General features: G+C 46.1%; 2 protein-coding genes across 2 annotated transcripts; both read left to right on the forward strand.

Annotated features, from left to right (window-relative positions):
- The first annotated feature begins 26,283 nt into the window (after positions 1-26,283).
- LOC143981303 (uncharacterized) lies at positions 26,284-44,857 on the forward strand. The gene is made up of 3 exons (XM_077479098.1): positions 26,284-29,779; positions 30,752-32,074; positions 44,798-44,857. Exons 1-3 carry the CDS (start codon positions 27,896-27,898, stop codon positions 44,855-44,857), a joined length of 3,267 nt encoding a protein of 1,088 aa, XP_077335224.1. The 5' UTR covers positions 26,284-27,895.
- Positions 44,858-44,941: 84 nt separating this feature from the next.
- LOC143981304 (uncharacterized) lies at positions 44,942-60,213 on the forward strand (the record flags this gene model as incomplete). The annotated part of the gene is made up of 4 exons (XM_077479099.1): positions 44,942-45,055; positions 50,252-50,395; positions 54,656-54,988; positions 60,070-60,213. Coding segments are annotated over exons 1-4 (670 nt in total), but the record flags the coding sequence as incomplete, so codon positions are not given.
- Positions 60,214-66,666: the final 6,453 nt, after the last annotated feature.

Below are 66,666 nucleotides of genomic sequence, written 5' to 3' on the forward strand. Positions count from 1 at the left end.
TTTCTGCTGTGCAGGGGCTTCGTGTTGGGGTTGCTACTTTGACACAAGCCCAGTCCGTGAACAGGGAGGGGAGGCGTTTGTGGACCAAGAATTAGTTGCGCCAGCGTGACCAGTTCTCGCACATGCCTTTGCTCCGTGAGATCCAGGAGAATAATCCTGATGATTTCAAGGAATTATCTCTGGGTGACGGACCCCGTTTTTCACTGTCTGCTGGCTTTGCTGTCCCCTTATATCACCAGGCAGGATACCTGCATGTGGCAAGCCATCACTCCGGAGCAGAGGCTCTTCGCCACGTTGCGCTACTTGGCGACTGGGAGAAGCCTTCAGGACCTCAAGTTCTCTTCAGGCATCTTCCCCCAGGCTCTGGGGATCATTATTCCAGAGACCTGTTCTGCCATCCTTCAGGTCCTGCAGAAGGACTATATGAAGGTAAGTTTTATCCTTTAACATCACATTCTATGTATTTCATGATTGCTAATGTCTTGAATTTCTTTCCTCATTCCCTAATTACCATCATTGCAATATGCTCTAATTTATATGCTCTGCCCCTTCGTCCTCAGGCCTATTTGCCTCACTATCTTCACCACCATGCTCTTCTTGGCCCATAAAACTATAGTCTAGTCACTTACCAATGTCTTTTGTCAGCTCCATAGTATTGCTTTCCCCTAAACACCCCCTAAAATGTCTACAAATGTGATGTGTGTGCTTCAATTCATGCAGAGTGTTTATTTTTTATTTTTTTTGGGGGGGGGGGGTTATGCCAAACTCATTAGGAACCCCCCTCCCCCCAACTGCTAGGCCAGCTGATAGCAATCCTCTATCTGTTGACTATACCAAACCCAATACACACTATACCTACCTTTTTGATGCTCACATTTATGGATGAATTCACCTAAGCATGTAGTGTAAGGGCCTGCCTCAATACTTTAACCTTCTTTTTTTTTGGCTTTTAACCTATTAATTATCTGGATATGTAATAGCAGAATGTCAAAAAGTACTTACATTTTGATTAATTTTTGGTATTCTGACACTTCTTACCTGTCCGGTGGGCTGCCAATAGTGTAACTAAGGAGGTGCTTCCCAAAGTATCACACATTATTTAGCCATTCAGCTCTCAATCAAGTGGAGAGGGTTACCCGTCCTAAACATCCCCCCCCCTCATTTTTTAGCAAGGGCCCATCAGATGGGGGGGGGGGGGTGATGACTCTCATAAGGGGACATTAGACTTTAGGCTTTAAATACTTAGTTCCCAAAATGTTTAACTAATTTTGTCACAAAATGTTTGTGTCTAATCTGCTTGGAATGTTGATTGGTCAAATTAATAATTTTTGTTCTTGTTTCACTCCACAGTGTCCTTCAACGCCACGGGAATGGCAGACTGTGGCCTCCCACTTTGCCAGTCGTTGGGACTTTCCCAATTGTGGAGGAGCAATAGATGGGAAGCATGTCCGCATCGTCCCACCACCCAACTCGGGGTCATACTATTTTAACTATAAGGGGTTTCATAGTATCGTGATGTTGGCGGTGGTGTCTACGACATATGAGTTTTTGTATGTGGACGTGGGGCAAAATGGACGGATGTCGGATGGTGGAGTGTACTCACGGACGGAGTTCTACTGGCGTCTCCAGAGTGGCAGTCTGGGCTTGCCACCCCCAGAGGAGAATCAGGTAGGGGATGAGGCGTTTGCCCTGGCGAACCATCTGATGCGGCCTTTCCCCATGAGGACCCTCACCCCAGAGCAGAGGATTTTTAATTTTGCCTGTCCAGAGCCCGAAGAGTGGTGGAGAACACTTTTGGTATACTGGCCAGCCAGTTCCGCATTTTTCTTACGCCTATTCACATGGCAGAATACAAACTGAATCACGTAGTGCTGGCGTGCTGTGTTCTGCACAATTATTTGAAAAAAGTTTCTGCGAACTATGCGATCTCAGTTGGCCAACAAGAAGCAGACTTGATGGACAATGCAGATAACCTCACGGGCCTTCAACATGCTCATCCTGGCTTGGCCCCCCAAAGCGCCCATGAGGTTAGAACACAATACATGGACTACTTTGTGGGTAGGGGGGCAATTGATATGCCAGACAATGTCTGAGCGGTATTTTAAAATTAAATTTTTATCTGAAACTCCTTCATTTACTGCTTGGCTTGGTTTTATGTGTCTCCTAGGTATAATTAGGTTTGATCAAGTTGTGCCTTTTTCACCAACAGTGCAAACCCAAGTTCAGAGCGAGATGAGGGGACAGTCTCTTCTTCCAATAATGTTATTATGTTGTGGGTCTGCTACACACACACCTTTTTTTTTGGTAACTAATGTATGTAGTGCATTACTGACCCAAATCGTGCTCATTTTCAGCACCATGGCAGGAAAATGGCATGATTGACCAAATTTACACATCACTGTGGGTGTTTTTTTAGTAAAGGCACATCCACTATGCACTACAAGTGCACTGCAAAAGTACACCTGCAACTGCCCTGGGAGTGCAAAGTGGAGTTGCCTTTAGTAAATCACACTCCTTCTCAGCTCAACTTAAATTGTACTCCAAATACATTTTTGGTGCCATGAAACAAAAAGACACACATTGTTGCTAATTGAACTGTTTAATCCAACCACATTCACATGTGCGTTTTGAAAAGGTTTGTACAACCAACCTAGAAACTGTGTTTTTCCAAAACTGAGTTTATTCCAAATTTGTTTTAATTATTGTTTTTGTGTAAACAGGCATGTATCTAACTGTAAAATACAGAACACAGGAACTTACAAAGTTCCACTTTGAAAAGTGAAGACAATATCAGACATGAGTATGTACAAACTGGCCTGATATTGCCTTCATCACATGGGGTCTCACCCCTGAAAAATCAAAATTTTGAAGATGCACAGTGTGTCAACATGTGCTAGCTCCCATCATGGGGGATCAATGTACATGCTTTGGGGCTGCAACCCCTTCATCTCAGACACAAAACACAAAACACATACATTGATCCCCCATGATGGGAGATAATGCATGTTTCCACATTCTGTGCATCTCCCAAATGTCGAATTTGGAGAAATACAACATTTTGGCCTTAAAATTCAAAAAATAAGACCCTATCTAGTTTGGGGTGTTTCACACTCTCCCCAAAACATCAATGATGTTTTTCAAATTTAAATTAACATCATTGATGTTTTGCAGGATATGTTCCCAATCCCCATTGAACCCTATTATCTTCCCGATCTGGGCACTTTCACTGGTAAAACAGAAATCTTCTTCAACATCACCTATAAAACAAAACAAAAAAAACATGTAATTTAAATATGGTGACATACATTGATGAGCTTACCGGAAGCTGTGTTCTCCGACACTCACCTGTTGTGGTGACAATTTGCACAATCTGCACGATCTCTCCTTCCTCCTCCTGCTCCTCTGTTTGTGCTTTTTGAAGTTGTCCTTCTTTGTGAGGGGTGGGGTCCCTGGTGTCCTCATACTTGCTGAGTCTTCTCTCCCCTATGAGATTTGAAAAAATGAAAAAATTATCACACAGAGGGAAGAATTAACAATATGAAACATTGTTTGGAAGTGTTGTTCAATTGTTTATTTTGGCCGAGCTTCAAGGTCATAACATTATTGGGGACACTGTGTTCAGCTGGAATACTTATCTGCAGAACGATGTTTCCTACGAACGAATGAAACCATGAACTTGAAAGTGTTTAAAATGCACAACAGGAACTCAAAGCACATGGAGCATGTATGCAAGTAATAATAATCATATGAACACACGACAACTACTTACTTTTGTCAAGAACACGCTTGATCCTTATGTACTGCTCGTGCTCCCTCAGTTTCAGGTCTGCCCAGCGTTTTCTCAGTTGATCCATGGATCGTTGTACCCCAAAATTAGGCAGAAGACTCTTCACAACTTTATTCATGATCTTGGACTTTCTGATATTTGGGTTTGGGTAAGGTCCATATTTCCCATCATAGTCGGTCATGTTCAATATGTCAACCATCTCCAACATCTCTCCAAAAGACATATTTGCGGCCTTAAATCTTGTCTTCCTGGATCGGGACGTTTCAGGCTCCGACCTTTCCTCACCCTCCTCCTCCTTTAGTGTAATTATTAGTGCGCACCTGTGTTCTCTCCGCATGTGCTCTCCCCACTGCGCCGGAAGCGAAGGGGCGGGGAATAGTCTGGAAAGAACGTCAGGGGCGGGCGGAGTTGCACGCATGCGCACTGTATCTAAAACGTAACACGTGTGTGTCGTCCGTACGATCTGTGAACAGAGGGAGAAGCTGAGGCGACGAACATGCAAACGAAGGTAACATTTTGAACTTGGCACATCACTAGGCTACACTGCTTCTAGATTGAGGCCTGCATTAGTGGAGTTTAGCCTGACATTAGGGTTTGTCTTGTGTTGTGTCTTGCAGACATGGACGGGTTTAATGACTACAGCTTCCTCCCTCTATTCATCGATAAATATCGAGACCTGCCAGTCCTGTGGCAAAACACCCACCCTTTCTATAGTAGCAGACCAAAGAGGCAGGCAGCAATTATGGAACTGGTTGAGTTTGTGAAGCCGGTGGTCCCCAGGGCAGATGAGAAATATATCAAAAAGAAAATTGGGAACCTCAGGAGTACATATATGAAGGAGAGGAATAAGGTGGTGAAGTCAATGAAATCAGGAAAGTCAGCAGCTGAGGTTTATGTCCCCACCCTGTGGTATTATGACAGGATGCATTTTCTGGCAGACCAGGCTGAGGCCAGAGAATCACTCTCTACTCTTCCTTCCACGCGTCCTATGCTCCATTCCCCACCTGATGAGTCTTCCGACACCCAACCTGGGCCTTCCACTCAGGAAGAACTGGAGGAGCCCAGCTTGAGCCAGGTATAGTATTGTTGTACATATTTGTGGAGTCAAAATGAATGATGTTAACTTGATTTCTGCTCCCTAATTGGTGAGTTTTGAAAGTGTTTCACATATCAATAGACAGTAGTGGCCAAAACCTTTGGGACAAGAATGAAAAATGCTGGGCTCAGAATGATAGTCTTTTCTATTGGTTACCAATTTGCAACAGTGTTGATGTGAAAATTGTGTGTGTTTGATGAACCAAAAACTCAAACTATGTCCCTTTTTCATACACAGGAAGAACTCAGCCAGGACCAGGAGGGTGTAGAATGCAGCAGCCAGGAGGTGGCTGTGGAAAGTGGCAGCCAGGAAGAGGCGGGGGTAAGCGGCAGCCAGGCGGTGGGCAGCCAAAGGAGCCTCACCGAATGCCAGGTCCTTCCCCTCCGCCTTCCACGCAGAAGGGCGAGAAAGGTGGGGGGATTTTGAGGAGTCGGCCCTGAGGCTGATTGGTGAGGCTTCTGTGGTACTCCAAGCCAAACCAACACACCAAGAGGCCTTGGCCGCCTTGTTTGTGTGCAAGCTTGAGAAAATGGAGCAGGGGCAACAGATCTTTTGTGAGGAGGTTATTCTCCAAACCCTCAAAACGGGTCTGTTGGGCCAAATGACACCAGAATCACACTTGTGTCATTTGGCCCATGCCCCTGCTCCTCCTCCTCCTCCTTCTGCCACACCTCCAGCACCACAGCCACAGCCTGGAAGGAAGTGTGGAAGGAAGACCAGAGTGTGATGACCTGGGTTCAGTCTGGTCTGCCAGAAGATGCAGCCTGTTGTAGTACCACAGCCTGGGAACATAGATGTCATCTGCTACTGTTCCGGGTTTCATGGACTTCAGGACCAGACTTCTCTCCCTCAGATATGTACTCCTCAGGCCACCAATTTTTGCATGGAAATATTTGATGTGTGCCCTGGGGGCCCAAGGCTTCAAGAATCTCCCCATTTTTAACATTGCTGCCTCCCTCTTTATTTGTTACTGACACCGAAATAAAGGTATTTTTGGTTTGGATGAAATACTTGCGTATGTGTTTTCCTTCCAATAGGCCAGTTTATTTGTGAGCAGGCAGGTACATTTCCAAAAAACAAAGTGAAATAAATAACAAGGGGTGTTAACACTAAACAACCTCCTGTAGATTAAAAAAGAAAAACAAAATCTCAAAAATCAAATAATGTTGTTGTAAGTTTACCCAAAAATAAAAAATAAAAATAAGGAGAAATGAGCAAAGTGTCTTTAAAGGAGATTTTTAGGGAATCCCCCCCCCCCCCAAAAAAACATCCCAAAAAAACAAAAAACAAATCAAACATTGTGTAGATGTGACTTAAACTAAAATTGTATTGCTGAAATGGTTAAAAAAGAGTAATGAAATCCGTTCGGGAGAAGTGTGTGTGACTATTCAAAAGAAGTTGGTTCTTGCAGCATTGTAAAGAACAAGAGAATGCGCTTGATGAATGATTTTTGAACATTGCAGCGTGACGAATGTGCTATATCGCTTAGGAGCGGTAGTTTTACCTGAACGAGCGCTTCCGTGTCGGAATTTGAATGTGAGCATGCGTGGCACTTAGTCCGATGAAAATGCTCTACACATGATCGGATTAGGTCCGTCCGGCCCAGTTGGTCGGGAAATATTTCCAACATGTTGGAAAATTGGGTCCGACGGATATTCGGACGGAATCAGTCGTATTTTACCGACGACACGGTCCGATAAGACGCATTCCGACGGATTCTCCGACCGTGTGTACAAGGGCTTAGAAGGCCTAGAAAGGGGGGAGGGGAACAACGTCCATGAAGAGCTGAGTAGCAGGTAACTTCCAGATAAAGTGATGTGTTGACAATCTGCACCCTGGAGAATAAAACGGTGGTTGCTGAAATTTTTGACGTCACGCGATAGTTGAGCACAAATTTTTAGGAAAAAAAAAATACACTTGAATACATTTTAGTGAACACAATATATTACAGATTTTTTGGGGAAAATAAAAAAATTTTTTTTTTTTTGGCGATGAAATAGAACTGCACTTGCCCACAGAATGGCAATAAACTATGGTATATTAACCCCTTCACCTAAGCGTAAAAAACAAATCTTAACCACTTGCAGACCGGACCATTTTGCTGGTCAAAGACCAGACCACTTTTTGCAATTCGGCACTGCGTCGCTTTAACTGACAATTGTGCGGTCGTACGACGTGGCTCCCAAACAAAATTGACGTCCTTTTTTTTCCCACAAACAGAGCTTTCTTTTAGTGGTATTTGATCACCTCTGCGGTTTTTATTTTTTGCGCTATAATCAAAAATAGAGCGAAAATGTTGAAAAAAAGGCATTATTTTTTACTTTTTGTCATAATAAATACCCCCCAAAAATATATATATAAAAAAAAATTTCCCTCAGTTTAGGCTGATACGTATTCTTCTACATATTTTTGGTTAAAAAAAATTGCAATAAGTGATTATTGATTGGTTTGCGCAAAAGTTATAGCGTTTACAAAATAGGGATAATTTTATGGCATTTTTATTATTAATTTTTTATTATTTTTTTTTTTACTTGTAATGGCGGCGATCAGCGATTTTTATTGTGACTGCGACATTGTGGCGGACACATCGGACCTTTGTGGGACCATTGGCAGTTATACAGCAATCACTGCTATATAAATGCAGTGATTCCTGTGTAAATGACACTGGCAGTGAAGGGGTTAACCAGTGGGTGGCAGTGTAGGGGTTAAGTGTTCCTAGGGGCGTGTTACTAACTGTTGGGGGCTGGGCTTTCATTTAGTGAACACTGATCTCTGCTCCAATCACATGGAGCAGAGATCAGCGTCACTAGTTGCTAGGCAGAATGGAGAAATGCTGTTTACAACGGCATTTCTCCATTCTGCCGTCCCGTGAGACGATCGCAGGTATGCCCATGGCGATCGAGTCCGCGGGACCTGCGACCGGACTCACGAGGGTCCCGACCAGCACCCGAGCGCGCCGGTGGTGGTGCGCTCGCGGTGACAGGGCGGTATTGAAGATTGGACGTACCTGTACGCCAATATGCCTGCCCGTGCCATTCTGCCGACGTACATCGGCGTGCGCTGGTCGGGAACCGGTTAATGCCTAAGCACAATTTTGCAACTTTGACATGTGTTAGTAAAACTGTACATATCGTCACAACTACTTTGTGTATCCAGGTAGATTATTTTTTTATTTTTTTTTAGGATAAATTGGGCTTTCATTTGGTGGTAAATGGTAATGGTAATGGATATCTAAACAGTAAAAAAAAAGTTTTTTTAAATTTAATTGTATATTTCTTGTTACTACCATAACCTCCCACCAAAGAACAATCCAAATAAAATTCTCCTGCTCCTGACGATCGCAGTGATATCACATATGTGTATGTTAATTTAAAAAAAAAAAAAACCTTATTTAATTTTTGTCCCTTTCATTTTTTTTTTTTTTTACCAACTTTATTGCTATCACAAGGGATGAATAGCTAAGGTCCTCTTTACGGAGAGATCGAGGCTAGGGAATAAATTCTTGCTACAAAGCACAGAAATTAGTAGACACACTCCATCTAGTGGTAAAAAATAAGAATGCAATTTGTTTTGCTGCTGACACACTGAGCAGGTTAAAGATAGGTACTCTACCTCCCTCTAGTGGCATAATGTGAAAAGTGAAAACTTATTTCTTATACAAATAATGCAGTGACTACAATGATAACATAACCTTCTCTAGTAACGTAAAATGAAACAGTGGGACATTTACAAGTGTTTACATCTGGTTATTAATCACAATTGTATTTTTTTTAAATATGTGTGCAAATAAATGTATATGTCTCAAAATGTTTACTACTAGTATTTTTAATAATATTGTGCAGCGGCGGCTCCTAAAGAGCACGCAATATGCATTTTTCAAAGTAGTGGTGTAGTGGTTAGCACTCTCACCTAGCAGTAAAAAGGGTCGCTGGTTCGAATCCCAACCACAGCTCTACCTGTCTGGAGCTTGCATGTTCTCCCTGTGCCTGCGTGGGTTTCTTCCGGGTACTCCTTTTTACTCCCCCACTCCAAAGACATGCAAGTAGGGTAATTGGCTTCTCTTCACAAATTGGCCTTGGTATATGAATGGGGACCTTGGATTGTGGGGTCCTAGAGGGTAGGGACCAATGTGAGTGCAATGTGCACAGATAGGGACAATTGTAGACACTCACTCAGGTTGAACTGGATGGACTGGTGTCTTTATTCAACCTTACTAAGTAACTAAGGTTATGCCTAAACTGCAGTTTGGTTTAGGCACAATTGTCTAAATTTTGACTTCAGTATCAGTCTGACTAGACTTTGAGATGTTCAGCCTGGCCACAGGGGGCACTGTCTCTTCTGGCAGACATGGAACTATGGTCTGGTTAGGTGTTTAAGTTATTCTCTCTCGGAGCCCACCCAGTGGGAGTGGCGCTCTTTCTGTGCTTTCTGGAGAGGGTATTTAAGATGCGGACGTCACGTGGTGCGGTGTTCCAGTCCAGAATGAAGTACTGACTCCATGGTCCTGGTCCTCCTGACCAGCCCCCAGGAAGGCTATGGCCTGGGGTGCGGATCCACCCGATCTTGATGTCTCGGGGCTGGCTAGCCCGAGGCAAGGAAACTAAAGGAGGATTCTGAGGTGGTTGGGTGCCGTCTCCAGTTTGGGAGAGACCCAGTGACTTCAAGCATTCCAGGGGAGGACTCATCAGAAGAAGACCACGTACGGGTTGGTTTCTTAGTAAGAGCCTGGAAGGGCTGAAGTACCCAAGAGAATCCAGTCTTGTGGATATCACCAAGCTGGCTGAAAGATCCAGGTATCCCATGAGTGTTCTTCAAGTTTAGTTTTCCTACGTGTTCTACAACAACGTCTGTGGCAGAGACATTATCTTGTACATTCTACAACAACGTCTGTGGCAGAGACTTGTTCCTGAGTTAAGCACCTTGTTGGCTGCTAGGCCTTGTGATAGGAGGACTGTCCAACTTGAGTGAACATCCAGTTGCGAATGGCTATTCTCTGGATGCCGTCAAAGTAAGAAAGTCCTTCAACATTTTGACTTTGACACTAAGAGTACCTGAACTTCCTTTCCAACCTTCTGATCCCAATTTAAGAGACCGTTCATTGTCTACGTTTTTTTGCAAATAAAATCCATTTAAGTGGATCTGTTGTCAGTCTCTCGAGTTACTGGGCCATCTACCACGGGACACCCCTAGACGTGAAGCGAGTAGAACAGAAGGTAACGGTAAGCCCAAATCTAACCAGCAGCTCCTTCGGGGGTTAGTGCTACAATTGTTTTTTGCAACACAGGATTTATATAGCACCAACAGTTTGCACAATCCTTTACAAAATAAAACAAGACAGTATAGTTACAATCCAATACAAGAGGGATATGAAAGCACTGTTCTTGAGAGCTTACAATCTAAAAGGGAAGGGCAAGTGGTACAAAAAGGCAATAACTGTGGGGAGATGAGTTGATAAAGAAAGAAAAATTCAGTTGTTAGTTGGTGATGGGTAGGGATGAGCTTCGTGTTCGAGTCGAACATACGTTCGACTCGAACATCGGCTGTTCGCCCGTTCGGCGAATACCGAATATTATGGGCCGTTCGCGCCAAATTTGTGTGGCGCTCACGGCCCACAATGCACTGCGCCATCGCAGTGCATTGCTGGCTCATGATTGGCCAAGCATGCACTGTGACCCCGCATGCTTGGCCAATCACAGCGCCGGCAGCGAGGAGAGCCATGATTGGCCACAGGCAGGATGCCTGTGGCCAATCATAGCTTAGGCTGTGTAGTACACGCCCCACACTATATAAGGCCGCCAGCGCGGCGGCCTTGTGTAGTGTGTTGGTGTCTGTAGGAGTTAGTGGGTGTTCTGTGTACCTTCAACACAGTATACACCATTCATTATCGGCCGATTTTGAGTTCTTGCTCTTCTGTAGTGCAGTATACACCATTATATCCACCTATATAGCTAGCTATATTGCTCTTTTTAAATAGAGCTTGCAGTCAGCTGTAGGAGATTGTGCGTTCTGTCTGCGTGCCCTGACCGCAGAATACACCGCTATATCCACCTATATAGCTAGCTATATTGCTCTTTTTAAATAGAGCTTGCAGTCAGCTGTAGGAGATTGTGCGTGCTGTCTGCGTGCCCTGACCGCAGTATACACCGCTATATCCACCTATATAGCTAGCTATATTGCTCTTTTTAAATAGAGCTTGTAGTCAGTTGTAGGAGATTGTGCGTGCTGTCTGCGTGCCCCCGAGATGGTTTTCCCATCTCCCTTCAGGCCATTACCATGTCTGGAAGGCCAGCAAGGAGAGGCAGACAGACGCGAGCCGATAAAAGATGGCAAGCAGGCTCTGTGTCTAGAGACAACAGTGCTGTTCGTGGACGCGGTGCATCGTCATCATCAACACATGGCCATGGGACACGCTTGTCCTTCTTTTCGGCAGCTGGACATGTTGAGCCGCAACATGCCGAAGACTTGGTAGAGTGGATGACCAAGCCCTCTTCATCCTTCTCATACTCTCTCACCCATGCTCAGGGTACTAGCAAAGCAGCTGCCAACGCATCGTCTTCCCTCCTCTCAATGTCATCATCAGTGACTCCTTCCCTAGACCCACCACATCCTCCTGAGGAGTCTCCTGAAATCTTTGAGCACAGTGTTGGGTACATGCTCCAGGAGGATGCCCAGTGTTTTGTAGGCTCTGATGATGATACTCAGCTAGAGAAAGGCAGTAGCGTGAGCGCAGAGAGAGGGGATGCTCAAGAAGGACAGCAATCTGGCAGTCATGTTCCACAAGCTGCAGCATACTGCCAGGTATGCTCCAGCTATGAAGAGGGAGGGGATGATGAGGGCATTGACTCCACGTGGGTGCCTGGTAGGAGAGAGGAGGAGGAGGAGGAGGCACATGTCCAACGAGGCAGGATGCCCTCAGGAGGCCAGCTTAGGGGCAGAACACCAACTGAATCACACCGCAGAGATCCGCCTGTGCAGGGCGCTGCCTCTGCGCGTTATTCTAAAAGTTCTTTGGTGTGGGCCTTTTTTGAGACGAGTGCATCAGATCGCACCGCTGCTATTTACAACATATGTCTCAAGCGTATCTCGCGTGGCCAAAACATCAGCCGCTTGGGCACCACATGCTTGACCAGACATATGTTGACCTGCCATGCAGCTCGTTGGCAAGCGTACCTCAAAGACCCACACCAAAGAACAAAGCGAACCTCTCCTTGCTCCTCATCAGCTGGGATCTCCAACCCCACTAGACCTTCAGTCCTCTCTGAAACCTGCTCTGAGAGGAATGAAGGTGTAGAATTATGTGTGTCACAGCCAAGTGCTTCCGGGCACTCTGCTAGCAGTACACCCACGTCCGATTATAGCAGGAAAATGTCCCTGCCCCAGCTGATGGACCGCCAAAAGAAGTTCACTCCCAGCCATCCACATGCCCAGCGGTTGAATGCTAGCTTGGCTAAATTGCTAGCACTTCAACTGCTGCCTTTTCAGTTGGTAGACTCGGCCCCCTTCCGTGAGTTTGTACAATGTGCGGTTCCTCAGCGGCAGGTCCCCAAACGCCACTTTTTCTCGCGGAAGGCGATTCCGGCTCTCTACCGGCATGTGGAAGCTTGCCTCTCTGGACAGGGCGGTCAGCGGTAAGGTGCATATTACCGCTGACTCGTGGTCCAGCAGGCATGGACAGGGACGTTACCTGTCTTTCACGGCCCATTGGGTCACTCTTCTGGCAGCTGGGAAGGATGCAGGACAAGGTGCAGTAGTGTTGGAGGTTGTTCCACCACCACGCCTCCAAAATGCTACTCTTGGTTGTGACACACCTCTCTCCTCCACCCCCTCCTCTTCTTCTTCCTCCATGGCCTCTTCCAGTGCTCTGTCCTCAGAACCAGCGGTGCTCCGTAGGCGTTCCAGGGGCTATGCAAGTATGCAGGCAAACCAATGCCATGCCGTGCTTGTGCTGGTTTGTTTGGGGGACAGGAGCCACACTGGGGCAGATGTTTTGTCAGCTCTGCAGGGGCAGGCCGAGAGGTGGTTGATGCCACGCCAGCTTAAGCCAGGAATGGTGGTTTGCGACAATGGCACCAACCTCCTCTCCGCCCTCTGACAGGGACAACTGACCCATGTGCCCTGTGTGGCTCACGTCCTTTACCTGGTGGTGCAGCGGTTCTTGGGCAGGTACCCGGTTTACAGTCCCAAGAAACCCGTGGACTTGTACGTGGCTGGGAGGAGGTAGCTGTGGATCATGTTGTCCTTAGTGACCCAGAGGACTCCAGACGGAATGCCTCAGCTAACCTACGCTGCATGGCCTCCCTGATCCTGCAAAGCCTGCGGAAGGATCCTCGTATTCTTCGGATCAAGGAGAGGGACCATTACTGGCTGGCCACTCTCCTTGATCCACGGTACAAGGGTAAGGTTGCCGACCTTATCTTGCCATTGCAGAGGGAGCAGAGGATGAGACATCTCCGGGAGGCAGCGCAGAAAGGTCTGTGCAATGCGTTCCCAGAGACTGGGAGGTTACAAACTCCTGGTCCTGGACAACGTGTTGCTGAGGCATCGGTCAGAAGGAGCGGTGGAGAATTTTTTAGTCCGCAGCCCCAAGGTATGACCGGTTCCAGCAACCATTGCCAGCGTCTGATTTACATGGCGCAGGAATACCTAGGGGCAAGGTCAGCCTTGGACATCTTCCCCACCGAAAATTCTCTGGCTTACTGGGTCTTGAGGATGGATCACTGGCCAGTGCTTGCACAGTATGCAATTGAGCTACTGGCCTGTCCTGCATCCAGCGTTCTTTCAGTACGCACCTTCAGTGCTGCTGGTGGCTTTGTTACCGATCACAGGGTGTGCCTGTCCACCGAATCAGTTGATCGACTGACCTTCATCAAGATGAATCAGTCTTGGATCACCCACAGCTACCAAGCACCTGAAGCTGATGTAACCGAATAATTTTTTTTGAAATATCACATCCCTTCAAGACTGCCTATGCTGATGCTGAGTGACTGTCCTGTTATGTTGATTGTCTATCCTCTTCCTCCTCCGCTGATATGTTTTTGGTTCTGGGTGATGCCACCAGCCCAATTTTTCAGCTCCTGTTTAACAGGGACGTTTAATTACAATTTTTGATGCAATGCTTTGTAGCAGGGCTCATTCCTGCACCACAACTAGAGTATATGGGAGAGGTTGCAGTGTCGTGGCACCAGCACCAGTGCCTAAGGCCCAATTTTTCAGCCCCTGTTTAACAGGGGCGTTTAATTACAATTTTTGATGCAATGCTTTGCAGCCGGGCTCATTCCTGCACCACAACTAGAGTATATGGGAGAGGTTGCAGTGTCGTGGCACCAGCACCAGTGCCTAAGGCCCAATTTTTCAGCCCCTGTTTAACAGGGGCGTTTAATTAAAATTTTTGATGCAATTCCTGCACTACAAGTAGAGTATATGGGAGAGGTTGCAGTGTCGTGGCACCAGCACCAGTGCCTAAGGTCCAATTTTTCAGCCTCTGTTTAACAGGGGCATGTAATTACAATTCTTGATATAATATTTCACAGCAGGGCCCGTTCCTGTGCCCACCGAGAGTAACTGTGAGGACTTATAGTGTTGTGGCACCAGCACCACAACCACCAAAGGCCCAATTTTTCTACCACTGCTCAACAATGGCATGTAATTACAATTCTTGATATAATCGTTCACAGCAGGGCGCTCCAGCGCCCACCAAGAGTCACTTTGAGGGCTTACAATGTTTTGGCAAAACCAACACCTTGTTCCGCCATTTCTGCAGAGCATATAGGGCAGGCCCCTACTTTCAAACATCCAATTTACAAACGTCTCCTACTTGCAAATGGAAGGAGACAACAGGAAGTGAGATGAAAAAAGACGGACGGCAAAACCAATTATACAGAGGTGATAACCCTTCCCTATGTTTTCCAAAAAGCTTAAAAATAGATTTTTTGACTGGAGCTACACTTTAAAAATGTACCAGTTGAAAATTACAGATTCTACTTAACACAACAAACCTACACAGTCCCTGTCTTGTTTGCACCGCCTGTATACTGTTGTTCTGAGTATATAGGGCCTGGGGGCCACACGCATTTCCTTTTTTTAATATGGGTATGGGGTTCCCCTTAATATCTGTACAAGACCCAAAGGGGCTGGTAATGGGCAGGGGGGGCTACCCATGCCATTTTTCTCAATGATTTTCTTCCATATTGCCGGAACCAGATATAACATTAAAACCGCAAGCAGTTTTAAATGATGTTACAGTGGTGTGAAAAAGTGTTTGCCCCCTTCCTCATTTCCTGTTCCTTTGCATGTTTGTCACACTTAAGTGTTTCGGAACATCAAACCAATTTAAACAATGGTCAAGGACAACACAAGTAAAGACAAAATGCAATTTGTAAATGAAGGTGTTTATTATTAAAGGTGAAAAAAAATCCAAACCATCATGGCCCTGTGTGAAAAAGTGATTGCCCCCCTTGTTAAAACATACTATAACTGTGGTTGTCCACACCTGAGTTCAATTTCTCTAGCCACACCCAGGCCTGATTATTGCCACACCTGTTCACAATCAAGGCATCACTTAAATAGGAGCTGCTTGACACAGTAAGGTCCACCAGAAGATCCTTAAAAGCTACACATCATGCTGACACCCAAAGAAATTCAGGAACAATTGAGAAAGAAAGTAATCGAGATCTATCAGTCTGGAAAGGGTTATAAAGCCATTTCCAAAGCTTTGGGAATCCAGCGAACCACAGTGAGAGCCATTATCCACAAATGGCGAAGACATGGAACAGTGGTGAACCTTCCCAGGAGTGGCCGGCCGCCCAAAATTACCCCAAGAGCGCAGCGACGACTCATCCAAGAGGTCACAAAAGACCCCACAACAACGTCCAAGGAACTGCAGGCCTCACTTGCCTCAGTTAAGGTCAGCGTTCATGCCTCCACCATCAGGAAAAGACTGGGCAAAAATGGCCTGCATGGCAGAGTTCCAAGGAGAAAACCACTGCTGAGCAAAAAGAACATCAAAGCTCGTCTCAATTTCTCCACAACACATCTTGATGATCCCCCAAGACTTTTGGGACAACATTCTGTGGACCGATGAGACAAAAGTGGAACTCTTTGGAAGGTGTGTGTCCAAGTATATCTGGCGTAGAAGGAACACTGCATTTCATAAAAAGAACATTATACCAACAGTAAAATATGGTGGTGGTAGTGTGATGGTCTGGGGCTGTTTTGCTGCTTCAGGACCTGGAAGACTTGCCGTGATAAAAGGAACTATGAATTCTGCTGTCTACCAAGAGATCCTGAAGGAGAATGTCCGACCATCTGTTCGTGTACTCAAGGTGAAACGAACTTGGGTTCTGCAGCAGGACAATGATCCTAAACACACCAGCAAGTCCACCACCGAATGGCTGAAGAAAAACAAAATGAAGACTTTGGAGTGGCCTAGCCAAAGTCCTGACCTGAATCCTATTGAGATGTTGTGGTATGACCTTAAAAAGGCCGTTCATGCTCGAAAACCCTCTAATGTAACTGAATTAGGACAATTCTGCAAAGATGAGTGGGCCAAAATTCCTCCAGGACGCTGTAAAAGCCTCATTGCACGTTATCGCAAACGCTTGGTTGCAGTTGTTGCTGCTAAGGGTGGCCCAACCAGTTATTAGGTTTAGGGGGCAATCACTTTTTCACACAGGGCCATGATGGTTTGGATTTTTTTTCACCTTTAATAATAAACACCTTCATTTACAAATTGCATTTTGTGTTTACTTGTGTTGTCCTTGACTATTGTTTAACCAGTTGCCGACCGCCGCACGACGATGTACGTCGATAGCATGGCACGGGCAGGCATATTGGCGTACATGTACGTCCCTTGCCTCCCGCGGGTCGGGGGCCCGATCGGGCCCCCGCCCGGTGCCTGCGGCGGTCGGTATTCGTGCGGGAGCGATCCCGGACGAGGGGACGGCCATTCGTTCATGGCCACCCCCTCGCGATCGCTCCCGACGAATAGGAATCCCCCGTGACATCACTTCCTCTCCTGTAATGTAAACACAGGAGAGGAAGTGATGTATTCTCTCCTCCGTGTCGGTATTTTTCGTTCCGACACGGAGGAGAGCGGATCGGTGAGTTGCACCAACACTCTACACACACAGTAGAACATGCCAGGCACACTCACACCCCCCCTTTACCCCCCGATCACCCCCCCAATTACCCCTGCCCCCCAGTCACAGTGACACCAATGTCATTTTTTTTTTTTTTTTTTGCATTGGTGTCATTTGTGACTGTAATAACTGTTAGGGCAGTTAGAGTTAGCCCCCTTTAGTTCTAATGTACCCCCCTAACCCCCCCAATAAAGGTTTAACCCCGTGATCACCCCCCGTCGCCAGTGTCACTAAGGCTGGGTTCACATTGCAGCGGTTTATGAGAACGAATGTGATTCGCACCGCACTGCAGTGCAAATCACATCCGATCTCTGTGCGATTCGAGTTCAGCCATTCGCCGCACCCGCCGCACCCGCCACACCCGCCGCACCCACCGCAAATTCGCACGGGACCCTTTTTTTGGCCCGCAGCAGAATCGGATCGCATGGGTGTTCACACCATGCGATCCGAGTTTGCAGATCGCACTGCGATATGCGAACTGATCTGGGGGTGTCAGTAACATTTCACTGACACTCCCAGCAGTTCGCATAGGGCAGTGTGAACTGCCGCCGGGAGGCATGCGATGCGGGAACCCGCCGCGGATTTGCGGCGTTTCCGCATCGCTCCAGTGTGAACCCAGCCTAATAAGCGATCATTTTTCTGATCGCCGTATTAGTGTCACAGGTGACGCTAGTTAGGCAGGTAGGTATTTAGGTTCGCCGCAGCTTTTTATAGCGCCAGGGACCCCCATATACTACCGCATAAAGCCCCCTGATTGCCCCCTAGTTAACCCTTTCACCAGTGATCACCATATAACTGTTACAGGTGACGCTGGTTGGTTAGTTATTTTTTATAGTTTCAGGGCACCCGCCATTTATTACCTAATAAAGGTTTAACCCCCTGATCACCCGGCGGGTGTCATTTGTGACTAATAACTGTTAGGGCAGTTAGGGTTAGCCCCCTTTAGTTCTAAGGTACCCCCCTAACCCCCCCAATAAAGGTTTAACCCCGTGATCACCCCCCGTCGCCAGTGTCACTAAGGCTGGGTTCACATTGCAGCGGTTTATGAGAACGGATGTGATTCGCACCGCACTGCAGTGCAAATCACATCCGATCTCTGTGCGATTCGAGTTCAGCCATTCGCCGCACCCGCCGCACCCGCCACACCCGCCGCACCCGCCGCAAATTCGCACGGGACCCTTTTTTTGGCCCGCAGCAGAATCGGATCGCATGGGTGTTCACACCATGCGATCCGAGTTTGCAGATCGCACTGCGATATGCGAACTGATCTGGGGGTGTCAGTAACATTTCACTGACACTCCCAGCAGTTCGCATAGGGCAGTGTGAACTGCCGCCGGGAGGCATGCGATGCGGGAACCCGCCGCGCATTCGTGGCGTTCCCGCATCGCTCCAGTGTGAACCCAGCCTAATAAGCGATCGTTTTTCTGATCGCTGTATTAGTGTCACAGGTGACGCTAGTTAGGCAGGTAGGTATTTAGGTTCGCCGCAGCTTTTTATAGCGCCAGGGACCCCCATATACTACCGCATAAAGCCCCCTGATTGCCCCCTAGTTAACCCTTTCACCAGTGATCACCATATAACTGTTACAGGTGACGCTGGTTGGTTAGTTATTTTTTTATAGTTTCAGGGCACCCGCCATTTATTACCTAGTCTCACTAGTGTACCCCTAAATTTAGGGGTGTCTACTTTCCAAAATGGGGTCATTTGGGGGGGGTTTGTGCCATCTTGGCATTTTATGGCCTTCAAAACTGTAACGCCCTTAGAAAGCCTGAAGGCGGTGCTTGGTTTTCGGGGCCCCGTACGCGGCTAGGCTCCCAAAAAGTCCCACATATGTGGTATCCCCGTACTCAGGAGAAGCAGCAGAATTTATTTTGGGGTGTCATTTCACATATGCCCATGGCATGCGTGAGCAATATATCATTTAGTGACAACTTTATGAAAAAAAAAAAAAAAAAAAAAAGTTTGTAATTTTCCCGCAACTTGTGGCAAAATATAAAATATTCCATGGACTCAACATGCCTCTCAGCAAATAGCTTGGGGTGTCTACTTTCTAAAATGGGGTCATTTGTGGGGGTTTTGTGCCATCTTGGCATTTTATGGCCTTCAAAACTGTAATAGGTAGTGAGAAGTGAACTCAAAAATTTACGCCCTTAGAAAGCCTGAAGGCGGTGCTTGGTTTTCGGGGCCCCGTACGCGGCTAGGCTCCCAAAAAGTCCCACATATGTGGTATCCCCGTACTCAGGAGAAGCAGCAGAATTTATTTTGGGGTGTCATTTCACATATGCCCATGGCATGTGTGAGCAATATATCATTTAGTGACAACTTTGTGAAAAAAAAAAAAAAAAAAAAAAAGTTTGTAATTTTCCCGCAACTTGTGGCAAAATATAAAATATTCCATGAACTCAACATGCCTCTCAGCAAATAGCTTGGGGTGTCTACTTTCTAAAATGGGGTCATTTGTGGGGGTTTTGTGCCATCTTGGCATTTTATGGCCTTCAAAACTGTAATAGGTAGTGAGAAGTGAACTCAAAAATGTACGCCCTTAGAAAGCCTGAAGGCGGTGCTTGGTTTTCGGGGCCCCGTACGCGGCTAGGCTCCCAAAAAGTCCCACATATGTGGTATCCCCGTACTCAGGAGAAGCAGCAGAATTTATTTTGGGGTGTTATTTCACATACGCCCATAGCATGTGTGAGCAATATATCATTTAGTGACAACTTTGTGTAAAAAAAAAAAAAAATTTTTTTTTTTGTCATTATTCAATCGCTTGAGGCAAAAAAATAAAATATTCAATGGGCTCAACATGCCTCTTATCAATTTCCTTAGGGGGTCTACTTTCCAAAATGGGGTCATTTGGGGGGGTTTTGTACTGCCCTGCCATTTTAGCACCTCAAGAAATGAGATAGGCAGTCGTAAACTAAAAGCTGCGTAAATTGCAGAAAACGTACCTTAGTTTGTAGATGTGACAACTTTTGCGCAAACCAATAAATATACAATTATTGACTTTTTTTTTACCAAAGACATGTGGCTGAATACATTTTGGCCTAAATGTATGACTAAAATTGAGTTTATTGGATTTTTCTAATAACAAAAAGTAGAAAATATCATTTTTTTTCAAAATTTGCGGTCTTTTTACGTTTATATCGCAAAAAATAAAAATCGCAGAGGCAATCAAATACCATCAAAAGAAAGCTCTATTTGTGGGAAGAAAAGGACGCAAATTTTGTTTGGGTACAACATTGCATGACCGCGCAATTACCAGTTAAAGCAGCGCAGTGCCAAAGTGTAAAAAGACCTCTGGTCATTTACCAGCAAAATGGTCCGGTCTGAAAGTGGTTAAATTGGTTTGATGTTCCGAAACACTTAAGTGTGACAAACATGCAAAGGAACAGGAAATGAGGAAGGGGGCAAACACTTTTTCACACCACTGTATTTCCGTTAAATGTCATTTTGTGCAGGGACTGTTCTAAACACGGGAAACACGTGGCACTTCACAGGCATACTACAGACACTCCCCCGGCACGATATTTAAAGGAATATTTCACATTTTTTTTTCACTTTAATCGTCATTAAAATCAGTGCTCCCGCCAAAACGACCATTTTTAAAAACATTTTAGGCATTGACCCATGTCCCCTGGGGCAGGAGCCAGGTCCCCAAACCCTTTTTAGGACAGTATCTTGCATATTAGCCATTAAAATTAGCACTTTTAATTTCGAACGTTCCAGTCCCATAGACTTCAATGGGGTTCCAAAGTTCGTACGAATTTTGGGTCCGTTCAAAAGTTCTGGTGCGAACCGAACCGGGGGGTGTTCGGCTCATCCCTAGTGGTGGGCTTTACTGAAGAGATGAGTTTTCAGGGATTGGGTGAATAGAGTAGGACATTAGGGATGGCCGAACAGTTCGCCCGGCGGTTGTTTCGCGGCGAATTTCGGCTGTTCGCGGTCCGCCATTTCGGCGGACTTTTGGCGGCGTTTGCCCGGCGGACTTCCGTGTTTTTACTGTGTAAAGAAACTTTGACCTGATGACACATCAATCATGGGGTACAGGACAGCCAATTGAGACATTACAGCACATGGACACATGGACATTCCCCCTAACTTATAAATACACCCGATCCGGCGGCCATTTTACATTCTTTCTTCTGTCACTATAGGGAAAGGTTGCTGTTTGGAGCAGGGAGAGATAAAACGCTAGCTATTTGGTACACAAAAGTTCTTTTCAATACTGGTATAGGTGTTAGGTGTATATAGGTTTGCTGTGCTACTGATTGTTGCAGCAGCCTGAGTGTCTTTTGTCAGTTTAGAGAAAGGGACAGGGCGCTGTGTGCTGCTATTGTAGGGACAGCCAGATTAGTCATCATCATCATCATTAGCTGTTACTATCAGGTCCACAAAAGTGCTATTCGAGTAACCAGTTATTGTTCCAGTAGCCTCTGTTTTGCCAGTTTATATAGGGACAGGCAGGAAGCAGTGTGTCAGGCAGTGAGGGTCAGTTTAAACAGTAGCTGTTACTATTAGTTCCACAAAGGTTCTTTTCAGGACTGGTATCAGTGGTATGGTAATAGGCTTGTACACGTATAATATTCTTTCTTCCAAATATAGAAAGAATATTATACTTGACTGCTGCCCTTCTGCTGCAGTCTGCTAATCATTCACAACTCACTTGTTCCACAAAGCTCTTTATCAGGACTGGTAACTTGGTCTGTCTAGGGTGCTACAGTACATAGGGTTGAGTGAGGTACAGTCTGCCATTCTATAAGGACTGGTATCGGTCCACAATACATAGGGTTGAGGTGCACTACTGCTGACCGCTGCCCTATACTGCAGCAGTCCTTCAGCAGTATAGGGACTGACGTACAGTCTGCTAATCAGTCACACACAACCTACTTGGTCCACAAAGGTCCTTATAAGGACTGGTGACTTGGTGTAGGGTGCTACAGTACATAGGGTTGAGTGAGGTACAGTCTGCTGTTCTGTAAGGACTGGTATCGGTCCACAATACATAGGGTTGAGGTGCACCACTGCTGACCGCTGCCCTATACTGCAGCAGTCCTTCATCGGTATAGGGACTAAGAGTTTTGTCACAGGGTCATTTAAAAAATGACAGGCAGAGGAAGAGGCAGGCCCTTCCACAGGGGTGGTAGGGGTAGGGCAGGAGCACCAGCCTTGAGCCAAAGTGGGAAGTTGCAGAAGGTGCATTCAATTACTTTAAAGGACGCACCAGACTTGGTTGAGTGGCTCACTCAGCCTTACTCTTCTGCACCCTCCTCATCCTCTCGATCTGCACCCTCTTCTTCACTCTCTGCTATGTGCACCCCCAAAGACACTACCACCAACAACACCACCACCACCACATACCTTCCGCTTGAGTCACAGGAATTATTTTCAGATCCATATCAAGAGGACATTTCTGATGCGCAGCCACTCTTGGTATTGGATCAGGAAGAGGAGGTAGCAACAACTGCTACTCAGCAGTCTGACGACAGTACCCAGATCAGCCCAAGGAGGAGGTTGGTCCCCGGTGTTGCTGCTGCCTACTCCGAGATCTCTACTTATAGCGGTGGGGAAGGTGACGTTGATGATGACGTGTCTAGTAATGTCACGTGGGTGCCCACAAGAGAGGAAGAGGAGGGGAGTTCAGAGGGAGATATGGACCAGCAGATAGGGAGGAGAAGCAGGAATAACTTACATTGCACAGGAGGGACAAAGCAGACTGCAAATGTATCAGGAGCGAGTCATCGACCATGTACGGTCACATCTGGTGCTCCCAGGACACCGGCACATGGCTCCGCAGTGTGGGCTTTTTTTAACGTGTCCGCTGCTGACAATAGCGTTGCCATCTGCAATCTTTGCAGTCAACGCATAAGTCGCGGTAAGCCCAACACTCACCTAGGGATGACCGCCTTAAGAAGGCACATGGGCAGCCATCACCGAGCCCAGTGGGAGCAACGGAACACACAAAGCCACACTGCAGGCTCTCACCGTCCAGCCTCGTCTTCTACTTCTCCTTCTCCTCTCTCCTCACAATTGTCCTCCACTCCACCTTCCATCACGCCAAGCTCACATTTTTCTGCAAAAAGGCAGGCTTCCGTGGGCCTAATGTTCGAGCGTAAAAAAATGATGATGCCGGATAACCCTCTTGCCCAACGATTGACGGCTGGCTTGTCAGAACTCATAGCCCGCCAACTACTGCCATATAAACTGGTGGACTCGGAGGCCTTTCGCAAATTTGTGGCCATTGGAACACCACAATGGAAGGTCCCAGGAAGGAAGTATTTCTCAGAGAAGGGCATCCCTGAGCTATGTGGCCATGTTCAGCGGCAAGTGAATGTATCTCTGGCACACAGTGTCGGTGCCAAGATACATCTGACCACAGACACGTGGTCTAGCAAACACGGGCAGGGAAGGTATATCAGTTTTACTGCCCACTGGGTGAACCTTCTGACGGCCGTCAAGCATGTAACCCGTGGCACCCGTGTAGATTTGGTTTTACCGCCACGGATTGCATGCAGGCCTGACTCTTCTTCTCCTCCTCCTCCTACTCCATCCTCCTCCCTCTCCTCCTCAGCTGCCTCCTCCTTTTCCGCTGCTATCGTCTCTTCCGCTGCACCGCCCAAGCTCCCCAGAACCTATTCGACATGCCAGGTTAGACGTTGCCATGCCGTGCTGCGTCTGTTGTGCCTGGAAGCCAAGAGCCACACTGGCCCGGCACTCCTTTCAGCTTTGCGTTCACAGGCAGATCAGTGGCTAACACCGCTCAATTTGACAGTTGGTAAAGTGGTGTGTGACAACGGTGCCAATCTGCTTAGCGCATTGAAACAGGGCAAAATCACGCAAGTGTCATGGATGGCACACGTCTTAAACTTGGTCGTGCAGCGATTCGTTGTCAAATACCCTGGGCTCCAGGACATCTTGCGGCAGGCAAGGAAAATCTCGGCCCATTTCAGAAGATCTTACACGGCCATGGCTCGCCTTGCTGACATTCAGCGGCGACACAATCTGCCGGTCAGACGTCTTATTTGCGATTGCCCGACGCGATGGAACTCAGCCTTCTATATGCTTGATAGGCTGCTCCAGCAGAAACGTGCAGTTAACGTCTACCTGTATGAACTCTGCGGCAGAAATGGTTCTGGGGAGCTGGGTTTTTTTTCACCGCGCCAGTGGCTGCTCATGCGCGACGCATGCAGACTTCTGCGGCCATTTGAGGAGATCACCAAACTGGTCAGTCGCAGCCATGGCGCCATCAGTGACATGGTACCTTATGCCTTCTTTATGGAGCGTGCATTGCGTCGTGTCATTGATCAAGCTGTGGAGGAGCAGGAGCGAGAAGATGAGGAAGTCGCAATGCTGGATGAATTTCCAGGGGGGGCTACTCTATCTGAGACAAGTCAACAACAGGAGTCTGAAGAGGAGTCAGAGGAGGATGGTGCCGGGGCGGATGAGGAGGAGCAAGAAGAGCATGCTTTAAACCTTTCTGGGATCCCTGTTGTGCGTGGATGGGGAGAGGAGAATGAAGAGGACGACATTATCCTGGATGATGAGCAGGAGCCAGGCCACCACACCGCTTCCAGTTTAGTGCAAATGGGGGCCTTCATGCTCCAGTGTTTTAATAGGGACCCCGTATAAAAAGCATAAGGGTCAAGGACCAGTACTGGGTGGCAACGTACTTAGACCCCCGGTACAAACACAAAATGGCGGAAATGTTACTGCCGGAAATGTTGGCTGTCAGAATGCAGCACTTCCAGGCCTTGCTTCGAGAAATGCTGCATTCTGCTTTTGCGTGCTCTGGCAGAGGAGCAATTCCCACTCCCAGAGAAGGAGTTGCGGGTACCAATCCAACAGCGCCTGCAAGAAGAGGCCGGTTTGAAGATGTGTTGGTGACTTCGGATATGAGGTCATTCTTTCAGCCGACCCATCGACAGGTGTCATCCGGATCCAGCATCAGGGAACGCCTAGACCATCAGGTGTCCGACTACATTGGGTTAACGGCCGATGTGGACGCTCTGAGGAGTGATGAACCCCTGGACTACTGGGTGGGCAGGCTTGACCTCTGGCCAGAGCTTGCCCAATTTGCAATCGAACTGTTGGCTTGCCCCTCATCCAGTGTCCTGTCCGAAAGGACGTTCAGCGCAGCAGGGGGGATCGTGACCGATAAGCTTACTCGCCTAGCTCACGACAGTGTTAACTACCTCACATTTCTAAAAATGAATGAGGCATGGATCTCAGAGGAATTCAACACATGTGACCAGTAGACCATGTATATGTCTATAAACAATTTTTTTAATCAAGCACACAGACCTTCTTTCTTCATTTGGCTCACTTCCTTGTCCAAAAAAAGCACACCATACTATATGCCCCTACCCTCCTCTTTGAAGAGGTTGAGCGGTGTCATATTTCTACTGGGGCTGCTTATGAGGGGCTCACACCATCCCTGTGCTGTGCTGATTTACTCCTGGGGCTGCTTATTATAAGGGGCTCACACCATCCCTGTGCTGTGCTGACTTACTCCTGGGGCTGCTTATTATGAGGGGATCACACCATGCCTGTGCTGTGCTGATTTACTCCTGGGGCTGCTTATTATGAGGGGCTCACACCATCCCTGTGCTGTGCTGATTTACTCCTGGGGCTGCTTATTATGAGGGGATCACACCATCCCTGTGCTGTGCTGATTTACTCCTGGGGCTGCTTATTGTGAGGGGTTTCACACTATCCCTGTGCTGTGCTGATTTACTCCTGGGGCTGCTTATTATGAGGGGCTCACACCATCCCTGTGCTGTGCTGATTTACTCCTGCTGCTGCTTATTATGAGGGGATCACACCATCCCTGTGCTGTGCTGATTTACTCCTGGGGCTGCTTATTATGAGGGGCTCACACCATCCCTGTGCTGTGCTGATTTACTCCTGGGGCTGCTTATTATGAGGGGATCACACCATCCCTGTGCTGTGCTGATTTACTCCTGGGGCTGCTTATTGTGAGGGGTTTCACACTATCCCTGTGCTGTGCTGATTTACTCCTGGGGCTGCTTATTGTGAGGGGATCACACCATCCCTGTGCTGTGCTGATTTACTCCTGGGGCTGCTTATTATGAGGGGCTCACACCATCCCTGTGCTGTGCTGATTTACTCCTGGGCCTGCTTATTATGAGGGGCTCACACCATCCCTGTGCTGTGCTGACTTACTCCTGGGGCTGCTTATTATGAGGGGATCACACCATCCCTGTGCTGTGCTGATTTACTCCTGGGGCTGCTTATTATGAGGGGTGTAACGATATCACGTCTGAGCCAGGATATATTGTAACTAGTTGCCATTTTGTGTGGAAAGCAGCCATGACAGTTTGGCTGACCTTAGAATAAACTTACAGAATAATCTAAACTCCCCCCTCCCTTGTCTTAGGAATTCCAAAAGCTCTTAAAATCTTCAAAGGGAAGAAAGGTTATCTTAGCAGAGAAAACAAGGCTCAAGTTGCCTGGCAGATATTCCGGCCTGTCGTAAAACTGTCACTTTCTCCATGCAGACAACCAACAGATACCCGTCGTAAATACTTCCAACCAGATAGCGTGCAAACAGATTAGTAAAGTGTTGAAACGTTAACATTTTTTATAACTTTCAAAGCCATCATAGCACAGCCATAATATGGATATATTTAGTTTCCTCGGATAATTTCTAACATTTCAAGTCCAAACACCCCTATGTCAGGTCATATGGGAAGCCACTGGGACCCCTTACTGCTTCTAGGTAACCCTGAAATGGGAAACCTGTCATGTGTGGACTTGTTTTGAAGCAAATATCATGCTGATCACTAAAATGGATATCTGCAGTCTATAAACAATAGAGAGGCAGAGATATGAATATGTATCATAAAGTGTACCTGGGACAGGGTCATGAGTGTAGACACCTCCCAGCAACCAACCCCTAAACAAGATGACCAGACGATTGGTCACTGGTCGCTGTCAACACCCACTTTGATTTGACAGAAAAGAGGAGAGGCCAAGGCAATAGTCAGTTCTCCTTTTTACCATCCAAGCAGGAACCTCTGCCAAGTTTGAGAACCGATTACCTTTGCTTATCGATTGAACTCTGATCAACCCTTGGACATTAACTGCAAGTATACTTCCTTCCCAATTCTACCTTATTTCTTTGTGGCTGTATATTGTCTTTATTTTTTGAAACATCCTTTTTCTGTAAATGTTTTATTCGCACCAACCTTGACCTTTTCATAATAAATCCTTATGTTGAAAAGTGTTAACCTTGTCTTTAAAGCTCTTGATGCAAACTATAAACGAACCTGTCTCTAAAAAGGGCGCTACTGTGGTAGAGTAAGGCACTGAGCAGACCTGTCTGTGGTGACAGTGTGTGTTGCAGGCGCTTATTCTAAACTTATAATTGGTGTTGCTTAAATTACGAGTCCCCCCGGCTCTGTCTTTAAACGGGGGTGGTGGCAGTTAAAGGGTTAATTGTGTAATTAGCCCAGTGACAATCGCTCTCAGGCTGCCTGCACCTAGATTGTGGTCCCGCAAGCTGGAAAATCTTTGTGCTGGGTGCAGCTGAGTGTGGCATTGTTACGTAAGTGACAGCGTGGTGTTAGGTTGGCCGGTCCTTTGTCGCCAGTTAGCGAGGAGGGCAGGGATCTGACACCAGCGTTCGTCACATATTGGCTGGCAGCGTAGCGGGATAGTTTCGCATTAAGAGCATTCGGTGCATTGTTAGGAATTAGCTCTGCACTGAAGGATTGTAACCTTTGTGGAAACAGTCCTTAGAGACAAGCTGGTGCACATTATTTTTTTGTTTACTTTTTTTAAAAAGAGATATACAGCAACAGCTCCTTTCTACACCTTCTTCCTATCTCTGCTTTCTGTTCTATCTTTTCTGCTTGCAACATGTCTGGGGTATCAGCATATAAAAAGATGAGCAAAAATGATCTGACTGCTGAGTGCACAGAAAGAGGAATTGATGTCGGTGGCAAAAACCGTGATGGCTTGATACATGCCCTACATGAGTTTGATATCCGTGCAGAACAGATCCTGGGGGAAACTGGACCAGAAAGGGTTTCCGCTACTCCAGAGCCCAGTGGTTCAGAGGCGGCCTCACCAGATGGGCATGCAGAGACTGACACTGGACTACCACGGATTGTTACCTCCAAGCCATCGCCGGAGCAGGCCAGCATCAGATTGCCTGGAACCAGAATAGACTGTCCTCAAATGCAGGAAACACTACAACACCTCAGGGAGACGGATCCTGTGGTGTACCTGCAGTTTCTCGAGCGCCAAGCTGCGGCTGAGAGAGAGGCTGCGGAACGCAGGGCTGAGCGAGAGGAACGCCAGGCTGAGAGGGAGACTGATCGTCGGCACGAACTGGAGATGGCTAGGCTCCAGCAGCAGCGACAGGTTCAGAACCTCGGATCCCTAGAGCACAGGGATGACTCTCTGCCAGTGACCCCGGCAGCCAAATTTCCAGTTATGGAAAAGGACAGTGACATTGATGTGTATCTACTGTCGTTTGAAAAAACTTGCCGTCAGTACCATCTGCCCCCAGCACAATGGGCCCGGTACCTGACGCCAGGGCTACGAGGCAAGGCCCTGGATGCTTATGTTGAACTGTCAGAAGAGCAAGGCGGTGATTATGAGGCCCTAAAGGCTGCAATCATCCAAAAGTTTCAGCTAACCCCGGAAGTGTACCGGAAGCGTTTTAGGTCCTTGCAAAAGGGGCCTGGGGACTCATACCTGGATGTGGTAAGTCGCTTACGCACCACATTCCGGCAGTGGACTAAAGGCTTGAAAGCCGATTCTTTTGAGTCCTTGGAAGATCTTATGATTGAAGATCAACTTTTGCACATTTGTCCTACAGACGTCAGACAGTTTGTGCTGGAGCGAAAGCCAACCTCTGCCAAAGCAGCAGCAGAACTGGCAGATACCTATATCCACTCTCGGGTATCTGACCATCGCAAGGCTCCTCCAAATGGCTGGAAAGGAGGGAAATCACACATGGCAACCCCTCCTCTACCTACCAACCAAGTTCCTCAGTGGCCGGAACCTGCAGCTCCTGGGGCCAAAGCCTTTGTGACTGACAACCGCAAATGCTATAACTGTGGGAAAAGCGGACATCTCCGGACACAGTGCCCTGAGCAGAAGAAGACGACAACCCCTGGCCATCCGGCCAGCAACCCTTCTGCTGTGCTGCTCGTCGGTGGAAAACCTCCAGGAACCAATGTCAACTTGCAGCCAGTCATTGTAGGCCAACGAACTGTAACAGGCTTTCGTGACACTGGAGCCGAAGTCACTTTGGTCAGACCAGAGGTGATAGAAGAAACAGACATCATCCCAGAGAAGTACCTTTCCCTGACTGGAGTTGGGGGAACCTGTTCCCATGTACCTCGTGCCTATGTTTTCCTGGATTGGGGTGCCGGAAGTGGGATGAGAGAGGTGGGTGTCTCTGAGGAGATCCCCACTGCTGTGTTGTTGGGTTCTGATTTAGGTACCCTTGTTTCTTACTATGCCCCTGCTAAGAGCACCCAGGATGCTCCCACGGAACCTTCTGGACCTACCAAGGTACTGTTTACAGATGTTGGGGTAATATCTGGGCAACCTGTGGATGGACAGAGGGAGGGGGAGGGTGGAGTTGAAGTGCAAGGTCCTCCTTCAGAGACAGGAGAGGAGATCCCCTTGCTAGTGAAGGTACCTGATGTATGTTCCAATGTTGCTGAACGGATAAAGGTTAAATGTGATGATGATGATGACAATGATGATGATGATGATGACAATGATGCCGATAATGATGATGATGATGTATTGCCAGTCTTGGTGGTCACTCGCAGTGCTGCAAAGGCAGCCGAGGTGCAGGCACTGATCGCAGAACAGCAGGAGGAGGTCTCGGGGCCCTCTCCCTGTTCTGACCCAGTGGACTCCACCTCTGTTGAGCCTCAGCAGCCGTCCTCGTTTGCCACAGGACTGCTGGCTGAGAGTTGTGGTCCCGCTTTTGAAACAGCACTGCAGACAGACCAAACACTAGCACAGCTCAGAAGTCTAGCTGATCGCCCCCCTGCAGAGAATGACAAACAAAAGGTCTACTGGGACAAAGGGAAACTGTATAGAGAAAATTTGCCTGCAGAGGGGAATGAGGCTGACATAGGTGACAGACAGCTGGTGGTACCCAGTCAATTTAGGGGACCACTGCTAAAAGTGGCCCATGAGATTCCCCTCGCAGGGCACTTGGGGATCAATAAGACCCGAGGGCGGTTGGTACATAACTTTTATTGGCCCAGGATGCTTGCTGACATAGCTGACTACTGTCGGTCCTGTGTTACCTGCCAGCGAGTTGGCAAGGTAGGGGATGTCCACAAGGCTCCACTAAAACCTTTGCCTGTGATTGATGAACCTTTTAAGAGGGTGGCAGTGGATATCGTTGGGCCTTTGGCCATCCCTAGCAGTTCAGGCAAACGTTATATCCTTACAGTTGTCGACTATGCCACACGTTATCCAGAGGCGGTGGCTCTCTCCTGCCTCCGGACAGACAAGGTCGCTGATGCTCTCCTGGGAATCTTCACAAGAGTGGGATTCCCAGCCGAGCTCATTAGCGATCAAGGCCCTCAGTTTGTGTCTGACTTGATGCAAGCTCTCTGTCAGCAAATACAGATGACGCATATCATGGCCAGTCCTTATCACCCACAAACAAACGGCTTGTGCGAGCGCTTCAATGGCACCTTGAAACAAATGTTGCTAACCTTCGTGCACTCCCAGGGCAAGGACTGGGAACGGTATCTGCCTCATCTGCTGTTTGCCTACAGAGAGGTGCCTCAGGAGTCCACAGGCTTTTCGCCATTTGAACTTCTGTATGGAAGGAGGGTAAGAGGGCCCCTGGACCTAATTCGTGAGACCTGGGAGGGCAAGATTGCCGACCCAGAGGTCTCTGTTGTGGATTACGTCCTAAAATTCAGGGATAAAATGGAGACGCTGGTGGAAATTGTGCGGGAAAATATGACCCAGGCCCAGACCAGGCAGAAAGAGTGGTATGACCGTAATGCTAGGGAGCGGACCTATGACATTGGTCAGAAGGTGTATGTTCTGCTTCCCCTGCGGCAGAACAAACTCCAAGCAGCATGGGAAGGCCCGTACACCATCACCCAGCGTCTGAATGATGTCACCTACTTGGTCAGGTTGGGAGAAGGGAGTAGACGGCAGAAGGCCATTCATGTGAACATGATCAAAGCCCATCATGAACGCACGGCCTATGTCATGCCAGTCTGCAGCAGGCCAGAGCCTGAGGAGGCTGATCCACTTCTAGACCTGCTAGCTGACACCAGGGAGGTAGACTCAGAACTCCTGATAAACTCCAATCTTACCCCCAACCAGGTACCTGGACTGAAGCAAGTGCTTGCAGTGTATGGTAGCAGGTTTACGGGAAAACCTGGGAGGACGCATCTCGCTGTCCACCAGGTGGACACTGGGGCACATCCTCCCATTAAACAGTCAGCCTATCGCGTCTCCCTGGAGGTGCTGGCTGACATGAAAAGGGAGGTGGAGGAAATGCTACAGCTGGGGGTGATTCAGAAGTCCCACAGTGCCTGGGCGTCCCCAGTAGTCTTGGTCCCCAAAAAGGACCAGACGACCAGGTTCTGTGTGGACTACCGGAAACTGAATGCCATCACCACTGCAGATGCCTACCCCATGCCCCGGATTGATGAGTTGTTAGACAGGCTGGCGGCTGCCCACTATATCACCATCATGGATCTGAGCAGGGGGTATTGGCAAATTCCTTTGGCCCCTGAGGCTCGAGAAAAGTCGGCTTTTATCACCCCATTCGGCTTGTTCGAATTTACCGTCATGCCGTTTGGGATGAAGAACGCCCCAGCTACCTTCCAGAGAGTCATGAATGACTTACTGGAGGGGCTGGAAACCTTTGCAGTAGCCTACCTGGATGACATCGCCGTGTTCAGCCCTACCTGGGAAGAACACCTGGTGCACCTGTCACAGGTCCTGGACCAACTGACAGCTGCCAATCTGACCGTCAAACCCAGTAAGTGTCAGATTGCCATGACCGATGTGCAGTACTTGGGACACCGGGTAGGAGGAGGCACCCTGAAACCCGAGACAGGGAAGGTTGATGCCATCCTGGCATGGCCTACCCCCCAAACCAAAAAACAGGTTATGTCTTTCTTGGGGACCGCTGGCTACTATAGGAAGTTTGTATGTAACTATAGTAGCCTGGCTAAACCTTTGACTGACCTAACCAAAAAGAAACTGCCCAAGGTGGTGTCTTGGACACCAGAATGTGAGCAGGCATTTCAGGCCTTGAAGGAGGCGCTGGCCCGCGCCCCTGTGCTACAGGCTCCAGACTTCACCCGCCGTTTCCTAGTGCAGACTGATGCCTCTGCCTATGGATTGGGTGCAGTCCTGAGCCAGGTGGATGATGCCGGAGAGGAGCATCCCATCCTCTACCTGAGCCGAAAGCTGCTTCCCAGGGAAGTAGCATACGCCACGATTGAAAAGGAGTGTCTTGCGATCGTGTGGGCTCTCCAGAAGTTACAAACGTACCTTTATGGACGGCACTTCACTGTGATCACAGATCACAATCCCTTGAGCTGGCTAAATCGTGTGGCTGGGGAGAATGGCAAACTACTTCGGTGGAGCTTAATTCTTCAGCAATACGATTTCACCATCCAGCATAAGAAAGGCAGCACCCATGGCAATGCTGATGGGCTGTCGCGACAAGCCGAGCCTGCAAGAGTCGGTTGCGTCAGGAGGGAAATTGTAGTTCCCTCCCATGCAACCACCTAAGGAGGGAGGTGTAACGATATCACGTCTGAGCCAGGATATATTGTAACTAGTTGCCATTTTGTGTGGAAAGCAGCCATGACAGTTTGGCTGACCTTAGAATAAACTTACAGAATAATCTAAACTCCCCCCTCCCTTGTCTTAGGAATTCCAAAAGCTCTTAAAATCTTCAAAGGGAAGAAAGGTTATCTTAGCAGAGAAAACAAGGCTCAAGTTGCCTGGCAGATATTCCGGCCTGTCGTAAAACTGTCACTTTCTCCATGCAGACAACCAACAGATACCCGTCGTAAATACTTCCAACCAGATAGCGTGCAAACAGATTAGTAAAGTGTTGAAACGTTAACATTTTTTATAACTTTCAAAGCCATCATAGCACAGCCATAATATGGATATATTTAGTTTCCTCGGATAATTTCTAACATTTCAAGTCCAAACACCCCTATGTCAGGTCATATGGGAAGCCACTGGGACCCCTTACTGCTTCTAGGTAACCCTGAAATGGGAAACCTGTCATGTGTGGACTTGTTTTGAAGCAAATATCATGCTGATCACTAAAATGGATATCTGCAGTCTATAAACAATAGAGAGGCAGAGATATGAATATGTATCATAAAGTGTACCTGGGACAGGGTCATGAGTGTAGACACCTCCCAGCAACCAACCCCTAAACAAGATGACCAGACGATTGGTCACTGGTCGCTGTCAACACCCACTTTGATTTGACAGAAAAGAGGAGAGGCCAAGGCAATAGTCAGTTCTCCTTTTTACCATCCAAGCAGGAACCTCTGCCAAGTTTGAGAACCGATTACCTTTGCTTATCGATTGAACTCTGATCAACCCTTGGACATTAACTGCAAGTATACTTCCTTCCCAATTCTACCTTATTTCTTTGTGGCTGTATATTGTCTTTATTTTTTGAAACATCCTTTTTCTGTAAATGTTTTATTCGCACCAACCTTGACCTTTTCATAATAAATCCTTATGTTGAAAAGTGTTAACCTTGTCTTTAAAGCTCTTGATGCAAACTATAAACGAACCTGTCTCTAAAAAGGGCGCTACTGTGGTAGAGTAAGGCACTGAGCAGACCTGTCTGTGGTGACAGTGTGTGTTGCAGGCGCTTATTCTAAACTTATAATTGGTGTTGCTTAAATTACGAGTCCCCCCGGCTCTGTCTTTAAACGGGGGTGGTGGCAGTTAAAGGGTTAATTGTGTAATTAGCCCAGTGACAATCGCTCTCAGGCTGCCTGCACCTAGATTGTGGTCCCGCAAGCTGGAAAATCTTTGTGCTGGGTGCAGCTGAGTGTGGCATTGTTACGTAAGTGACAGCGTGGTGTTAGGTTGGCCGGTCCTTTGTCGCCAGTTAGCGAGGAGGGCAGGGATCTGACACCAGCGTTCGTCACAAGGGGCTCACACCATCCCTGTGCTGTGCTGATTTACTCCTGGGGCTGCTTATTATGAGGGGCTCACACCATCCCTGTGCTGTGCTGATTTACTCCTGGGGCTGCTTATTATGAGGGGCTCACACCATCCCTGTGCTGTGCTGATTTACTCCTGGTGCTGCTTATTATGAGGGGATCACACCATCGCTGTGCTGTGCTGACTTACTCCTGGGGCTGCTTATTATGAGGGGCTCACACCATCCCTGTGCTGTGCTGATTTACTCCTGGGGCTGCTTATTATGAGGGGATCACACCATCCCTGTGCTGTGCTGATTTACTCCTGGGGCTGCTTATTGTGAGGGGTTTCACACTATCCCTGTGCTGTGCTGATTTACTCCTGGGGCTGCTTATTATGAGGGGCTCACACCATCCCTGTGCTGTGCTGATTTACTCCTGCTGCTGCTTATTATGAGGGGATCACACCATCCCTGTGCTGTGCTGATTTACTCCTGGGGCTGCTTATTATGAGGGGCTCACACCATCCCTGTGCTGTGCTGATTTACTCCTGGGGCTGCTTATTATGAGGGGATCACACCATCCCTGTGCTGTGCTGATTTACTCCTGGGGCTGCTTATTGTGAGGGGTTTCACACTATCCCTGTGCTGTGCTGATTTACTCCTGGGGCTGCTTATTGTGAGGGGATCACACCATCCCTGTGCTGTGCTGATTTACTCCTGGGGCTGCTTATTATGAGGGGCTCACACCATCCCTGTGCTGTGCTGATTTACTCCTGGGGCTGCTTATTATGAGGGGCTCACACCATCCCTGTGCTGTGCTGACTTACTCCTGGGGCTGCTTATTATGAGGGGATCACACCATCCCTGTGCTGTGCTGATTTACTCCTGGGGCTGCTTATTATGAGGGGCTCACACCATCCCTGTGCTGTGCTGATTTACTCCTGGGGCTGCTTATTATGAGGGGCTCACACCATCCCTGTGCTGTGCTGATTTACTCCTGGTGCTGCTTATTATGAGGGGATCACACCATCGCTGTGCTGTGCTGACTTACTCCTGGGGCTGCTTATTATTAGGGGATCACACCATCCCTGTGCTGTGCTGATTTACTCCTGGGGCTGCTTATTATGAGGGGCTCACACCATCCCTGTGCTGTGCTGATTTACTCCTGGGGCTGCTTATTATGAGGGGCTCACACCATCCCTGTGCTGTGCTGATTTACTCCTGGTGCTGCTTATTATGAGGGGATCACACCATCCCTGTGCTGTGCTGATTTACTCCTGGGGCTGCTTATTATGAGGGGCTCACACCATCCCTGTGCTGTGCTGATTTACTCCTGGGGCTGCTTATTATGAGGGGATCACACAATCCCTGTGCTGTGCTGATTTACTCCTGGGGCTGCTTATTATGAGGGGCTCACACCATCCCTGTGCTGTGCTGACTTCCTCCTGGGGCTGCTTACTGTGCAGGTGTCAGTGCTGTATATCACGGTGCTGATGTCAGTGCTCTCTGTCACGGTGCTGCTGTCAGTGCTGTATATAACGGTGCTGGTGTGAGTGCTTTATGTCACGCTGCTGATGTCAGTGCTCTCTATCACGGTGCTGCTGTCAGTGCTGTATATGACGGTGCTGGTGTGAGTGTTTTATGTCACGCTGCTGATGTCAGTGCTCTCTATCACGGTGCTGCTGTCAGTGCTGTATATCACGGTGCTGGTGTGAGTGATTTATGTCACGCTGCTGATGTCAGTGCTCCCTTTCACGGTGCTGTTGTCAGATGACTCTATCACTGTGCAGGTGTCATTGTTGTATGTCACGCTGCTGATGTCAGTGCTCTGTATCACGGTGCTGCTGTCAGATGACTCTATCACGGTCCAGTTGTCATTGCTGTATGTCACGCTGCTGGTGATCATCTCCTGCACCCTCTTCTTTGCCTACCCTGGTCCCTGACCTTCCGTCTCCTCCATTGCCTTCATGCGCTCCACAGTCCTGAATTGTCACAACAATTTCCCATATAAAAAAAGAATGCTTGTAGTTGTCGATCCCAGATTCACCTCATACATGTGTTATGTCATTGGCCATGTGGTGGGACTATGTTTGCACAGCTAATAATTATTTTGTGGCTGCAAATTTGACCTATAGGTTTGCGAAGTTCGCCTCCCATTGAAGTCGCGAAACGTCCCGTCGGAAGTTCGTCCATCACTATAGGACATCAATCTGTGGCCCTCCAGCTGTTACATAGTCAGGTTGAAAAAAGTCCATCTAATGCAACCAAAAATAAATAAATAAATACAATCCCATATACACAATCCTTCACCCACAGTTGATCCAGAGGAAGGCAAAAAAAAAACAGCAGAGCATGATCCAGTTTGCTCCAGCAGGGGGAAAAAAATCCTTCCTGATCCCCCTGACTGACAATCGGATTTTCCCTGGATCAACTTTACCTATAAATGTCAGTACCCTGTCATATTATGTACATTTAGGAAAGTATCCAGGCCTTTCTTAAAGCAATCTACTGAGCTGGCCACAATCACCTCTGGAGGGAGTCTATTCCACATTCTCACAGCTCTCACTGTGAAAAAACCTTTCCGTATTTGGAAGAAGCCTTTCCGTATTTCCTCCAGACTTAAAGCATGCCCCCTTGTCCTCTGTGATGACCTTAAACACTTGCCGACCGGCGCACGCCGATATACGCTGGCACAATGGAAGCAGTGGGAAAATGGGCGTACCTGTACGTTCCCTTTAAATGGCAGGGCTAGCAGGCGCGCGCATGCCACCGAGTACAGCGTGACCGTGCCCGCGGGTCCCATGGCCTCGATGTCCGTCAGGCTCCTGGCAATCATGTCATGGAGCCGCACAATGGGGAAGTGCCTATGTAAACAAGGCACTTCCCCATTCTGTCTAGTGTCATGACAGAGATCCCCGCTCCTTGTCATCGGGAGCAGTAATCGCTGTCATGTGACTTGAAGCCCACCCCCCCACAGTTATAATCACTCCCTAGGACACACTTAACCCCTTGATTGCCCCTTAGTGGTTAACCCCTTCACTGCCAGTGTCATTTACACAGTAATCACTGCATTTTTGTAGCACTGATCGCTGTATAAATGACAATGGTCCCAAATAGTGCCAGAAGTGTCTGATGTGTCCGCCATAATGTCGCAGTCCCAATAAAAATCGCATATCGCCGCCATTACTAATAAAAAAAAATTATAATACAAATGCCATAAAACTATCCCCTATTTTGTAGACTCTAGAACTTTTGCGCAATTTTTTTTACCAAAAATATGTAGAAGAATACATATCGGCCTAAACTGAGGAAAAAATTTGTTTTTTATATATTTATTATAGCAAAAAGTAAAAAATATAGCTTTTTTTTTCCAAAATTGTCGCTATTTTTTTGTTTATAGCGCAAAAAATAAGAACCGCAGAGGTGATCAAATGCCACCAAAAGAAAGCTCTATTTGTGGGGGGAAAAGGACGTCAATTTTGTTTTTGTGCAACGACTGCGCAATTGTCAGTTAAAGCGACGCACTGCCGAATCGCAAAAAGTGCTCTGGTCAGGAAGGGGGTAAAATCCTTCGAGGCTGAAGCGGTTAAAGTGAATAACTCAATACCAAGTTCACTATATCGACCACTTATATATTTGTACATGTTGATCATATCCCCTCTTAATCTCCTCTTCTCAAGAGAGAATCAATTCAGTTCCTCTAATCTTTCCTCATAGCTGAGCTCCTCCATGCCTCTTATCAGTTTGGTTGCCCTTCTCTGCACTTTCTCCTGTTCCCCGATATCCTTTTTGAGAACTGGTCCCCAAAACTGAACTACATATTCCAGATGTGGTCTTGCTAATGATTTGTACAGGAGGGCAACATGATATCTCTCTCTCTGGAGTCCATACCTCTCCTAATACAAGAAAGGACTTTGCTCACTTTGGAAACCACATCTTGGCATTGCATGTTATTATTGAGCTTATGATCCACCAAAACCCCCAGATCCTTCTCCACCATGGATCCCCCCAGTTGTACTCCCCCTAGTATGTATGATGCATATTCTTAGCCCCCAAGTGCATAACTTTACATTTATCATCATTAAACCTCATTTGCCACATAGTCACCCAATTAGACAGAGCATTGAGGTCGGCTTATAAATTGGAGACATCCTGTAAGGACGTTATTCCATTGCATAGTTTGGTGTCATCTTAGTCTCACAAGCTTTTGAAGGGTGTTTGGGGAAATTTGTGCCTAGGGAACCTTTGTGGAGTCCGGTACCGATGTTGGATGAGAAGATCTGATTCACAACTGGTGTTCCAATTCATAATTAAAGGATAAATAATTCCTGCACATTTGTTCAGGTAAAAAAAAATGTGCATTTATTTATTTATTTAGCCTGTAAAGCAGGGATTTGCAATTAGCGGACCTCCAACTGTTGCAAAACTACAAGTCCCATCATGTCTCGGCCTCTGGGTGTCATGCTTGTGGCTGTCAGTCTTGCTATGCCTCATGAGACTTGTAGTCCTGCAACAGCTGGAGGTTCGCTAATTGCATATGCGATCGCTGGTGCCATGCAGGTCTCCTGCAGATCTGTCAGTGTATCTGTGCACCTGTACATCCTGTACGGGCAGGCCAATACACTGATAGGAAGAATCAACGACCTACCACGGCGCTGTGTGGTAGTTCATTGAGAACTACAAGCCGACAGCCGCAAAGGATGTTGGGGCTTGTAGTTCCTTCACACACAGAGCTGTGTGAATGAATGACATGTCCGTGTGGGTGGAGCCCACGCACGGCCGCGCTGATTTCAAAAAGCAACAGCTAGTACAGGGGAACTTATCCTTTATGTTCAGTAGGGTTTATGGAGCTGGCCGCCATTTGTGAGGTCAGGTCCTGATTTTGGATGAGATGACCTGGCTCACAATCGACATTCCAATTCATCCCAAAGGTGCTCAGTAGGGCTGAGGTCATGGCTCTGTGGAGTTCCTCCACACCAAACTGGTCAAACCATGTCTTTATGCAGCTGGCTTTGAATAAAGGGACACAGTCAGGTTGGAACAAAAAAAGATCTCCTAAAATGTCATCTAAAATGCTCACCGCTTAAAAGATGAAACCCAACTTTTTGCTATTAGTCACTACATTCTGCTCATACTCATTGACATTTGTAGGAGTTTATTATGTGGGCACCGAGATGAGAGAGGTTACATCTCCATCTGACCCTTATCGCATGTAGCCGACAGTGGACTACAGTTACCTTGTTCCACAGACCACCCCCCCCCCCCCATTATTCTCCATATATTCCAATGTCCCTCTAGTGCTGAGCTCCAGTGACTGATATCATATCTTTGAGCCAAGTAGGGAGGATTGTAGGACTAGTGGTCTCTTAAGCAGCCATTCTAATTTTGTGATATTACCCCTGGACTACACATCCCAGAGGTCTCTCTGCGGCACAAACAGACCTCTGGGAGGAACTATGAAAGGGCCAGCAGATCCACCACTTGCTCTCTTCTTCCTGGGCCTTATCGAGTGAGCTGCTCTCTGCTGCTAGACGAAAGGGCTGCGGCCTACCACCTGGTGACCAAGTGACTCCGGCCCAGCCCCCCGGAGGGCCCAACTCTGCTTGCTGTTCATGAGACATCCATGTGGCACCACCTCATCAGATGGATGAAATGACCGCCCATGTCCAGCAGCTGGTGGGTCATCTCTGTTCCTCTCCTAGAAGGACATCTAATCCAGGACCACTGTTTAGGAGGTTCCTATTTGGCTCTGCAGTCGGTGAGAGGGCAGTCGCCCATGGTTTGCAATTCTTACCTGGTTATCTTGCTTGAACACTGTGTACAGACACCTTTCCCATATAGACACTGTACATAGACATCCATATCCTAAACTACTCTAAGGAATATCACTAGCCAGTTTAAGCTGCTCTGCTTATCATCACATCACAATCCCATATTTTGGATATAATTAATTGAGCTCCAACTGCTGGTGAAGACTACTGCAGGCCTGCACGCTGGACATTGCTGTTGCTATTGGTTAGTAGTAGTAAGGTTGAATGAAGACACCAGTCCATCCTGAGTGAGTGTCTATAATTGTCCCTATCCCTGTACATTGCAACACTCACATTGGTCCCTACCCTCAAGGAGCCCACAATCCAAGGTCCCCATTTATATACTAGGGCCAATTTTGGACAGAATATAATTAACCTACCTGCATGTCTTTGGAGTGTGGGAGGAAACCGGAGTACCCGGAGGAAACCCACGCAGGCACAGGGAGAACATGCAAACTGCAGGCAGGTAGTGTTGTGGTTAGGATTTGAACCAGCGACCCTTCTTACTGCTAGGTGAGAGTGCTAACCACTACACCACTGTGCCACCCATGGTTAAAGGGCCCTTATCCTATTCTATATGGTCTCTCATTAGGATTTAAAGGTTGAATAGGCCGGCCTGGGGTTCCCCTTTAGTGTGGTATCATATTGCATTAACTAGTGGATTCTTTACAACCCTTCCAGTCTATTCTCTAGTTGGTATTTCACCGTATATGTATGTTTATGTATATTTTGCTCTTTGTACTGTTGAACTGTAATTAACCACTTCAGCCCCGGAAGAATTTTTCTTTAAGGGTAACTCCAGGCACAAAAAAAAAAAGACGAGACTGCATTTCAGGCAACAAGCAGCCAAGCCATGGTGCAAAAGGACCGCACTTCAGACCACAGGTCCCCTTGCAAAGATATCCTCAGTCTATCCACATGACAGCCGAAGACAAAGAAACGTTCTTTATTACTTGCAAACAAAATCTGCTGAAGGTCACAGAACGCTCTTCAGGGTGGAACACTCCAACAATTTCAGTTTTAGCCAACGTGGCTTAAAAAATCACTCCATGTATCTGCCGGCAGCATTCAATCCAGCACAGTCCTGGCAGTACAGCTTTCTGAAATGTTTAAAAGAAATAGAGTATGAGAAATATAGAAAACTGCTGCACAGAACCACTCAAAAAGATGAAATACAAAAAGCTGCTAACACTAAAACAAACAAAGTCCAAGTGAATTATATAAAACAAAAGTGTAGCGCTGAATATACCGAAATGGAACACCATAGGTCTGGTTGGCCAAGGTATATCAAAATAAATGGTAAGTATAAGTGCTATGATATAAAGTAATAATATTCAAAACCTTGTGAGGATATGAAAAACAATGCAAAACAATAATAGATGACTGTGTGGCACATACAAAACGGGACGGACATTCATCTAATGGAAGGTTGTAGATAAATACTTCTTACCAGATAAGGTGGATCCACCTGTCATACAACAGTGTGTCAATCGGGCTTATGTTGGCCAAAAGCCAGATGCTCATTGGTAGTACAAACTCAGAGGAAGACTGAGCATTTAGAGAGATCACTCCAGAAGCAAACGATGGATCGATCAGCAAGTATGGATCTAGGTATGGCAACTAAATATCCAGAACTCGGACAGGTCCTCCAAGCAGGTAAGGATTGGACCGCAATAGAGGGTCCATGCAGGGGACCTGCTATGGATGTAGTTGAGAACCAATATACACCTGAACCTGCTTCACCAGCCAGCACAAGATGCCAAGGGTGCATCTTTGGATCCTTGGCATCTTGTGCTGGCTGGTGAAGCAGGTTCAGGTTCATTTGTAATCCACAAAGAGAGATGACATCGGTATCTTCATGACATTTACCAGTAGTACCCGGGATTGGGTAAGATCATGGTCTCTCCCTTGGTGTTCACCATAGTGACAAAACGATTGAGGACCCTTTGGTAGAACTGAAATTATTTGCTTTAGTTCAACAAATGGGCGTAAGACCAGGTAACAAAGGGGCCTTTTAAATCCCGGTTCTTTGCTGTATTTCAAGGATAACAACTTATTTATAAGATTCTTAAGGTGGTGTGGTTTTAACGGCTCCTTCCACACTAGGACACTTCTTCCCTTAAGGTGGGGAAGTGAACAAGATGAGGTACAGATTTTCGAGGCTTGATGCATGACGGCTATTTTTTACAGCAGTCACTTTATGCATCCCATACATCCTCCCTTCCCTCTTCACTTGCTGGCTTCAGGTGCCGCCAGGGAGGGATCCGAGATTGTTCACCTTGCTTCATCCGTGATGAGTGAATATGCTGGGCCAGACAAGTAATGACCATAGGGCCACCCCCTCCTTCCGCAACCGCGACACCCGATATAGTAGCCAAGGTAGATGCTTGAGTCTCCGTAGCAGGGAGAAAGGTTACTGGCACTACCTGAAGGAGGGAATGATGGCAGCGGGAATTAACAGTTCCACTGCGGTGTCTGCAGGCTTGCCAGACACATCTGGTTACTCGGAGGAAGAGTCAGTCTGGGCTGAAGTAGGACTGCCAGAATCAGTGGCTTCGGTACTGGATATGGGTTCCTCCACTGTGGCATAGCTACGAGCCCAATCCGCACTCATCACCATCACTAGTGGTGGCCTAGCAGCTATTAGCAGCAGTTCTCTGCATTGACAGCATTGGCTCCACGGGCGCATTAACAGGGAAAACCCGGAAAACACCACCGGCAGATGATCCCCATGGCTGCGGAGCTTTGAGAAATATACAGGGCAATTTCACCCTTCGGTTTCATCCGAATACCTGTGTCAGTAATCGTGGTTCCAGAGGCGAAGGAACGGGCAATTTTCCGTGGATCATATTCGGCTGAAATGGGTTGAGGGAAATTAAAATCCTGGAGCTCCCAGGTGTGCTGTGTTTCCTTTCAGGCCACAAGGTCTTGGCATGAGGACCCAAGATGGCGACCCGGACAGTAATGAGCCCTCCTCTGCAGAGCGAGCACTCCTCCCCCTACCAACGGATTGGTGAAATTGTTCTATGGGAACTGTGGCACCCGCTTTCTTCATGCTGCGGTGCGCCAAAACTGTACTGGAGTCCATTTTGGAGTCTGTATTAACCCTCACAGTGCTGGTGGGAAGTGTCAAAAGACCAGGCTGATCCTTTCCCCTGAGCAATGAGACTTGTTGGTTCTTCCCCACATTGGTAGTGCACACAACAACACAGTCTATTAGAAGGGTAAATGTTATTTGCCTCCCTCCCACCGAGCTGAAGCCGGTTGCTATGGGCAACTGCTGCAAGGACAATGCCTTTGCTCCATGTTGGGCGCCAAATGTAGCAAGGTCTCTGGCCCCCTTCAGTCTGATGAGAACCTTCAAGGCCAGACATAGTGGGTGCAAGGTGGATAAAGTTATTGGGCGCCAAACACTTCTTGAATGCAAAAGAGATGTTTATTTCTCTTACAAACTTTTTGGGGGAAAGAGGGTTAGGGCCAGGACACCCTTAAGTAGTTACAAGTTCAATTATCAGACTCAGAGACTTCAATAGTAGGACAGTCGTGCAGGGGAAGGCCTCCAGCAAGACGCCACATCTGCATGTTCAGGGATGCTTTCTCCTATGGCTATAGTCTTTAACAGTTCCTAACGCAAAACAGTTCTTTTGCCTTCTCTACAACTTCTGCTTGTAGTTCTTCAGCACACTGAGCTCCCAGTCTCTCACTTGACCCTCTGATTTACTGCCACTGAATCCCTTGAGCGCCTGCAATCTTTACGGTGGTATCTTCCTCAAGCCTCACCCCCGCCTCTCTACTCGGTCCCTGGCTTGGCACACAAGGCTGCTCTGCAAGCGTCACCTCCACTGGCTGGGCCCCTGACTTGATCACCGCCTGAAGTTTCTCAATTCTCCACCGTGCCTGTTCGGTGATAATACTGCTCTGGTACTTGCTTCAGTTACTCACTGTGGTCCCTGGTAATAAATCGGTTGGTCCCTTAGTGGTGACAGCTTCCCCTCTACCTCCGACCACTGACAGGTTCTCTGGCCCACAGAACCGTCAACTCTGATTGGACTGCAAGCCGCAATCCCAACCCTGTGCTGCTCTCTGGCTTCTGGATAGGTCCTCAGACAGCCCAGCAGCCAGCTGCCCCTGGGATAGGCCCAATCTCCAGTCCAGCAGCCCGTGACAATATGACACACATCCACCTAGACAGCCATCCAGGTGGCACAGAACACCGATCACCTGACTCCACTAAAATATATAGGCGCTCCCAGCAGGCCAGGGGATTCGAAAGAAACGCTTGCCCATTGGCTGAGATACCCACATACCCATAACTTGACCTTGCGTTACACTTCTCATATCTAGCACCACCAAGTGCCCGGCCACCTAGTGGTAGTAGAGACAAGTGCAACCAGGCCAAACTTAGGGAGGAATCAATAGATCTCTAACAATCAACCAGGATAACTACTCCTGGCAGGTAAATTTGTGAGGAGCATCCCTGCCTAAACTTCAGGGTGCTACATCTACATTTTGTCCAAAATGTAGATATTCTGGTAGATAAAAAAAAATCACATACTTTACATATGTTTCTAAAGTGTATAAGTGTATTTAGCAGTTTGGTTAAAGCATCAGTTAAAAGATGAAATTGAATTGTTAGCTATTAGTCACCACATTCTGCCGATATCCATAGAGCGTTGCAGAAACGTATTATGTGGCCACCGAGATGAGAGCCAATATATGTCTGACTTTAAGCATACAATATTTCTCAAAATTTCTGCTGGTTAGCTTTAACCACAAAGGCTACTATTACCGTTACTCTCTATATAGGACTTGTGTATCAGTGGTCTGTTGGTTGGTCTGAGCTCTCAGAATTCTGGACGGAAATGAAACATGACCCAGATACAGTATTGACAGAACACGCAAAGGGGGTTTGATGCATTATCATCTCAACAGTTTATTGAAAGTCTTTGAACACAAGACTCTTCACTCACAACCTGACTCAGTAGACATTAATCATCTCTACAAACCATAGCAAGATGAAGGATCTTTTGCCATATGTATTGTTGTTTTTGTACCTTCCAACAGGTGAGTCATCATTAATGTCTTCCTAGGATCTTTCTAATTACATAATTTAATGAAGTTCTTAAGTTATTTTATAGAGAGTGGAAGAATGAGCAAAGATTTTTTAGATCTTAAGGAGACAATTTTGTGGCCTTAAAATAGTAAAAGGACCACTGGAATACCTTCACCAGCTTCTTTCCTATCATCCTCTGGTTGGCATCCATGGCATGGGTTGTGATCTTAGTGCAGGAATGATTGGCTGTTTGATCGGAGACAACCAATCAGTATCTCTGCCTAAACATGTATCTCACTGCATAAACCAGAGGGAACCTGGAAGGCCCCTGGGGCTTGGGAAAGGAAGGTATTCCAGTAGCATTTTTCATGAAGAATGGGGTGGAGTATAGGTGAACTTACCGTTCATTAAATGTTTCTGTCCTCTTTAATCGGTAAAAATTTTTTTTATCAATAATTGGTGTGCCACATGAAATTTCATTTAACAATGTGTTTTGAGGTGGGGCAATAGATATCTTGTCCATCAAGCCTGAAAGTTACTTTTTGGTTATTTAAATTAACATACCGGAAAAGGGCACATTTGCAGTTGTAAAAAGCATACAACTAAATTTAGAAAAGACAGAAAAGAGACAATTCTTACCTTGGGTGCCGTAGAGTTTCTCTTGGTCCAGATCTCCAATTAAGAGGTCTTCTAAAGATCTACTTCAGCTTGTACTTTGTACTGCAAGTACCTATTTTAGTGCATTTGCAGGGCTTTTAATGAGCTTAAAGACGTTTTCCTGAAGCCTATAAGAGATAATTGTGCATAGATATGTAAATATATATATATATATATATTAGAGATGTACCAATACGTACGAGTACCTTTATTTTTTCTCAAGTATTCGCCGACACTAATTACCAATACCAATTTTTAGTATTATATGGCAGTTTTTTCAGGGCTCGTTAACATCTTATATACATAAAAATTATGTATATAAGATATTTCACTTGCAGAGACAACAGTTTCACATCAGTTTTCATGTGCATTTCAGTGAGTTTTCAGTCTGAAGGTATTGGAGTGTTTGTACAAGTACTCATGCAAATGCTTAGTATCGGCATTGGTGCAACGCTAATAAATAAATAATATATATATATATATATATATATATATATATATATATATATATATATATATATATATATATATATATATATATACACATACATACATACATACATACATACATACATACACAGTATCTCACAAAAGTGAGTACACCCCTCCTATTTTTGTAAATATTTTCTTCTATCTTCTCATGTGACAACACTGAAGAAATGACACTTGTCTACAATGTAAAGTAGTGAGTGTAAGGCTTGTATAACAGTGTAAATTTGCTTTCCCCTCAAAATAACTCAACACACAGCCATTAATGTCTAAACCGCTGGCAACAAATGTGAGTAAACCCCTAAGAGAAAATTTCCAAATTGGGCCCAAAGTATCAATATTTTGTGTGGCCACCATTATTTTTCAGCACTGCCTTAATCCTCTTGGGCATGGAGGTCACCAGAGCTTCAAAGGTCACCACTGGAGTCCTCTTCCCCTCCCCCATGATGACATCACAGAGCTGGTGGATGTTGGAGACCTTGTGCTCCTCCACCTTCTGTTTGAGGATGTCCCACAGATGCTCAATAGAGTTTAGGCCTGGAGACATGCTTGGCCAGTCCATCACCTTTAACATCCACCAGCTCTGTGATGTCATCATGGAGGAGTAGAAGAGGACTTCAGTGGCAACCTGTGAAGCTCTGGTGAACTTCATGCCCAAGAGGGTTAAGGCAGTGCTGGAAAATAATTTACACTTCGGTCCCAATTTGGACACTTTCTCTTACGGGTTTACTCACTTTTGTTGCCAGCGGTTTAGACATAAATGGCTGTGTGTTGAGTTGTTTTGAGGGGACAGTAAATTTACAGTTATACAAGCTGTACACTCACTACTTTACATTGTAGCAAAGTGATATTTCTTCAGTTTTGCATACACACGGCCGAACAAATGTTGGCAAACAATTACGGAAGTAGTGACGTACTATGTGGTTTTTCAGCTCTTTAGCGCCACCCTTTGGGCTCCTTCTGCTAATTTCGTGTTAGTAGAAGTTTGGTGAGTGTTGATTTGTGCTTTTCTTTTCGCGCTTTTCATTTCTTCCTTTTAATTCGTGCTTTTCGGTTTGTTTCTGAACGGCCGTTCGTCAAGCAGACATGTTGCATAATCGGAGGAGATAACGTGTTATTTATTATTGGCCTTGGAGTTATTTCTTTGACCCAAGTTCAGTCCAGGAACAGGAGGAGAAGCATTTCTTGGACCAAACATTGGTTGATTTATTAATCCTGACCAATTATATCATGGAGTGGGAGTTCCAGGAGAATAATCCAGATGATTTTTGAAATTATCTCCTGATGACGGACCCCTGCTTTCACCAACTCTTGGCATTGTTGACCCGCTATATTAAGAAGCAGGACACATGGATGGGGCTTTTATTTTATTTTTTGGTTGAATAATGATTTGATTTGGTATATTTTCTATATTTTTTGAATGCATAGAATGCACTTTTTGGTTAAGTTCTATTGGCAGATAGCATGTCTAATTTAAAAAAAATTTTAATGCACAATAAAAACATTGTGAAGACTTAGGCCGCGTACACACGGGCGGATTGTCTGCCCAACTAAGTTCGGCAGACAATCCGACAGACAGTCCGTTCAAAATTTGCATGAACGGACTTGACCACACACGATGAGCAGACAGTCCGCTGAAAGCGTGCGCGATGACGTGTACAGCACGTACGACGGGACTAGAAAAACGACGTCCTATACGCTGCAATGCAACCTTCGGCCGTGTAAACCCTTTCTGAGCATGCGCCATACTTAGTCCGTCCAACTTGCCTACACACGAGCGGACTGTCCGCTGAAACCAAGTTTGGACGAACAAAACCAAGTTTGAACGGACTGTCTTACGGAAATTCCGTAAGACTTTGTTCGTCAGACTGTCCGCTGAAAAAGTCCGCTGAAGCCCACACACGAGCGGATTGTCCGCTGAAACACGTCCGCTGAAACACTAAGGCCGCGTACACACGAGAGGATTGTCCGTCCAACTTAGTCCGCTCGTGTGTGGGCTTCAGCGGACTTTTTCAGCGGACAGTCTGGCGGACTAAGTCTTTCGGAATTTCCGTAATTTTGTCCGTCCAAACTTGGTTTCAGCGGACAGTCCGCTCGTGTGTAGGCAAGTTGGACGGACTAAGTATGGCGCATGCTCAGAAAGGATTTACACGCCGAAGGTTGCATTGCAGTGTATTTCTAGTCCCGTCGTACTGTCTGTTCATCGTGTGTGGTCAAGTCCGTTCATTCAAAAGTTGGACGGACTGTCTGTCGGATTGTCTGACGAACTTAGTTGGGCGGACAATCCGCCCGTGTGTACGCGGCCTAATACTTGGCTATGTGTTTTACTTTGGGAGTAGGCAGTTACATTTTAAAAAATACAATGTAAAATTAACAAGGGACACCAACATAGTTGTATCTTTGATCTTAAAAGCTATGTGATAATGGTGTTGTGGTAACTTCCCCAAATAAAAAAAAAAGCATAATAATATTATTCTCGATATCACTAGAAAAAAAAAGCCTTTGAAATTTTGTTTGCAATAATTCCATCAGTATCACCAGCAAAGCAGCTTCATTATTATCCCATTATAAAGAAGAAGAGAATTGTGCTCTGCATTTCGAGATCTCATAATTTGCTGCGTCACAAATGTTAATTCTCCATTACGAACTCTAGTTTACAAGACCGACCGCTTCCGACTCGTCCTTACTTCCGAGCATGCGTGTTTGTACTTTGGATTTTTGCCGGACAGACTTGGGTACACACGCTCGGAAAATCCGGCAACAGACATTTGTTGGCAGAAAAGTTGAGAACATACTAGGTAACATTTGTTGGCGGAAAAGTTGAGAACATGCTAGGCAACATTTGTTGGCGGAAATGTTGAGAACATGCTAGCCAACATTTGTTGGCGGGAAAGTTGAGAACATACTAGGCAACATTTGTTGGCAGGAAAGTTGAGAACATGCTAGGTAACATTTGTTGGCGGAAAAGTTGAGAACATGCTAGGCAACATTTGTTGGCGGAAATGTTGAGAACATGCTAGCCAACATTTATTGGTGGGAAAGTTGAGAACATGCTAGGCAACATTTGTTGGCAGGAAAGTTGAGAAGATGCTAGCCAACATTTGTTGGCGGGAAAGTTTAGAACATGCTAGGCAACATTTGTTGGCGGGAAAGTTGAGAACATGCTAGGCAACATTTGTTGGCAGGAAAGTTGAGAACATGCTAGGCAACGTTTGTTGGCGGGAAAGTTGAGAACATGCTAGGCAACATTTGCTGGTGGAAAAGTTGAGAACATGCAAGGCAACATTTGTTGGCGGAAAAGTTGAGAACATGCTAGGCAACATTTGTTGGTGGAAAAATTGAGAACATGCTAGGCAACATTTGTTGGTGGAAAAATTGAGAACATGCTAGCCAACATTTGTTGGCGGAAAAGTTAAGAACATGCTAGGCAAAATTTGTTGGTGGAAAAATTGAGAACATGCTAGGCAACATTTGTTGGCGGAAAAGTTAAGAACATGCTAGGCAACATTTGTTGGTGGAAAAGTTGAGAACATGCTAGCCAACATTTGTTGGCGGAAAAGTTGAGAACATGCTAGCTAACATTTGTTGGCGGGAACGTTGAGAACATGCTAGGCAACATTTGTTGGCAGGAAAGTTGAGAACATGCTAGGCAACATTTGTTGGCGGAAAAGTTGAGAACATGCTAACCAACAACTGTTGGCGGGAAAGTTGAGAACATGCTAGGCAATATTTGTTGGCGGAAAAGTTGAGAACATGCTAGGCAACATTTGTTGGCGGAAAAGTTGAGAACATGCTAGGCAACTTTTGTTGGCGGAAAAGTTGAGAACATGCTAGGCAACATTTGTTGGCGGAAACGTTGAGAACATGCTAGCCAACATTTGTTGGCGGAAAGTCCGACAACAATTGTCCGATGGAGCTTACAAATAGCCTGACATCCAACATTTCCCGCGTACAAGCCTTTAGCCTGATATACTGTAGATGTCAGAGAACGTTCTCTAGAAAATAAGTCTGCAGGGAATCTCTCAATGTTGTATTTTAATCAAATTTTTATCCCTTATCAGGAGGGTTAAATGTTGAGCTGCATCGAGAGAGAAGACGTGTGATTGGCACAGAAGGAGGAGGTGTCGCTCTACCTGACGATTACACTGACACCACTACTGTCAGCTGGAAGACTGGATATTATGACTACAACTTTGAACATCCAGGTAAATTATACCTTGTTTTTTTGCAGGACAAATTGAACTTTTATTTGGAGGTAAATGGTAATGGACATTGCATGATTTATTTTTATTATCAATGGAAAACTGTCCCAAATCACTTTTTTTTTTATTTAGCTGTATATTTCTTAATATTCTCATAACCTACCACCAAAGAACAACCCAAAATAAATTCTCCTGCTCTTGACGATCACATCAATACCACATACTCTATATTACCAAAAGCATTGGGATGCCTGCCTTTAGACGCATCCCAGTCCGTAGGTTTCAATATTGAGTTGGCCCAACCTTCGCAGCTATAACAGCTTCAACTCTTCCGGGAAGGCCGTCCACAAGGTTCAGGAGTGTGTCTATGGGAATGTTTGACCGTTCTTCCAAGAAGACCATTTGTGAGGTCAGGCTGGACAAGAAGGTCTGGCTCGCAGTCTTCGCTCTAATTCATCCCAAAGGTATTCTATCTGGTTGAGGTCTGGACTCTGTGCAGGTCAGTCAAGTTCCTTCACCCCAAACTCGCTCATTTGTACCTATAGGTAAGCCTTATTATAGGTTTACCTATAGGTAGAGTAAATAAAAATAAAGAAACGGTTTGGAGGGCCATTTCTTCACAGCGCATGTGCCGATGACATCATTGGCGCAGTACAGAGTAAATATCTCCTAAATGGCGCACGTTTAGGAGATATTTACTGTACCTATAGGTTAGCCTTATTATAGGTTTACCTATAGCTACAAATTGAAAATGGAGGTTTACAACCACTTTAAGACACCAGTATACCAAGAAATTTTGGACAATTTCATGCACCCACCTTTGTAGGAACAGTTTGGGGATGGCCCCTTCCTGTTCCAACATGACTACACACCAGTGCACAAAGCAAGGTCCATAGAAACATGGATGAGCGAGTTTGGGGTGAAGGAATTTGACTGACCTGCACAGAGTCCAGACCTCAACCCGATAGAATACCTTTGGGATGAATTAGAGCGAAGACTGCGAGCCAGGCCTTCTTGTCCAGCCTGACCTCACAAATGGTCTTCTTGGAAGAATGGTCAAACATTCCCATAGACACACTCCTAAACCTTGTGGACGGCCTTCCCAGAAGAGTTGAAGCTGTTATAGCTGCAAAGAGTGGGCCAACTCAATATTGAATCCTTGCACATTCCGACAACAAAATCCATGGGATTTTTTCCGACGGATGTTGGCTCAAACTTGTCTTGCATACACACGGTCACACAAAGTTGGTCTGAAATTCCAAATGTCAAGAACGTGGTGACGTACGACGAGCCGAGAAAAATGAACTTCAATAGCCAGTGCTGCTCTTCTGCTTGATTCCGTGGCACTTTGTGTAAACACGATCGGAAATTTACGCAAATGGATTTTGTTGTCGGAAAATTTGAGAACCAACGGAAATTCCGATGGAAACTGTCCGATGGAGCCTACACGGTCAGAATTTCTGACAAGCTCAGATTGCACATTTTCCGTTGGAAAGTCAGATTGTGTGCATAAGACTGGGATGCCATTAAAGTTCATGTGGGTGTAAAGGCAGGTGTCCCAATACCTTTGGTAATATAGTGTATGCGGTATTGATATGATCGTCAGGAGCAGAAGATATGTTATATGATATGTTATGCAGTGTATATGTGCATTTTGATTTTTATTTTTTTTTCCTTGCCCTACCTAAAAAAAAATATTTAAAAAAAATCCTGCTCAAAGTATACTGACTCTGACCTTTGATCCTTACCCAAACACTATCCTGGTCCTGACCTAGATCGAACGTAATGTCGTCATCAGTTACGGTCTGGAGGCACATCGGCTCTAGCTATCCTAGCACAACTATTCACAAATCCCAAAAGGGCCTCCCGGCCCTTTAAGGGGTTCAGGGTGACGGGAGTCGGCGGGGTTTATGATCATGTGACCTCCGTGATTGAGAGCTTTCCATTAGCCAGCGGTAACCGTGCCGTGCAGGGCGTGTGTTCTTGGTGTAGCTGTTTTTGCAATATTGCACACAAATTCGTGACCCCTCTGCACCAAGGCCCACCCACCGTGAGGCCGCATATTTGCGTTTGGCCGGGGCCAAGAGGTTATGCAGTAGAAACTGGCAAACAAGTATCCTTAATGTATGTAACCATAATGCTCCACACTAAAATATATAAAAACTGTGATCTCTTAAGGGGCCATGCCACCTTAGGCTAGGCTCACATGTATGCAGGTTGCGCTTGATATTGCAATTTTATGGTGCATTTTGTGGTGCATTTTTTGTTTTGTTTTTTTTTGTTTTTCATTTTTTGGCTAATAGGAAAGTATGATAGTTCTGTTCATGTTGTGTGAGTTTGATGTGACTTTACTCTCTGGCACTCAAGTAGCAGTCATGCAGGATTTATGTGATGCCGTTTACACACGATTGGACTATCCGGCGGACTTAGCAGCGGAGGTCCGCCAGACTTTCCGAACGAGCGGACTTGCCCACACACGCCCACAGACGACTGGACAATCTGCCGGACTTTTGGTCCGCTCATTTGAAAAGTCCGGCGGACTTATTAAAGGGGCTCCCGGATTGTGATAAGCCCCCCGCCTGCAGACCCCGATAACCAACGGCCAGGGTTGTCGAGAAGAGGCCCTTGTCCTCATCAACATGGGGACAAGGTGCTATGGGGTGGGGGGCCCATGTTGAGGGCACGCCGCCTGGTACGGTTCGGGGGGGGGGGGGGAATGCTCTTCCCCAATCCCTTTTCCTGACCGGCTGGGCTGCGTGCGGCGTTTTTTTAGCATAGGGGTTTTTTTAGCATAGGGGTTCCCCTTCACATCCATACCAGGCGACGGGGCTCGCGAGGTGTCAATCTCACCGATGGAGGCGGCGACATTGACTTCCTTCGCTAGTCCCGTCTACCTGGAGTCACATTCAACGGACTTTACTCCATGTGTGAGCAAGTCCGTTCATTTGAAAATTCCGGCGGTCTAGCACACAGACAGGCGGATTGAGTCAAGACTTCTTTCTAAGTCCGCCGGACTTTTGGGAAGAAAAAGTCCGCCGGAGCCCACACACAGGCTAATTGTCCGGCGGAGTTAGGGCTAGCGGTAATCATTATGGTTAGGGCTTGAGTTAGGGTTAGCAGTTATTGTTTGGGTTAGGGATCTAACCATAACAATTACCGCTAACCCTAAAAAGCCTAACCCTAGCTCTTAACCCAGACCCTAACCCTTAACCCTAACATTCAACCAAACAAGAAGAAAAGGTGTACTGCAACAGTAAACCTAGGTCAGACTTTGAAGGCATAGGAAACAAAAAGAGGTATGAGAATAAACACTATTTATGGAAAAATCCACAACATGAATAGTACAGTACAGTACAGAAAAATTAAAAATCATGTGTACTGATACATAATGGGCAGTGAGCCCTTGTGTATCTACGCGTTTCATCATTAGGCTTCTTCAGGATGCAGTCAAGGTTCTACAGATAGCAAATAAAGAGAGCGGACCTCACTGTCTGAAAATAGAACGGGAAATAACCATAATGCAAGTATATATATATATAGCATTCAACCCTAACCCTAGCCCTTAACCCAGGCCCTAACCTTTAACCCTAACATTCAACCCTAACCCTACCCTTTAGCCCTAACATCCAACCCTAGCCCTTAAAGAGGGAGTCCCACGGATTTTTTTTTTTAAAAAGTCAGCAGCTACAAATACTTTTTTTTGGGGGGGGGGGTTAACAAACGCTTTAAGTAACTTTTAAGCTTATTTATACTAATTACAGACCATAGGTTGCTATCCAGTCCTCGCGAGATCACGTACAATAACGTAATTGGAGCCAAACTGCGGCGGCTGGTCCGCAAGCGGTTAATCTTATATAAAAAAAATGTTTACAAAACATCAAATGACAGATGTTGGCATAAAAAGAGATCAATAAAAAAGTATAAGCAATATGGGAAGTATGTATAGAAATCCCTACGCGTTTCAACCTAGTGGCTATGTTATAATCATCATTGACCATTATTGTATTTTAATTTCCTTTTTTTTTCTCCACATTTGTTTATATCTATCGATATGAAATATATATTTCACCATCGCAGTGATGTATACTAGCACTACACTTTTTTAATCTAACCTTACTAGATAGACTCAAGCAAAACAAGCATCCTCCCTGTGTGCCTGCAGCAGCTTCAGCTTGGTTTGCAGTTATGATGCATCTAGAAAATTGAAATGCAAGAATATTTCTTATCATGTTGTAGCTAAATGTAGTTTTTGTTCCATATCAGCAATGTTTGAAGCCAATCAATGTGGAGGAGAAAGCAGACGTGTATTTAGTGTACCGGGAGAAGATGTCACTCTACCTGCTGGTTACGGTGCCAACACTGCCATCATCTGGGTGAAATTGGATGATGGGTTGGATAAAACGGCTATTGCAGAGACAGAGCCAGGCAAACCTGTTCTAATTAAAAAAGATCGGTATAATGGACGGCTAAAGGCTGCAGCTGATGGATCCCTAATTATAATCAATGTAACTGGATTCCAAAGTGGGCATTATGGAGCATTTATAGAAAGACAGCAATCACTGCAATGTGTGCAGGATTATCATCTCTTCGTTTACTGTAAGTTACTGATTTTATTAAAACAATATATTATCATAACTCCCGAAAGGAATTCAGTGTCTGTGTGAGGGAAGGAGAGCTGTTAACTGGCAAAGATCTGTTATGTTTACATCTGTGAGCTCTTGTGACTGGCCACAGCGATCACTTGGTACAGGGCCGCTGTGATTGGCCCTTTACCCTGGTCTGTGATGTGCTGTGTCCAAGGCACACAGTGTAAAGATACACTGAGAAAGGGGCAAGTGGATATCTTGTGACACCCACCGGAGTTTTGCATTTTACACTTTTTTTTTAACAGTAAACTGAGTTTACATAGTGAAATACAGTACTTAGAACTCCGTCTGACTGTTTAGATGTTGAATTTTAAAATCAGCGAACTTCTGTCTGCCTTTCGAAGAAGCCCAATCACGTGCGCCCCCTACCCGGAAATGCAGAATCACGTATACATACGTGATTCTGCACAGAATGGCCGCCCTGTAGCAGTAAACTTGCTATAGGGCAGTCTGAAACTAGTTAAGCCAACCTGGAAACATTGCAGAGAACTTCTTAAGCTAGTCAACAGACTTCTCTCTCTCTCTGTACAATTTCCATAGACTTCCATAAATCCTCTTCAAGAGAGGCACCAGGCCCCTGTGAAAAAAAAAAAAACAGCCTTCATCCTGACTTACTACAGCAAGTTACTCCTCCTGGACCTCAATCTTTGCACAGCTTCTCCATGGACAGGCAGGACAGCCTCAAAAGTAGGGTTGCCACCTCATCCCTTTAAACCCATATGAACTACACGGGTTCTGAGGCTAACTGAATGCAGAAAAGGCACCAAGTGAGTTTAATTACCATCTTAATCACCCACAGAACCTGTGTAATTAATATGTGTTTGGGTTTAAAGGGATGAGGTGGCAACTCTACTCAAAAACCACTTCAGGCCTACCACCAAGTCCAGAACACAGAGTAGGTAGGGATCTAACTGGATAGATCAATCCAGAAGCACCTTCCCGAGGAGAGAGCTGGCTGGTCATGTGATCGCAATCTCGGCTCTTAAATGGGGTATTTACAGCATTTATATTTATAAATCATTCACAATAGGAGGCAGTGCTGATAGTGCATACAGGTTAGTGTTATGAGAGCAGCAGGAGGGGGGAGGGGCGGCTCACACATAGACAGAGAGGGGAGGGGGAGGAGGACACAGGAGCAGAGAGGAGAGCAGATAGCAGGCTGCTGATGACAGAGGCACGTAAACTGACCACAGTGTCTGGTCTCAGCAGCCATGATACACTGTGGTCAGTTCACAGAGGGGTGGGGAGAAACTGGCAGGATCAGCCAGGTTTTTTAGGTGTTACAGGGGGCCAAATGACACAGGACAAGCACTGTGTCATATAACATGCTTTAAAGGAGCAGGATCCTTTTTTTTGGGGGGGGGGGGGGGGGTGAACAAACACTTTCAGTAACTTATAAGCTTATTTCTACTAATTACAGACCATAGGTTGCTATCCAGGTGTCGCGAGATCACGTACAATAACGTGATTTTGCGCAGTGGAGCCAAACTGCGGCGGCTGGTCCGCAAGCGGTTAATCTTATATACATTTTTTTTTACAAAACATCAAATGACAGATGTTGGCATAAAAAGAGATTCATAAAAAAGTATAAGCAATATGGGAAGCATGTATAGCAATCCCTACGTGTTTCAACCTAGTGGCTATGTTATAGTCATCATTGACCATTATTGTATTTTCATTTCCTTTTTTTTTTTCCCACATTTGTTTATATCTATCGATATGAAATATATTTCACCATCACAGTGATGTATAGTCACAAACGCTACACTTTTTTTATCTAACCTTACTAGATAGACGCAAGTAAAACAAGCATCCTCCCTGTGTGCCTGCAGCAGCTTCAGCTTCGTTTGCAGTTATGATGCATCTAGAAATTTGAAATGCAAAGAATCTTTCTTATTATGTTGTAGCTAAATGTAGTTTTTGTTCCATATCAGCAATGTTTGAAGCCGATCAATGTGGAGAAGAAAGCAGACGTGTATTTAGTGTACCGGGAGAAGATGTCACTCTACCTGCTGGTTACGGTGCCAACACTCCCATCATCTGGGTGAAATTGGATGATCGGTTGGATAAAACGGCTATTGCAGAGACAGCGCCAGGCAAACCTGTTCTAATTAAAAAAGATCGGTATAATGGACGGCTAAAGGCTGCAGCTGACGGATCCCTAATTATAACCAATGTAACTGGATTCCAAAGAGGGCATTATGGAGCATTTATAGAAAGACAGCAATCACTGCAATGCGTGCAGGATTATTATCTCTCCTTTTACCGTAAGTTACTGATTTTATTAAAACAATATATTATCATAACTCCCGAAAGGAACTCGGTGTCTGTGTGAGGGAAGGAGAGCTGGTAACTGGCAAAGCAAAGATCTGTTATGTTTACATCTGTGAGCGCTTGTGACTGGCCACAGCGATCACTTGGTACAGGGCCGCTGTGATTGGCTGCACTGTGTCCAAGGCACACAGCAGTCACAGAGAGATCCCAAGGCATTTAGGGGTGCCCTCCCAGTCTAATATCCTTAGATGCGGTAGCTGCATTGGTTTTCTATTTTTCAAAGCTAAGGACATTTTCAGCAAGTACGGAGAATATCTTGATGCTGCCAGAAGTGTTGTGTCCTTGTCACTTCCTATGTTCTGTACACTTCCAATTGCCCCCCCCCCCCCGATGTAAGAGAGATTAACCACTTGCTTACTGGGCACATAAACCCCCCTCCTATCCAGACCAATTTTCAGCTTTCTGCGCTGATGCAGTTTGAATGATAATTGCGCGGCCATACAACACTGTACCCAAATAAAATTTTTATCATTTTTTCCCCACTTTCTTTTGGTGGTATTTGATCACCTCTGCGATTTTTTATTTTTTGTTAAAAAAATTTAAAACGACCACATTTTTTTTAATTTCGTTATAAAATTTTATAAAACGGGTAATTTTTGTCCGTCATTGATGTACACTGATGAGGCGGCACTGATGGGCACTGATGGGTGGCAGTGATGGGCACTGATGGGTGGCAGTGATGGGCACTGATCGGTTACAATGATAGGCCGCACTTCTAGGTGGCGCTGAGTTGCACCACTGGTGGGCATTGATAGGTGGCACGTGTGGGCGTTGATAGGTGGCACTTGTGGGCATTGATAGGTGGCATACAGGAGGCATATATGCCTCTTCCTTTTCGGGACCGATGTGCCTTTAAGATGAACCGGCGATCAGCTTTTTTTTTTTCTCCTTCGATGTCAGCATGAGGAGAAAAAAAAGAACGATCCCCGAGCTTTTGTTTTGATCATGTGATCAGCTGTCATTGGCTGACAGCTGATCACATGGTAAGGGGCCGGGACCGGATCGATGATCACCCGAGTCTCAGTGACTCGGTGATCACAGCGGAAGGGAATTCTGCATCCTTGCTGCTCTTACAGTAAAGAACCCTCTACATAGTTTAAGGTTAAACCTCTTTTCTTCTAATTCAACAGTCTTTAACAGTTCCTAACACCAAACGTAACAGTTCCCTCACTTTCACTACAACTTCTCCTTGTAGTTCTTCAGCCCACTGACATACTTGCCAACTGTCCCGAATTTCCCAGGACATTCCCGGCTTTTAGACCTGTGTCCCGGTCTTACCGTTTCCTGGGAAATGTCCCAGAAAATTAGAGTTTTCCCGATTTTTTTTAATTTATTTTTTCCCCACTGTTGCCACCATTCCGCGGCCAGCACTGGTTAATTCTGTCTCCATCGTGGCCATTTTTACCGAAGTCCAGCTCATGATGAAGAAACCAGAGGCGGAGCCCAGGTGGCAATGAATACGGCTGCCAATAGAAATGGAGCTCCATTTCTATTGGCAGCCGCTTACATTGCCACCCGTGCTCCGCCTCTTGGTTCTTCCCCTTCGGTATCCAAGAGCTGGTCTCCTGTGATGGAAAGTCCTGATTCCCGTTGTTTCATCAGATTAGGCGACCCATCAGAATGTGTAACGGAAGTGACGTTTCGTCGCCGCCATCTTGCTACACCCCGCACTCCTTCACAGTAAGGATACACTGAGAAAGGGGCAAGCGGATATCTTGTTACACCCACCGGAGTTTTTCATTTTACACTTTTTTTTTTAACAGTAAACCGAGTTTATATAGTGAAATACAGTACTTAGAACTCCGTCTGACTGTTTAGATGTTGAATTTTAAAATCAGTGAACTTCTGTCTGCCTACTGAAGAAGCCCAGTCACGTGCGCCCCCTACCCGGAAGTTCAGAATCACGTATACATACAGGTCTGGTATGGATATTAAGGGGAACCCCACGCCATTAAAAAAAAAAAATTGACGTGGGGTCCCCCTAAATATCCATAACAGACCCTTCAGGTCTGGTATGGATTTTAAGGGGAACCCCACGCCATTTTTTTTTAAATGGCGTGGGGTCCCCCCAAAAATCCATACCAGACCCTTATCCGAGAACGCAACCTGGCAGGCTGCAGGAAGAGGGGGCGACGAGAGAGCACCCCCCTCCTGAACCTTACTAGGCCACATGCCCTCAACATTGGGAGGGTGCTTTGGGGTAGCTTGTTCTTCGACCCGAACATGAAGCCCATCCCTACTGGAAAGTAATTGACACAAATGGGTTTCAAGCAGCCCCAAGTGAACTCAACTTTCAAAATGGACTTTCAGGTTATAAAAAGGCTGCTCAACAAGGGCTATAACAATAAATATGTGCCAGGTCCAGCTTCCAGATAAGTTTCCACCAATTATTGTATCTGCAACTGAAGGTCCATCTTGAAAGATGAGGTCCTGTCAACCTGGGGCTACTTGGAGAGCAGCATTTGCACTTGACCACTTAAATGAAGTTGATCATGAAGTACGGTACAATTGGAATTTATCTACAAAGATATTTGCACTGAGAGTGATTTGTGTTATTTTTATTTTTTTTCCAGTAGTGGTCTTTCATCATTTATTGAAGGGTACATCTCTATAGCTTGCGGTAGAGTAGTGGAGCTGCTGTCACAACACAATGGATAAAAGTTGTTGAAACCGAATAACACTCTCTCTATTCCTCAGATGTGCACAGTATTCCAGCCTGTGGAGAAAAAATTGCTGTATCAGGTATAGAAGGCGGAGAAGTTACTCTACCCGTGGTTCAGACGGACATCAGAGAAGTTACGTGGTCAACATTGGTGGATCATATGGATGAAATAAGCCCAGGTACGTGCGAAGTGCTGATGCATAAACATTGTCATGAAGTCTACTGGTTCAATCAGCTGCGGCCAGGGAATATCCCGCCCCGCAGCCACGTGTAATAAAGAGGCAGGGATGCTTGTGACATCATTGACCAAATATGGACTTTCTAAACAAGGTAAGGTGACCAGATATTTAAAATGAAATCCGGGGACATATTTTTATTTTTTTTTATTGGCAAATGGATAACTATTTTATAAGCATATTTTCATCAAATTATATATGCAGTGTATGTGGTACGTGTTTCTGGAATAATTGTATGATATATACGTTATTTCTCACACTTCGACCATGAGATAAAGAAAAAAAGATACTACCAAATGTTAGGAAGATAAGATAAAGAAAAAACTTGGAGGGAGAGATGGGGTGGCAAAATTCAAATCCAATCGGGGCAGGGGCTGCTCCAGACAAGGCTGGTGCTACGTGCAAGGTGCAGGAGGATGCTACGTGCAGGGTGCAGGAGGATGCTACGTGCAGGGTGCAGGAGGATGCTACGTGCAGGGTGCAGGAGGGTGCTACCTGAAGGGTGAAGGAGGACGCTACATGCAGGGTTCAGGAAGATGCTACGTGCAGAGTTCAGGAGGATACTGCCTGCGGGGTGCAGGAGGATGATACGTGCAGGGTGCAGGAGCATGCTACGTGCAGGGTGCAGGAAGATGCTACATGCAGGGTGCAGAAGGATGCTATGTGCAGGTTGCAGGAGGATGTTATGTGCAGGGTTCATGTGGATGCTACGTGCAGGGTGCAGGAGCATGCTATGTATAGGGTGCAGGTGGATGCTACATGCAGGGTTCAGGAGGATGCTACGTGCAGAGTGCAGGTGGATGCTACGTGCAGAGTGCAGGTGGATGCTACGTGCAGAGTGCAGGAGGATGCTACGTGCAGGGTTCAGGTGGATGCTACATGCAGGGTGCAGGAGCATGCTATGTGCAGGGTGCAGGAGGATGCTACATGCACCCATGATTAGCAGGGTGCTTTTGGCCAATCATGGCTCAGGGGGACTAAGTCCACGCCCCACACTATATAAGGCTGCTTACACGGCAGCCCTGTGTAGTGTTGTTGGCATGGATGGAGAGAGAGAGAGAGTGTGATTTAGATTAAGCAGGCAGGTTACTCAGTTAGTGGCAGTGTATCTGATATATATACCAGTATATATATATACTCAGCATCCAGTGTAGCCTATATCTACAGTGCATGCCAGGCCGCGTACACACGGGCGGACTGTTCGCCCAACTTTGTTCGTCAAACAGTTTGACAAACAGTCCGCTCAAAATTAGCATGAGCGGACTTGACCACACACGATGAACGAACAGTCCGCTGAAACCGTGCGCGATGACGTGAACGGCACGTACGACGGGACTAGAAAAACGACGTCCTATACACTGCAATGCAACCTTCGGCGTGTAAATCCTTTCTGAGTATGCGCGGAACTTAGTTTGACGAACAAGCCTACACACGAGCGGACTGTCCGCTCAAACCAAGTTTCAGCGGACAGTTTTACGGAAATTCCGAAAAACTTTGTTCGTCAAACTGTCCGCTGAAACTGTCCGCTGAAACTGTCCGCTGAAGCCCACACACGAGCGGACTGTCCGCTGAAACACTGTTCAGCGGACAAAGTTGGGCGAACAGTCCGCCCGTGTGTACGCGGCCCCATGGTTTACTATTTCTAATATACTTCAGGCAGTGTATTAATATATACAGTATCTCACAAAAGTAAGTACACCCCTCACATTTTTGTAAATATTTTCTTCTATCTTTTCATGTGACAACACTGAAGAAATGACACTTGTCTCCAATGTAAAGTAGTGAGTGTACAGCTTGTATAACAGTGTAAATTTGCCGTCCCCTCAAAATAACTCAACACACAGCCATTAATGTCTAAACCGCTGGCAACAAAAGTGAGTACACCCCTAAGTGAAAATGTCCAACTTGGGCCCAAAGTGTCAATATTTTGTGTGGCCGCAATTATTTTCCAGCACTGCCTTAACCCCCTTGGGCATGGAGTTCACCAGAGCTTCACAGGTTGTGTTGAGTATAAAAGTAACAAAATGTATTGTGCAATAAAAACATTATAACATAAACACATGAAACCAATGATAAAAAAAAAAAAACATATGTAGGGGAAAGGAATGGAAAAACCAGCTAGAGAGAGAAGGGGGGCTCGCAAGTGAATGTCCGACGCGTTTCAATTGCACATATAGTGCGGATCTTCTTCAGGGACCATGCGGCCTTCACCCTCCAAATACTGTGATTCCTAAACATTAAATGATTTCACCGGCAGCTGAAAAAACACTCAAATACTAGGATTGACGTATAAGTCCAGGCCCAATCAAGAGTGCCACTTGATGAAGAATATTGATTTTTTATTTTATTTTTTTAACCGCTTGTACTGCGGCAACATGGCTCGGCTGTGCGAAACGCTGTCATGGTACTTTGGTACCATAGACGGCCACTAGGGGGCACGCGCTCGCCCACGGAGCCAATGGGAGTTGCTGGCGGGCACGATCACCGCCGGGCTCCCGCGATCGCTCGGGGCACGTGGAGAACCGGGATCTGTGTGTGTAAACACACAGTTTCCGGGTTCTCTGAGGGGAGAACAGACAGATCGTCTGTCCATACAGAGTATGAACAGCAATCTGTCATCTCCCCTGCACAGTCCCCTCCCCCCTTCAGTTAAAACACACACTAGGACACACTTAACCCCTTCACTGCCCCCTAGCGGTTAACCCCATTCACTGCCAGCGACATTTTTACGGTAACCAATGCAATGTTATAGCATTGATCGCTGTAAAAATGCCAATGGTCCCAAAAATTTGTCAAAATTGTCCGACGTGTCCACCATAATGTCGCAGTCATGATAAAAATCAGATCGCCACCATTACTAGTAAAAAAAAAAATAATAATAAAAAAGCCATAAAACGATCCCCTATTTTGTAGATGCTATAACTTTTGCGCAAACCAATCAATATCATTTTTTTTTTTTTTACCAAAAATATGTAGAATACGTATCGGCCTAAACTGAGAAAAAAAAAATTTGGGGGGATATTTATTATAGGAAAAAGTTAAAAAATGTTGCTTTTTTTTCAAAATTGTCATTCTTTTTTTGTTTATAGCACTAAAAATAAAAACCGCAGAGGTGATCAAATACCACCAACAGAAAAGCTCTATTTGGGGGGAAAAAATGCAGTGCCGAATCGCAAAAAGTGCTCTGGTCAGGAAGGGGGTAAATTCTTCCGGGGTTGAAGTGGTTAAATGACAATTCTTTTTTTCTTTTTATTGCATTTTAGTGTAAATATGAGATTTGAGGTCTTTTTGACCCACAGATCTCATATTTAAGAGGTGCTGTCATGCTTTTTTTCTATTACAAGGGATGTTTACATTTTTTTTTAAATAGTGTAAAAAATAAAAAATAAAAGGTAAAATAAATAAGAAAAAAATGTAAAAATTTTGTAAACGCGCCTCGTCTATGTGAGCAGCGCCCACATATGAAAACGGTGTTCAAACCACATATGTGAGGTATCGCCGCGATCGGTAGAGCGACAGCAATAATTCTAGTCCTGGACCTCCTCTGTAACGCAAAACATGCAACCGGTAGAATTTTTTTAAACGTCGCCTATGGAGATTTTTAAGGGTAAAGGTTTGTCGCCATTCCACAAGCGGGCACAATTTTAAAGCGTGACATGTTGGGTATCAATTTACTCGGCGTAAGATCATCTTTCACAATATAAAAAAAAAATGGGTGGTCTTATTTTTTAATTCAAAAAAGTGTATTTTTTCTAAAAAAAAGTGCGCTTGTAAGACCGCTGCAAATACGGTGTGACAGAAAGTATTGCAACGATCGCCATTTTATTCTCTAGGGTGTTAGAAAAATATATATAGAATGTTTGGGGGTTCTAAGTAATTTTCTAGCAAAAAAAAATGTTTTTAAAGTGGTGTTGCCACCAAAAAATAAAAAACTGTTTAAAAATCGTTAAAAAAAAAAAAAAAAAAATAATTGGAAAAAAAATAAAATTTTACTCACCTCTAAGTACCTGTTGCTAGGGGGTCCCTGGTAGTCTGCCTTCTTCCTTGCCCGGTGACATCACTTCCCCGCACAGTCATCTGGGACCTGTCACGTGTCACAAATGACTGTGCGGCATATCACGGCGCCCTGCGCCGCTCACGCATGCGCAGTGGGTGCCCGGCTGTGAAGCCACAGCTGGGTGCCCACAGTACGAATGACGGCGCCGCAAGTGGAGCGGGGAACGAGGGGGGGGCTTCGTTCCCCCCCCCGCATCGCTGGATCCTGGGACAGGTAAGTGTCCGATTATTAAAAGTCAGCAGTTGCAGTATTTGTAGCTGCTGACTTTAAATTTTTTTTTTTTTTTTTTTTTTTTAGGGGCACCCCACTTTAACTTGTAAACAAATCTCAGAAAGAGGCCCGGTCCTTAAGTGGTTAAGGACCTACATTTCTACATTGGCATTTCTTTACTTTTAAATGTTTTTATAGTTTTTAAGACACAAACATGATTTATTCATACTCGGAAATCGAGGCTAACATGAAAATTAATCCATTTAGAGACTTTGCATAAGGAAGAACTCAACAAACGGCTGAAAGTTACACCTCATGGTGACCTCATTGTAACTAAACTGACCAGAGAGGACTCGGGATTGTATGTGGGAGATTTTGCGAGAAGGAAATCCTTTTGTATACAGCTCTATGACCTCACAGTGAACAGTAAGTAAGGATTTTAAAATGTATCAATATTAGATGTGCAATTCGTTTTCGGATGAAATTCTGCGTAATTCTTTCATTTGGAAGCATGCGAATGAACGAAAGACTTTTATTGACGAAAAGAAAGAATGAAAATCCGAAAAGAACGAGAATACAAAAAATCTGAAAGAACGAAAAACGATTCAGTTTAATGAATTGATTACATTCAGATAATTTTGCTTTTCGTATTTCCTATTATATAATAAAATTATTAACTAATATATATATATATATATATACCGTATATACTCGAGTATAGGCCGACCCGAATATAAGCCGAGGCCCCCAATTTACCCCCAAAAAAACTGGCAAACTTATTGACTCGTGTATAAGCCGAGGGTGAGACATGCCTGTCCATCCCTGTGTGTCCGTCCATCCCTGTGTGTCCGTCCATCCCTGTGTGTCCGTCCATCCCTGTGTGTCCGTCCATCCATCCCTGTGTGTGTGTGTGTCCATCCATCCATCCATCCATGTGTGTGTGTGTCTCCATCCATCCATCCATCCATCCCTGTGTGTGTGTGTCTCCATCCATCCACCCATCCCTGTGTGTGTCTCCATCCATCCACCCATCCCTGTGTGTGTCTCCATCCATCCACCCATCCCTGTGTGTGTGTGTATCCATGTGTGTGTGTGTGTGTGTGTGTGTGTGTGTGTCCAGCCTACCTTTGTCCCGAGCCTCCGTCCCGTGCCTTGCCTCCTTGCCTCCGTTCCGTCCCGTGCCGTCCCGTGCCGTGCCGTGCCTTGCCGTCGTGTCGTGCCTTGCCTTGCCTCCGTCCCGTCCCGTCCCGTGCCGTGCCGTGCCTTGCCTTGCCTTGCCTTGCCTCCGTCCCGTGCCCTCTTCGGCGGCCATTGTAAAATTCAAAAGCCGCGCCTCCTCCTTCGCCTGTGATAGGCGGAACACTGAATTTCCCAGCAGCCTGTGTTCCGCCTATCACTGACGTCGTATCATCCTCGTCCGTAGTACGAGGATGATACGATGTCCGTGATAGGCGGAACACAGGCTGCTGGGAAATTCAGTGTTCCGCCTATCACAGGCGAAGGCGGAGCCGGAGGCGCGGCTTTTGAATAGAATGGCCGCTGTCTGTCTGCTCGACACGCTGATCGAGCGGGCAGACAGCGATGACTCGAGTATAAGCCGAGGGGGCACTTTCAGCCTCAAAAAAGAGGCTGAAAATCTCGGCTTATACTCGAGTATATACGGTATATATATATATATATATATATATATATATATATATATATATATATATATATATATATATATATATATATATATATATATATATATATATATGTGTGTAAGTGTAGCGCTATGTTTTTTTGAAAAGTTAATTTGCCTGAAACCACAGTTGGGTTTCAGGACTATTGCTCCAAATTTCTGGTTTCAGTACCAGTCCAGCTGGGTTGCACTGGGTTCTCCTTGACCGCAGGTGTCGCTGTCACCGCCGGCAAGAGTAGAAACGCAGTCTAGCTGGGTGCATTGAAGCATTGAATGCCACTATTCTCTCAGAACCAGCACCGTGGGAGTTTTTTCCTGCTGTGTATTCGGGGGGGGGGGGGGGGGGGTATTTAAGGTACCGACGCCACATTGGCGGGGTTCTTGTGTAATTATTTTCTGTCTGTTCAGTTCTGGTGGTGCGCTTGTAAGACCGCTACAAATATGGTGT

Source organism: Lithobates pipiens, unplaced genomic scaffold (genome assembly GCF_037356315.1).
Source record: "Lithobates pipiens isolate NorthernLeopardFrog02 unplaced genomic scaffold, aLitPip1_a1.2 Scaffold_137, whole genome shotgun sequence".
Lineage (NCBI taxonomy): Eukaryota > Metazoa > Chordata > Amphibia > Anura > Ranidae > Lithobates > Lithobates pipiens.

What these genes read in the sequence shown, in the direction of transcription:
- LOC143981303 (XM_077479098.1), top strand. Translation starts at nt 27,896, where the DNA reads ATGTCTGGGGTATCAGCATATAAAAAGATGAGCAAAAATGATCTGACT. An exon ending in ATGATGATGATGACAATGAT is followed by an intron (nt 29,780 to 30,751) that starts GCCGATAATGAT and finishes GTGCACTCCCAG; the next exon opens with GGCAAGGACTGGGAACGGTA. An exon ending in TGCAGTACTTGGGACACCGG is followed by an intron (nt 32,075 to 44,797) that starts GTAGGAGGAGGC and finishes CTCTCTATATAG; the next exon opens with GACTTGTGTATCAGTGGTCT.